Source organism: Triturus cristatus, chromosome 11 (assembly GCF_964204655.1).
Source record: "Triturus cristatus chromosome 11, aTriCri1.1, whole genome shotgun sequence".
NCBI lineage: Eukaryota > Metazoa > Chordata > Amphibia > Caudata > Salamandridae > Triturus > Triturus cristatus.
Genome location: NC_140594.1, coordinates 562,013,940 through 562,086,028, shown reverse-complemented (window position 1 = coordinate 562,086,028; position 72,089 = coordinate 562,013,940). Strand labels below are relative to the sequence as shown.

Sequence of the window (72,089 nt, the reverse complement as noted above, 5' to 3'; positions counted from 1 at the left end):
CCCATAATCAATGTGTTCGCATTAAAAAGAAAATGTATAGCTTTACTAAATATAACCAGTGCATTTACTCATTCTAACTCGTTTAATTTGGAAGCCAGTTTAAACTTAACATTGGCCTAACTTGTAAACAAGCCAAATACTGTGAATTTCACTTTCTAAAATGCATGCCAGTGTCTAGTTTTTCTTTCCTCTGCAATTGTTTTATCATTACATTTGTTACATTAGAATATGCTTATTATTTATTGTATTAGACTGAAAAGTAGCTGCAACTTAATGAGAAGTAGGCCTCGGACACGAAGACTGAGATGGTGGGAGAAATTCTTCTGTACCAGGCAGACCAGACTGATGTTACATCAAAGGCCGTGCAGCTGTGTACCCCATTGTTAAGAGTTGAGAAAATAGGGATTCTATCTGCTCCCAAAAAACGATTCCTGATTGTCCTGCTTAGGATGGAATTGATGTGGAGAGTTTCTAGAAGTTTTTTTCATGCTTTAATTATGTGCTCCTTAGAATAGTTTGGCAGACTTTGTCTAGTGGTGGGTAGAATTCGTGGAGCTTGATTGCACGGGATCCCTTGGAATTACATAAAATCCCACCAGATTCCGCAGAATTTCACGACGAGCAGAGTGGGCATTTGGCACTATTTTTTTTTAGCACACAATGCACCCTTACGTTAAAAAATGGATGCGAGGATGCATTTTGCCCTAATAGCACAACCAAATACTACTCTGCACCCCTGCATACTCTGGAGTGATTAAAATGTGTAATTACTGCAGAGTGTGCAAGGGCACCAAGTGGTATGCAGTGATTTTCTAACTTTGTAAACCACATAATTTTTAATTCTGCCGGAGGAGTGGCGGAATTTTAATTTATCAGTAAATCCACATTACGAGACTAACGCGGAATTCCCAACATTCCTCTGATTCCGCTAGAGGAATTGAATATTCCGCATAGGCCTAATTCTGGCCTGACTTCAGGAGGAGAAGACTTCTTCACAGCTCCTCTGATTTGCCCTGTCTGAGCCTTGGACTTCATGCTGGAGTACTCAAGCTTCTTCCCTTTGAACCTTTACCTAGGTTCATCTGATACTGACACCTTCCTCAGAGAATTTCTTCTTCCTACTTTCGTTGCTTTATTTAGAGTAGGGACGTCCCTTTATGGAACCTGTCTGTTGATATTTTGCTTGCTATATGCAATTCTATTTTGCAACTTATACAAATTTAGACTGCATGAGCACATACATATGTATGCTCTTAAATATATTTCTTTCAATTCTGCTAATTGATTTCACTTGTAAGCTGAACTAATTTGCTTAAAGTTTGAACACCATCCTCTCTGTTGTTTTTGTTAAAACGCATTGGTTTCATTTTACTTGAAGTGGGCCCTATGGAGATTCCTCTTTGATGACTTCACCAAGATATTAAGAGTCAAGGGTCCCCCTTCCATCAAATACAACATAGAGGACAACATATTACTGCAGAAGTCCCCTCTTTATTGGCGAGTCCAGAGCACAGTGGTCCCACCATTACCATCAGCATCACACTGCTGCTGCAATATCAACCCCCAGCTGTGCATTCATCTAATAGTAGCAGTCAGAGGCACAGGGAAACTAGCAGCACACTTTCTGCCTACTCATCACTAAGGGTGGGCAGAATGTTTCATTCCACCCACGGAATTGGCAGAATTGGGTGACACTGTAATACGGGTGGTCACGGGCGGTCGCAAGTGGGTAGAGGGCTGCTTCTCGAGTAGATTTGCTGCCACTCAAGTAGGTTTTCTACTCAAGGGGTAGCAAAATCAACTCAGCGGAAACTCACAGACGTTTAATGCAACCCCTACTCATCGCACTCACTCTCTGGAGGAAATGGTCCTGGAGTACATAGATGAAAAGAAAATCCACTACACCAAGATCCCTTAATATATTTGCAAGGGAACATGGGGGACTGTGCAGAAATGAGCAGGCTGGCAGTGAAATAGACATTTCTTGCAAAGAGTATTCTAAGAATGTGCTTTCAGTCCAGCTACATGAATTCTCACCATCAGAAGAATCAGTCAGTTACTTCAAAAAGTGGAGAGATATAGCATGATTTCAATGAAAAATAATTTCCTCACAAACCATTACGTGGTACCACAAGAGGCACCCCAGGAAGTAGAAGGTTCTTGGGACATCACTGTGAACACCTGGAGAAGAAAATTCCGACAATGACAAACAGAGCTCTGTCCACTATCTTTCTTTCTTTACCACAGTGACCACTGTTAAAAAAAAAGGAAAAACTAAAATCTTCTGTGGCCCGCAAACACTTTCCCCTTGAAATCATCAAACCTGAGAGGTATGGACATTGTGCATAAACTATATGTGGTTTATTTAATGATTCATTCTGGGATACCGACAATGTGAATAATCTAATTTAAAAGTCAGGTCAACTGCAGACTTTCCAATGAACTCTGGTCTCCACAAATGCTACTGTCACATCATGAACTAGCTCCTGCTCAGTCAATGTCAAATTCAATTCTTTAATTCTTTGACATCATCAAGGATAAGCATCACTATGTCAGCATGAAAACGTTATGTCACAAATACAACCCATCCAAGACGTTTCATAAGCAACTAAAGTCTTGTTTATTTGAAGATTAAGAGGAATGTATTTGTGACTACCTTGGAGCTTTGCTTATTACATTGAGAAAGACGCCATATTTGCCCCTATTTCCTATGTTCAGTTAGGTAACACTCGCCTGTTTGTTGTGTGTCTGTGCATGTTAGATAAGGCCCTCGGCAAGCGTGACAATTATATATTGGCTGAAGATAATACTGAAATCAAATGACTGTATATGAGATAGAGAATAGCTGTGAACCATCGAGTCAAAGATGTTCTGCAGGAATGGAGCCTATACTACATCACAATTTGTACCGTCAACTGTTCGCCAAGGTTGGGTATGGGCAATATTGTACATCTGTGTAGTTTGTTTAACTCATTTGGGTGAGATAATAACTATAACCTTTTAAATAATGCTTTCAGGGAGCACGGTGTGATATGTTCTTAGCTTTTTAAAGGCCGCAGTCAGGCTTAGATCGAGCTTTTACAAATTATTGAGGGTGGAGCTGGTTTGGACGCAAGGCTATTTCTGTATCTTTTACTCTGTACTTGCTTGCATTCTTAATCATGTGTATTTTAATGAAGAAGTGTAATTGATGGATGTTGATACATAGGATTGGAGTACTCTGGATTCCTGAAATCCTGACTTTCATGTTTTTTTACAAGAGCTGAATAAAGTATTGTTGTTGTTGTTGTTGTACTAACTATATAAAAAATTCAAAACATTGAAATGTAACATGCAGAACTGTTTAGCAGTGCAAGCATCACACATTTCATCCATCTTAAGGGACAGATATGCTGCCCTTGTCCGAGTTGGTGATATCAAATGTATACCTCAACCTGTTCACTTTTTGTCCCTTCTCTTCCAATCTTGTGTCCTCTAATCATCTTCCCCAGTTGTGAGAGTTATTGCACCCCTCTCCCCATGGTGTGACCACCATCCAGATCCTGAGCTGTGGACCATTGGCATTTGGGTCGCCAAATTGCCCGACCGCTTACACAGGATCAGATTCAGCCACGTTGCACCAATAGCATGGCGTAGAGCCCTCCCAGGTACCTCTTAACTGGTGATTGTGGGAAGGCTCCAGAATCCAATAATTCACTGCTCCAGGATATTCCTCACAAGGAACATCCTGGACCTGGCTATTGTCAAAGAGAAACAGACAGGACATTTTACTATGCCTTGAAGGGAAACATGTTGAGTTGAGGAACCTTGCTCAACTTAGTGAAGACTGAAATTTTGAAACTTCAACCAACAGCCAGACGACATTAAAAAACAATTTCACCAAAATGTTACGTTCAGTTACTTCTCTGTTCCTGTTTTTTCAATTTGGAAAAGCAAGAAATACAATTAGTTAGTTAACATGACTTAAGTAAAAAACAGGAAATACATCTTTCGATAAAATATTTATTAAAATATCCATAATCCCACATTCTTGACCAAATCAACAATCCATCCCACAAAACACTCATCCCTTCCCTAACCTAAAATTTTACCTAAGGCCTTGATTTAGTTTTTGTGTTAGAGACTATTTCCTGCTTCTTCTGGACACAGACCACTATTGGCAGAAAGTGAAAAAGCAGAATGTCATAAAGGAAGCGCTACTACTGAGGGATGTGGTTGTAGAGGCTAGCTTACCTGTGTCCTGCCCCTCCGAATCCAGTTGGTGGGCACTGCTGATGTTGTCATTCTCCTTGTCTGCATCCATTAGCTAGTGTATTGCTCCCACAATCTCCTTCACCTTCTCGTTGTTCAGTTGCTGTGCTAAGTTCCACCATGCCATTTTCTTTAACACCAGTTCACTCGCAGACCCAGGAGCTAGCTGCTCAAACAGCTTCCCTTGAGCCAAGAGCGGAATCAGTGCTTAATTTGAGCCAGTGGTTTCTGTTGCTCGGCACTGCACTTAATTGTCAACTCCTGCACTTACGACAGTGTGCCACATGGTGGTGCTGTTTGTCTTATTTAGAGATGAGCATAACAACAGGTGTTTATTAATTCAATATACATTAAAACATTTATAATACCTGCCGCCCACATCATTTTTATTGCTTTGGAACCTGAAATAGTCTGAATTGTCACACTTCTAGAAGTGTGATGGGTAGTAGTTTTGTTGGTACTGTCATTGGTCGCTCTGGAAGGGGCAATGAGTGGTTCAAGGTGCAGTGGCATTCTGAATAGAGTCCTGGCACCTATGTTTTTCACAAATCAATCACTAAGCTGAATCCTCCTCCTCCGCAGTAGTTTGGGGTTGTAAGGAGGAACAAAACAAAAACCTGAATAGTAGCACCCACTGCAGCTACAACGTATAATGTAATTCACAGTTCTGGTTGTTCGTTACCTCATCCCACACCTCTGCCTCGACGTTAATTATCTTACAAATAGCTTCTTTTTGTATCTTGCTGTTGCCAAAAATATTATTCCTCTTCTACATGGTCACAACCTATTCTAATTCTCACTTTAATGCAGGGCTGGCTGTGTGCATGTTGGCATGCATGCAGCACCCACGGTGCAGAGTAAAGGCAGCACCACTGGAATTATGCAGCAGGAGAGGGCCAAATTATGTGGCAGGGTGATTTTATTATGCAGCAACATAAAAGGCAAATGATGCGGCATAACGTGGCACATTTTGTAATATGTTATGTTATGTTAGCGGGTGCTTATATAGCGCGTGGCTACCACAGCAACGGGGCATCCCAGCGCTCGAGGACGGGTGGCCATGGTGAAAATTGCTAGCCAGATGGAAAGACAGCCAGGAAATTATCTGTTCCTAGAGACCCCAGGGACCTGCGCACAGCAAGTCCGCGCAACGTGAGCTAGATGGATGAAAACAGACAGGTTTTGATCTGTTTTCTGAAAGCCCAGTGATCTTGTGTGCTGTGTGGAGTGATTGGAATAGAATTCCATAGGGCTGGGTCCAGGGGTCTAAATGCGCGACCGCACGCTCTGCTCCTGTTCACCCTGGGAGTGCAAGCTAGGTGCAGATCTGCGGAGCGCAGTGCGCGCGTTGGGACATAAGAGATGCAAAACCCCTGCAGTGTTTGTGGGCCCTGGCCGTGTAGGATCTTGTGGACGGTTCAAAGGGTCTTGAACTGAATTCTCTGTTCAATGGGAAGCCAGTGCAGGTGATACAGGAGATGGGAGGTGTGACAATGTTAAGGGAGGGCAAAAAGAATGTGAGCAGCTGCATTCTGAGCCCTTTGAAGTCTCTTCGTGACATTTTTATTGTCACCCAGAAGCAGTCCGTTACAGTAGTCAAGACGTGACAGTACCAAGATTGAATGATCACCTGTCGGGTAGAAATGTTGAAAACCCCTAGAATGGGTTTCAGACTGCGTAGGTGGCCAAAGCATGTACCTGCCATGTTTTTGGCGTGGAGTTCAAACGAGAGGGAGTTGTCCATCAGGACCCCTAAGTTCTTCACTGCGCTTTTTTGTTGGGATGAAATGCCCAGTGCAGCGGGCCACCACTGGTCGTCCCATTTGTGAGGATCCCGGCCAACCAGAAGCACCTCCGTTATTGAGGAGTTAAGTTGGAGGTAGTTTTCCTCCAACCAATCAGGGATGGCCAAGATATCTTCACGAAACTTCAGTTGGTCATGGGCTGGGCTGTTGGTGAAGGTGAATAGCAGTTGCGTGTCGTCTACATATGAAATCATCTTGATATTCCGGGCTTTGGCCCGAAGGGCCAAAGGGCGGACATACACGTTAAACAACGTGGGGCTCAGAGCGGAGCCCTGAGGGACACCGCTGCTGAGGGGATAGGAACTGGACATGTAAGGTGGGGCGTGGATCTGAAAGGAGCAGTCGGATAGAAAAGACACAAACCAGGCCCAGGCCTTACCAGTGACCCCGATCTCCCTGAGACGTTGGAGCAAAATCTCATGGGAGACCGAATTACTTCGTCGTTTTAGAAACTTAATTACACTGCGTGGGCATTCATTGCACCTTATTAGAAGCAGTTTTAACACCCAAATATAGCAATAAGCTGCAGAAAAGTGACCAGTCCAGCTTTGCAAAGGGCCTTTCACTGTACAGCAACACGTGACACTGCATTTCTAGTACTTTTTGAGCCATCTGAACTAGAAATAGAAAATGTTTTTGTAAAAATCTGAAGATTGTGTGGCAGATGATGGATTATGTGGCAAATCTATACTTATGCGAAAATCGCCGCACAATTGTATAATTCCAGTGGCCCTGGTTGGTGGTCAGTCAAATATCGATTTTTAAATAGCGACCTACATTAATATCGAGTTTTTAATATCGTAGGGACAGAATATCGAAGTCAAGAATATCGTTGACCAGAATATCGACCCCAAGGTAAGTAATATCGTTTTTTTTAATATCGAAGTAAGTAATATCGTAAGTAAAAATATCGTTGTCAATAATATCGAAAAAATGTTGTTATGTATTTTAGTATGTATTTTATATGTATGTTAAACATATTTTCATAAATTTTAAAATAAATGTTTAGAAATTAGTAATTTTGTTAAAGTGAATTTTGCGTTTTAGTATCAGAGCGGGTTGTGGGTTTATAGGGGAATAGGGTGGGAAGTAATTTCATTATAATTAATTAATTAATATGTTTTTATTTATTGGTATTGATTATTAATTGGTAATTTTTTTCATTAATTAGTTCATTTATAATTATATTAATTATAATTAATTTATTATAAATTTTTATGTATTGCTATTGTTAATTAATTTATTGTTAATTCATTATTAATTGGTAATTGATGTTTATTGAGTGATTAATTGATAATTACATTAATTATGTGATTTTTTATGTGTAGTGGGTTGTGGGTTTATAAGGGAATAGGGTGGGAAGTAATTAAATTAAATTAATTAATGAGATTGTTTTTATTTCTTGTTATTGATTATTAATTTGTTAATTATTAATTGGGCATTATTTTGTATTAATTAGTTAATGTATAATTATATTAATTATAATTAATGTATTATTGATTGTTATTAATTGATTAATTGATAATTAAATTAATTGTGTTTTTTTATGTGTAGTGTGTTGTGTGTTAAAGGGAGGATAGTGAGGGATGAAATTTAATGTTATTTAAGTAAATATTAATTTAAATGTATTGGTATTTATTAATAATTTTTTGGTAAATCATTTATTATTATGTTATTATATTGATAAGTATGTTAATTTAACCCCTACGCTATCCTACATTTTCCATACTGTTACACTCACTGGAGGTGGAATAGTAATTTTAACCCGTACGCTAACCAGCGCTTTCCCTACTGTTGCACTCTCTGGAGTGGGAGTAATAATTTTTACTCCTACGCTATCCAACGCTTTCCCTACTGTTGCACTCACTGGAGTGGGAATAGTAATTTTTACCCCTACACTATCCTGCACTTTCCCTACTGTTGCACTCACTGGAGTGGGAATCGTAATTTTTACCCCTACGCTATCCAACACTTTCCCTACTGTTGCACTCACAGGAGTGGGAATAGTAATGTTTACCCCTCTGCTATCCAACATTTTCCCTACTGTTGCACTCTCTGGAGTAGGAATAGTAATTTTTACCCTGACGCTATCCAACGCTTTCCCTAATGTTGCAATATGTGGAGTAAGTATATATTTTAATTTATATGTATATGTTTAATTAATTTTAACATTATATGTATTAGTTATTATTTTTAAATATGTTTTAATATTTATATCTATATATTTGTAATTATATGTATTATTTACTTATTTTTACATTATTATTAAAATATTTTAAAAAACGATATGTTTACCATCGATATTTTTGACAATGATAGTTTGTTTTCCGATATTTTTTTACTTACCTTTATGTAGATAGGACTTCGATATTTTTGACTTCAATATTTCTGGGTCGATTTTCTGTCCGTCGATATTTTGTCAAACCTGTGCCCTGGTTATAGGCCATATATTTAATGTATCAATATCTATCTGATATTGACTACGTGTTTGTGGTGTGGCCTACTCTGACTCTCAGCTATTCTGCAGGAATTTTGTTGGGCGAAGTTTCCCTGTGAAATTTCGAGCAGATGAAACCCGCTCTTTTTGAACTTGTGCCTGTGCAACAAATATGAGCCCCGGGCAGAATTGTTTTTTTGTAGCATGACTCATGAGTAAAAATACATAACGCCAGATCCGGCAGGCAGATGCCCCTGCGGCGCTCCAGAAATGAACTCCCCGAAGGCTGAGCATAATGTTTACAGTCTTTTTCTATTGAGCTGCAAAAAAAACCAATCAGCCATTAAGGGAAGAGATTATATACACTCTGTGGAATCGTATTCGTTTATTTCACCTGCCTGCCCTCTGTCTGTAATTACAGGGAGACAACCGCACACCACGAAAATCAAGAACTATGTGGGAACATTTCACCTGCAGGTCTCTCCTGTTTTAGGTGTGGTACATTAAAGCAATTCCTGCAAAAGGTGAATTTGCACCAGGAGTTGTATCAGCTTTCAGCAAAGTGAAAAAAGTAACCCAGCCCTATTCAAAACCCCACATCACCAGAGGCAGCGGTGTAGCTACCAACCGTGCAGCAGGTGCAGTGACAGGCTTCTTTTTGGACCTACTTAAAAAAAAAACTACAGAAACTGCTCAAATTGTGACTTTGAAAATCAAAGTGCCTAGCTCTGAAACTTCGCACACCAGGGGTGTGCAATAAGCACATGGTAGGTGAAGTAACAAAGTTAAATAAATACATTATTAATAACAATAACTAAGAAAAATAAAACACGACTTACCACCACTGTTCTTTGGTGTCAGTAACCCTGCCTCTAGACTGACGTCATCTGGCATGTCCACCTCACTGGAATTGACTACATTGCACTAGTGGATTACATGGCCCTGGCAGCGTGCACCTTCAGTGGTCTGGTGCAGGCCTATGCCTCTCCGATATGGCGTATACCATTCCTGGTGTTCTCCTGGCGCTAGTACACGACAGGACTGCCACAGGAAAACAACAGATGGGTGAAACTTCCATGGTGCAAAATGGTTGTGCCTGTGGCATTTGTAGGCCTAGTATGCCATGTGGAAGTGCTGAAAAAATAATGAAAGAAAAAATATATATATTTAAAAAAAAAAAACAACAGAAAGAAAAAAAAAGACAGCAGAATTTGAAAAAGAAGGAACGGGAGGGGTGGTAAGCAAAATAGTCAAGTACCATAGAGAAGAAAGAAGCAGGCATTGGTCTTCTCTTTAAAATTAAATGAAGAATCTCTAACACACCAGTATATACCAATTGAGCTACTTTTGCACTGACATCATATAAAGCATTAGTAACTTGTGAGCATTGTGTATGCCAGTGCATAATCTGTGTAGCTTTTCCCTGCGTATGATTAAACATTCATGAGGCAAAGTTACGCCAAATTACACTTGTGTATAATAAAAATGAAGAGTCTGCACTGCTTAATTTGAGCTGGTTGTTGCTGGTGGGGCCCACTGGCACTCATTTTTGGAGGCCAGCACTTATTTTTCCTCATCAAACATTTACCGAGTGCAAGAGAGGGAAAAACAAACAAAGCAGAAAGACGGGGGAAGAAAAAGACAGAAGACCCGTCATGAAGGAAGAAAACAGGAACCTGAAAGAGTGACATAAAGGGTCAGGGGGTGTCTGGTAGTGAATTAAAGAGATACTAGGTGGATTTAAGAATACACAGACACAGTATTTGGCTTGCGTACTTATATATCTATATATTTATTACTTACTACTACTGTAGAAAAAAACCTCATTTGAGTCTTTCCAATGCACTACCCTATGTTTCATCCTATAGCTCTCTCAATATACCTCAATATACCATTCTCTGACTCATCCCAAACCTCCTTCTACTACTATGATCTCCAAAATAACCCTTTCTAGACTCTTCCCTCTATCCCTCTGTACACCACCCCAAACCTCATTTTACCACCAAGATCTCCGAAAACCTCCTTTTTGAATTCTTTCCTCATGTACCCTGTCTTAGACTCATCCGACACCTCATTTTACTACTATGATATCCCTAATCCATTTCCAGAGACTCTTCCCTCCTCCATCTCTCCTTTACTCATCCCAAACTTCCTCATGCTACTATGGTCTCCGACTGGAAGCAAACGCCATGACTGATACTAGCTCAGAGACTAATACTTCTCCCCTGAAAAAGTCCTGTGTGGACGAAACGCATTGGCTACTGGATTTTATCACTCATTTTATTGATGTAACTTTGATTGAGAAGATAGTCAATAAAGAATAAATCAAGAAAGAAAATTTCGCCTTTGGAAGTCCTTACTTGTTCATACAGAGATTTTGATCGTTGATGTTGGTGACAAAAAAACTGTTGCTGGCATTTTATACAATATAATACGACTTCTGAGTGCTGAACCACTGTTTGTTATTTTGTATTTTTCAAATTTTCCATTTTGGAGTAGAGAGATGTTGTACTCCTAGGTTTGATGCACCACTGAGAATATTCTGTATATATCCCACAATATTATTGTTGGCAAGTGCGGTTTCTCTTTGCCTCATCCCTCCAGTGTTGCGTTGTATCACTACTATGATCTCCCAATAAACATTTTCTAGACTCTTCCCTCTTCTATACCTCCATTCTCTTTTTCAATCCAACAGACTTACATTTCCACAGCTCAAATTAATTCATATTTCCCTATGCTAATTCACCACTAAACCTTTTTGGGTTCTGGAGTAGCGTGCTACTCTCCGGAAAGCGCTGTGATGCCTCATCAGGGGTAGTAAGCTCTATATAAATAAATAACAATTACAATTGCAATAGCTCCAGACGCAGGTTTCTGAGAAGGGCTTTGGAGACTGACACTCATTCTTTTACAATTAAGCGCTGGGCGTAAGATAGTAACACAAAAGTCCTGATTTTCATCTGAAAGCTAAGTCAAGTAGAACTTTGCATCCTTTGCATATTTTTAATAGTTTTTGCGAGCATCCCGTGAATCTTATAAGAAAACAACTTTGTAAATTCGACACACTGAGTGCATTTTCCTTATAGGTGAATTCATTCATATTGAGCAAACCGTATTCCCATCAAGGTTTGGAATTTAGCTAGAAAACTGATTCCTAGGGGTTCATTAAGACGTTGTTAAGTAGTTCACTAAGCCCTGTGGGGCAGTGGAGGCCCCAGTTACACCTACCCCATCGTCAAATTGCCCACCCTATTTTGGGCACACTGGCTGTTAATTTCTGAAGAAAGTGCTTCCACCAGTACTCCAAAAGACATACCATCATCAATGAATTTTATATGCATCGAGAGAGCCGCCTAAAATAGGGAAGACCTCTTGATGCCCTGTGGATGACTGGCTGCTACCAATGTTTTGCACCAGCGGGCCAATGGAGGTTCTACTGATGCACAATTAGAAGTTCCTCAATCTCTGAATGAGACACAGAAATTGAGGGATTGGCAGACCTGGATCCCCAATGATTTGAGGTGGGGCCTTGCTCCGACTAACCGTAAATGAGTCCTTTTGACATCTAGTATGTTCTTAATGTAGTTTGGCCTGAATCACCAACATAAATCTTTAGCCAATCAATATATAAACAGAGGGCCCAATTAGCAAAGGGCCTCCACACCCGTGGCAGATGCCCCGCACTGGTGGCGGGACCTCCTCATTGCAGTTTCTGATTTCAGTGGTCCCACCACCAGTGGCGTAACATAGGCCCCTGCAGCCCCCCCGGTGCGGGGGTAGCTCCAGGGTTCCCCCTTAGCACAGTACCCTGGCCTGAGTGCTCCTAGTTGAGTCTGGAGTGGGGGGAGTCTCCATGTGCCTTGAAGGAGGGGGCCTCAAGTTTTGATATGCCACCGCCCACCACGAGAGCTCCCCCTCATGACAGCTGGGTCTCCGCCACAAGTGAGGAGGCCCATTGTGAATCAGGCCAGGAGAACCTAATTTTCCAATTAATGTACACATGTATTTTGTACCCTTTAGAGTCACTGTACTGAAAAGTCTTAGTTGTAGACACAAGTATTACAGTTACCAAACGTATGAAACACTAGTGGTAACCAAACCCTTGTATCAGTGTTGCATGTCTGGCACAAACTGGGACAGGAAATGTTTTTATAGGGAGGACATTTGTTATAAACAATTGAGGGATGTTGCTTCTATTTGTTGTTGAAATCTGGGTCATGGTGTAAGATATGTCAATGTTATTTGAGAATTTTAATCTGCAACTACTTTGTGAGGTTTAGAGTGCTGCTGTGATGGTTTATTAGTTGCATAAAGGCTTACAACAAACTGAAGTGATGTGTCTCAAGACGAGATCATGAGAGTAACTCAAAATAGCAGTGAAAACAGTGCAAGAAAGTATCAGAGTTTGACTGAAAGAGCTGTAAGCTGACAATAACAATCCCTTACACGCCCCCATTTGGGACAACCAAAATGAAAGCTTTACAGCTGAAAGGTGGGATCGTTTTGTCTAGCTGATTTGGAGTGTTATTTTATTTACATTTGTTTAGTGCAACATCCACAAGACCTCTGATTACTGTAGGCATAGCACATAACCAACAGATAGAAGTAAAACGTAGAAAGAAACCCTCCTTTGGGTGTGTTTAAGGCATCAACCCGGAAAAGGATTACAATGTCTCCCGGTTTCTTGTATATATGTGGAGACACAGACAGAAAAAGATTGCCACATTGCCACCCTGTATCTAGCAACTAAGATTCTTGTTTGAATAGACTGTGTAACAGTAGATAACCAGTATAGGAGTTGTTAGATGAAATTCTTAAACTGTTGTGATGTTCCCCCTATATGCTGCTAGCCTTAATTGTTGGTTTTATAAATATCTTAACTATTTTATATCTTCTAGGTTATGTTTTGAAGTGTTTTATGCATGATTTTAGAATTTTAAGTCATTGTGTTTGCTTTTATGGCAATTGCCGAAATTAAGCTTATTATGGAAAAATATATATATATGATTACAATTTTGCACATAACACGTCACAAGGAGAAGTGGATCCTATTTGTTAAAAATAACAAAATATGTTCAACTTTCTGAACTTCCTCAAGCTTGGCTCTGCACCAAAAGTTTGTGAAAGTAGATTACATTGCCTTTGATGCAACAACTGACAATGCTCTGCCCCCACAAGTGATAGTTCTAATTTTTGGGAATTCGATTGAGGACTGGCACGCAGAACGCAAGCTATGGACAAGAGCATGTGATTTGCCCTTTACTACCCTGAAATCAGGAGTGCTTGCATAGAATGCCTTAGGAACGATGGTTATACGCTTAGAGGAAATCCTGTGCCTTATATGTAGCCGGTGCAAGGATTCGAGAGCTGCTGTGATATGCGAGGTATATTTTAGGAAGAAAAAAATGAAATATTGGAAATAATTTTTTGTGGTTATTTCACCACCCCTCCCCGAAAAGGGGGTGTTATTAAGGCATGTGTGAAGGACACAGAAGCATCCTAAATGTATTCTCCCCTCCCACCTCCTCCAAAAAACAACCTATCTCTGTATCATTTATTACAGATAGCACCATCTACTGTTCTGTCTCTTTTTTTCAAAATATACATTTCTGAGCGGATGAAGGTGAAAATGAGAAAATTAGCAGCCCTCCTATTTCTCTACAGGCTGAAGGATTCTTAAAATAGGGCGTTCCTGGGCTTGCAGTATAGTCATGTGGCAGGAAGCCTCACACAGGAATGCCCAATTGGTGTTTTCATTATAGGCATAGGGCTCATGTTCTGACAATAGCTTTGGTTGGTATTGGAAGACATTCCCTGAAGATGGGGCAGAAAATGGACCAGAAACCCCGCTGTGTGGGCTTCTTACTACAACTGGCTTCAGAAGGAAGCCTAAAACTCCCGTTAGGATGAACAGGTGGAAAGATCCTGAGAACTCCAGTGTTAAATGGAAACGGCCCTCTGCGGACAAGCGTATAGCAGCAATGGGGCAGGAAATTGGAAGAAATCCAGCCTTCTGACTGTAGGGCTGATGGTAGAGGAGCGAGAAAGTAGGGAATTAACAGAAATAGGACATATGTGCATAAATACTCCCACCCCACACACGCAGTTCCATGCCCACGTGGTTAAAGCCATCACAATGTCCTCTACATGCCGTATACATCCACTTACAAAGGTCATAATACCAGTGGCGGCTGGCACAGGTAAGAGCGGTGTGGCGGGTTAGTGGGGGGGGGGGTTGCACAGTCGGCGATGCAGCGAGCGCAAGGCAAGTGGTTTTATTAATTTTTATATTTAATTTTACCTACTCCGTTGTCTGTTGACATTCGGCTCTGCCCCGCTTTACCGCACTTACCTGTGCCGACTGCCACTGCATGATACATAAAAGATTTTACTACATGAGTGTGGCACTGAGGGAAAATGTATCCCCTGTCTGATATTCGTGCAAGGACCCCTGGACTTAGAGATCATATCTATGTGAATCTAATATCATGACTTTATGTTCGTGTCAGCTACATTGCTAATCAAGCATGTGCATGAAGGCCAGGGCCTGGCCATGTTGAAGCCGAGGTCCAGAGTCTGTTCAGTGACCTAGGAGGGTCCATGAGGCATACACTCCTAAGTAACATTGGATGACTTTCCATGACTTGGTTTGATGACATACCGTGGGGGAGCAACGTCCTGCTTTTTGAGTATTTATAGTTTTGAGTAAAACCTTTTTGGCCAAACTCAGAGGAGCACAACCTACCAGCCTACTCATATCAAGTTCCATTGGGATGTAACAAACTGGCCCTTGCACTGACATGTGATGTGTGTGTCAAATGCACAAATGCATAGTGGATGTATTGCACGTGTGCCAGGGTGACTCTCTGTTGGAGTGAGTGTGATTGCTGTGACCAGTGAAGTTCATTTTGCTAGGCCCCTGGTTTCAATATGGCACAATATGGAAGGAGGGTGCAGCCTCCCTATGCAGTGAAAGTACATTGACTGCATTCCTGTGACTGGAGGGTGGAGACTCAAACACCGAAGTAATGAAGGATGATGACAGGCTTGCCTTTATAAATTCCATGTGCTCCTTTTAGCAAAGGGTTGCTGATTAGTTCCTCCTGAGAACTGACATTTGGTAGTGATAGAGGAGAGGTGGTGAGTCAGTAGATTCAGTTTTTAAAGGGGAGGAAGATATTATGTAGGTCCTGCCCTTTTCTCTGTCCCTAATTACCACTTCAGAAAGGCTGCTGGCAGTCAGGTGCAAAGATCTCACCCCCTGTCGTGCCCATATTTTGGGTACTCCTGCTTTGAGACAGTTTCATCACTACTGGTTGTGAGTGACATCATCTTGCACTACAGCCATAAAATGACATTTGAAAGGGAGTCACTCCAATGCATTTCCAGCATCTTAGACAGTAGATCCACATCCCCCATATAAACGTGGTACCCAAACCATCCAACTGTGTGTCTGTCTGACAGCCAGTTCCCCAAGAGAAAGCATCACTTGAAGTCTCAGCAACTATGTCAAGGTGCTGTAGGTCTGCATAGCACCTTGAAGCCTGCCTGGCTGATCAAAGAGGGGCGAAGAGTGCCTGGCCAGAAGAAAGCCTGCCCAGTAAGAGAGTCAAGCCATGATTCCAGTGTGAGACACACTCAGAAGAAGATCACATGTGTGGGAGTACATGGCGCCCGGAACAAAGAGAGGGTCCATTTCCTCCTTGTGTGGTTAATGTGGCAAACTACATAAAGCAACATCCATCGTCTACATCAGTGAGCTGCCATGAACTGAGGGGGCTGCTGTTGAACAGTTTGATCTGACCCCACTGCAGCCGAAAACTTCCCCCATGACCCTGAGGCTGCAACTGCCAAAAAAGATGACTGTCGTCCCCGGTCTGGTCTGCCACAACACTAACAGGACCCTGCTTCTACTGCCATTAGGCTTTTGGCCAGATGTACGACCATGTCATTTAGCAACTCGCAAATTGCGCTCAATGGCGAGTCACAATTTGCGAGTTGCTAAATGCCATGTACAACAGTGTCTCAGACACTGTTGGTGATTCCTAATGGGTTCGCAAATTGCATGCCTCATGCATATTAATGAGACACTCGCAATTTGCGACCCCATTAGGAATGGCTGGCCCTCCGAGGTATGGTGGCCTTCTGGGCTCAGCAGACCTCCATGTCTGGGACTGCTTTTAAATAAAGCAGTTTTTTTTAAATGCAGCCCGTTTTCCATTAAAGAAAATGGGATGCATTTGGAAAGAGAAAAAGGAAACGTTTTCGTTTCATTTTTTGAGGGCAGGTAGTGGTCCCTGGGACCACTGTCTGCCCCTAAAAAATATTTCCCCCTGCATTCCCAAAGGGGAAAGGGGTCCCCAGGGGGAAGGGGTTCCCTGGGGACTCCTTCCCATTTGCAAGTGCTTTACCACCCTCTTGAAGAGGCGGTAAATTGCGAGTGTTTTGCAACCGAAATTGCGGTTCCAAACATTCTTACATAGGCCTCTGACTCGCTATAAAGAAGAGACGCCCTTGGAACGCCCCTTCCTAATAGCGACTCCCAATTCCTATTTAGTGAGCCGCAAAAAAACTGCGACTCGCTAAATAGGGATTGTACATGACCCTAGTAGCTTTTGCATGCGCAAACGGGCCGCAAACCAGTTTGCGCTTGCAAAATAGGGTCGTACATCTTGCCCTTTGTCTTGTGACTGAGAAGAGCACTTTGCAGCCAACCACTGACTAGCCTGCTGCACGGCAACTTCAACAAGATCCTCGAGGCGGGCCTTTCCATAAGACTGAGACACTGTATCTTGCCCTAAAACAGCATATTTTAACCCAGATAGTGGGCCGCCTGAACTCTTAGTAAGATAGAAGACTTAACATGCTATTAAGGTACTTGTTTGTACAACAAAACATTGAGCTGGACAGCATCTTATTGTGCTTGTTGGTTAACTGTTGAGTTTTGAGCTCTTGCACCCTACACTTCCTCCCCGAGAAGCCTGAGACTGCTTGCCCTTTCTACCCTGACAGTCAAATGAAGAAGGGGTTACCTGGCCAAGTTTGCAAAGCCATAGTAGGGCGGAACCTAGGACACCAGGGGCAAATTACTTCAACCACCCTGCCCCCCCACTCGAATGCGGTCTCACAGTCTCAGCACCGCAAAACCTGGTTTTACATTTTCTAAAGAAAAACTCCTTTAAAGGAACTATATGTGTGATTTCTGCCAAATATGTTTTGCCAGGTTGCTTAAGACCTATTTTTCTCTTATCTTTCAATCAGTATATGGTGATTGGTAAACATGCAGTTTTAGGAAGACAGATGGTAACAAAATAACCATAACTTTCATATTCATGTTTGTTTTTCAAAGTTTCTACCATTCTGTACCCATGTAAAGTAAAAAAAAGTGAAAGAATAAAAGAACACGAGGACAAGGAGTTTTGCTCAAAGTTAAGAGAGTTTGATGGAAAAAATGTATCAACTTAGTTTACCTGTTCTGAGACACCTACACCTTTCAGCAACATGATAGGTTCAGAGTTAACCTTGTGCAGGAGCGGCACATCATGTTCCAATGTGTTTAAATATTTAAGGGGCTTTATAATCACTCTTAAATATCCTCATATAAGTACTAAGCATCTCCAGCTTGGTGTTGTCATCCAGACATGTTATTTACATATCACACTCTCAAAATCCAATAACAAGTTTTAAAAGAAGTTTGAGTGCCACACATGCTAATTTATGTTCACATACTCCACACACCTGAGAAAGCACATCATAAGCAATCCAAGTATTTACAAAGCAGCCCTCAATAAAGGATCCGACATGTTAGTTATTCACTTACATGGGGAACTTGTGTTGTCAACTTCACTCACACTAGTCTGTGTAGCTCACTGTCATACATGAGCCATTGTTCTCAACCTTACTCCATTTCACCAAAGGCATGGGCATCTCATTCCCCTCTGATCCAAACCCAGAAGTGCCCTATACCTGCTCATAAGTAGTACACAGTTAGCAATGAGGTGCACCGAATTATGTGAGCTAGGGGAATGCCCATCCCTCCAGTGCTCTGTGTAAATCTACCTTCAACTGGGCACGCCTAAAGTAAGTGGCTGAGAAGCATGGAGCTTTATGACTTGAGTGAGGTTTGGGTTCAGTGTAAGTCAAATCCCATACAATGGAGTATAGTCATACTCAATGCCCTAAGATGCATATCTAGTCTGGTAGTTCAATCAGTGATGATCTGCAACATGCCATCCAATTACTGCCTAACGAGAAGTAATTGGTTTTGGATTGCTTCAACTTCTCTTCATCTTCAATGTATTGGACTAAAAGGCTGGGACCATAATGACATAAGGGAATCCGCCCACCAGTAACTTGGAACGAGCCTAGCGCCAGACAATTCAGACCTTGGGTCTACTCAAGCAAGAAGATCTTTCTTCCTTCCATCCCCTCATCATAAGGCAAATGGGCCATGGTCTTGCCGGGTTCAAACTCTTTTGTCTCTGAGCTCTGCGCTTTGTCTGTCTTCCAAAAAAGATGTAAACTCGATTCTTTGGACCATTCAGAATTGCAGTACCACCACTCCCTTCCAAGAACTCACCAAAATATCCTTCTGCAGGCAGCAGCAGTGATTCTAGATTCAGGACAAGCATATCGAATTATGTAATTCATTATGACAATCAAGTATAATGTTCGGACTTCCTCTTCGGCTCAACAATAGCGGGCATCCACAAGCCTGCCGAAACATTGAACCTTCTGCAAATACACCGTGCATACTGTCAGGTTTGCACTAACCTTCTTTGCAGGAACCAACAGAAGTGATGCTCCTTTCTATCTCTCACTGCACCCACCAGTACCCACATACACAATGAAATGAAGACCGCTTGTAGAAGCAGATAAGTAGGAATGAGAAAGAAGAAAACAGAGACACAGGTCGCCTCAATCTGTCTTGTCACTTCCGGGGGTTAAGGTGGTCTGCAGGTCGTGGTGAATGTCTTAGCAATATCTCTGTATAACCAACTATATGCACTGCAATGGGAAACTGAGAATTCCAGAAAACTCAAGTTTTGTCTCTCAGATAACTCAAACCCAGTCTTAGATCTCATATAAGATGAAGAGACATTTTCCAATATTCATTTTTCACAACATATGACTTCAGGATACTTCTCTGTGATCCAAAATGTCCATAGATCAATCCTTTAGGAAGCAATACGTATTAGCACCTGAAATTGGATATCCGTGCTGCAGCCCCATTCCACCAAGATTATTGAATACCAAACAGGGACAGGGCCGCAATACGGAGAAACAGTGCGATTTCTGATTTAATGAATTTCACTTGAAAGCAGGAAAAGAATTTACTGCCCTAGCATTTTCACTAGCCAGTTAATTAACACGGCACAGTAGGCTTGGTGAAAGATGTAAGTATTTTACATTTTGTACAGATATGAAGAAACAACATGGTTCGTTGAATTCATGAGGGAGAAATTGCTGTTGAAGGTGGGTGAAGTTACAATGGCTGCAGCCACAGATCACCTAAATGGACCTGATTGGGTACGAAATAGAAAAGGGATTAAGGAGGAAAGGAGGGCAATAGAATCAAGGTGGCCCTATATGCATACATCACACTTTTTGGAGAGTGAGACTTTTAACATTCAAAATAGTTTGTCTTTTATGTCCTGACAAGGTGGGATTGTTCAACAAAAGCACCGAAACGCCACATTAACAGTGTTACTTTTATGTCTTAAAATGATGTATATTGGTATTTAATGATTTTATTACTGTTTTGTAATTAATTGAGAATTTATGTAGTAATGAAAGATGCAGTATTGTACTACATTGCTTATGAGTGCCAATTGATGTGATTAATTTTATGAAATTGTATTTGAGAATTTATTTTTATTGTTTGATAAAATAAGAATATGAATAAAAGTATCTTTAATTGGATTGACAGAGGTATTTTTGTGGTATACAGAGTAAACAACAATATCAAAAGCATAGGTACTTCAGAGGAGATATATATTGCATTAAAAAATTCTATAGGGTGGGAAGATATATTTTGTGTATAATTATGATGGTTTACCATCATGGTGTGCACACCAGTTATATATAAATGCATGGGGCAAAGCTACTTGAGCATGTAAAGGCATATGTGGATAAGACAATGGTAAAGGCTCACTGAAGAGGGATGCATCCAAAGACAGCACCAAGACAAAGCACTGATGCATCCAGATAGATATCATTGTTCTGATGAGTGATGACATTGCTTTCTGTCTCCTCTAAGGCTTGCCTTGTCTTCTGGAATTTAAGAAGTAACACTAGCATTGAAAGACTTCCCAAAGGTTATGTAGGCAATACATTAAGAAAAAGGCTTTAAAAAAGCTTCATCATTCTGTGTTAATGACCCTGGTGAGGTCAGGTTAGCAAGCAACCTTAAATGGCTAGAGAAATGCCAATGCATTGGCTAAGAAGCAGATGTTGCACACTCTGGAGGGGGTAACTAGAGTTTTCTATTTCCCACCCCTGCCGTAACTTAAAGCGCTACCTCTGATATTGGTGCCCAAGAAAGAAAATGGATAATCAGAATTTTCAGAATGGTTCATGATCTCTCCGTCCAACAAAGGTAATGTGTTAAACTACCAATTGAACAAAAGTGACTGTTATGTATCATGGTGTAGGAAATTGCACACTCTGGAGCGGGTAACTAGCATTTTCTATTTCCCACCCCTGCCGTAATTTAAAGTGTTAGCTCTGATATTGGTACCCAAGAAAGAAAAGGGATGTTCAGCATAGTTATCAGGGGTTGAGGGATGGCAATTGATGCACTATTTGCAGGCAACATGGTAGACTTGCTTACAGTGTCTCTGGAGAGTTATTCACGACTTGGTCTAAGTCTTCATGCGACTTTCTACTATGACGTGTTTCTTCCTATTGTGTGTCTCATTTCCAGTTGAACATTTTTAGCAAATTCTTTGAATGGATGATATGGAGAATCCGTGCCCTGACAGGGGCCATTCAGTACTTAGATCATTTCCTATTTATTAAACGGCAAGTAATTAGACTTAACTGGGTTAAAACACGTCGTGCAAAGGGATGCAAATAAAAACACTCAAATAATCTTTGGAAAGATGTTTTTAATCTGCTGTGTACTTTCAATCTCCTAACTATGCATCATAGAATTTGCATACACTAGCCAGCATTCAAAACAATGCAAACATAAGTCCATCTTCCTCATTACAATAAAAAGCAAAGATCCAAGCTGAACTCTGTTTACCCGCATGCATACAAACAGCAAAGGAACTTTAACTAGCAAATAAACATTTGTTCATGGTCAATACAGTAGTCTACAGTACATTCAAGTCACTTGTGTATTTTCACATTGTAATTCTGAGATGCATAGTGCACCTTAGCCCAGTGGCATTTATAGCCGTACATCATATTATGTTTAAAGAGAGGTCTTTTTTCAGCACACAGTCACAGGTATAAGCTACTTCACATATATCTTCCTTAGACACATTCCTACATAAAATCTGACTGTATGTGCAAAATACTTCTTGCTGAATTTTCAATTTAGACACTGATGCAACAATCCCAAGTGTCCAACTTATTCCTCTTTTTTTATAAAAAGTTGTTTGTTTTTCAAAGTAAAAACCAGATGGAGTATTTTTTATAGGAGAACCATAAATCAGGGGTGTCAAGCATAGGACAGGGTCAATGCCAGATTGATTTAGGTTCACACCTGGTTATGACAATGAGTGTATTCTCATTGGTTCGAAATTTATCATCTATAGATACTATGAGCAACTGGAATGAATTAGACCTCCCTGGATGACATACTGCTTATAATTTAAGAGGTGTCTGTCATATGTGTGGCATCAAAATTCCAATTGATCTGATCTGCCTCTACCGGTGGTTCGATAGATGTGGAATGGCACTCTGCAGGAAGGTCATGATCCCATGCAATTCAGCCAAGGAGTTTGGCTGAATATCTATAAAACCAGACATTTTCAAGGTCATTATGACTATTTCTAGCTTAGAGAAAAACTCCGATTTTATTCAACACTGTGTTATTGCTTTGCAAAGCATGACTGCCCCAGGCATTTTATTGGTTAATGCTGTGTACCAGAAATGGACTGACTGGTAGGTGCCCCAAAAAGGACGGTGGGCCTGGACAAACTGATCAATCTGTTGGCTTTTCAAAGGGACTTGCCTGAGAGTACATGTTATAAATTCCCAAAAGACCAGGACCAGCCGTCCCCTGTTGGGCAAAACGGACAAAAGATATACAAGCTTGAGAATAACATCAATGGCTTTTAGGTCAACTATTATTCATTGGTCCCATTCATTAGACGTATTCTTTTCTGGACGTCGAAAATGCTGTACATTACTGGTCGTTATTGCTGGTTTACGGTCCAGTACTGGCCAACTGAGACAGACTTGCTACTAAAACAACCTATTGCGGGATTCGTTCACTCACAAAGACTCTTGTTCCACGCTGACATACAGTGATAACATTTAGGCCGGGGGTGCATCCAGGTTCTTGGAGTGCAGCCTTTGAGCAAACCCTGATAGTCAATGTGCCTGAGGTAATGAAGATCTCCATAATGTGCAGGCCGGAGTTGCATGGCATATTTGGATGTGCACAGAGCCGGACTGGGAACCCAAAGTAGCCCTGGCAATTTTCTTGGACCAGCCCCTGGGAAATCACTGCCTGCCCCCGGGAGACTTGAAACGCATGCTTGCTGCTCTTGTTACGGGGGCCGCATATTGCAGCACAGCTGCAAAACAGGCATCCAGTAACAAAACCTGCCCTCACCGCTGCAAAACCGCCCCCCACCCTTCCAACCTCCTGGGGAAATGCCTGATGCCCGGAACTGCCAGTCCAGCCCTGGATGTGCAGACAATGCTGGCAACATACCCTGTTAATCTAATAGCAGTTTCTGCACAGCCCACATCCATTCATTTAACTTCCACTGTACATAATACATTGGAGCTCATATTTTAGATCATTAAGGTCACTTGCTGCCTTTACGTCATGACATTAATCTGAGCTTTTACTTGAAATCACTGAAGCTAAAAAAGTGGGTGTTATTCAAAGACAGTGTGCGTATTCACAGCGTATGAATGTGCTTTGAGTTTGTGGTAAAACCTGACAATTGGCTGCAGTAAGATGGGCGTGAATAAACCTAGGAATGTTTCCTTCTTTTTGCAATGTTACCAAAGTGGACAGATATTTTTTTTCAGAAGCCAACTCCAAGGTCTGTCTTCATTTCGTGAACTGACTTCAACCCCTGAAGAAGGAAGTAATATCAGAGGGTGTGATTTCCTGTTTAAATGTTGACGACAGGTCATAAAATGGAAAACAGCCCAAGAAATAAACATGCCAACAAAAACTTGAAAATGAGGTAAATGGAAGGAGTTATTGATTGGTAGAAGTGAAAAGAACATGTTATGGTTGTCTCTAACAAAGACTTTTGAGGGACCCTAATTGCTTTTATCAGCTCAAGCAGAACTTTACTCCTTGCTCTGAAAATGGCAAACATTAATGCAGCTGTGCATAAACATGATAAAAATGTACTCAAAACATAATACAATCGAATAGAGACATAAACTATGACATTTGTTTGGACATCTCATTGTGCGGCCCACTTTGCTGCCCTCTAGTTTCAAGCAGCTAACATAATAAAATAAAGAACCTTTTTATTATGTGGAAATAATGCTGCCATTTTTAGCTGAACTTATCTCGTTGCAACATACAGTATCCATTAATGAATGTAAAACCATATGTTGCCACATGTGGAAACACATTTACAACAGGTAAACTAGTATCAACAACCAACATTAAGCAAAAAAACAATTGAAGGAATGGATTCTCCACACAAAAGATTATAGAGTGCCATGTTTCGTTTTTCTTGCATTAGGAGCTATAATTTCTTTACAGCAGTAGTAGTAGAACAACAAATGTCATGTTTTTTTAGTTCATCATTGAGTCTTAGCCTGTGCCCCTTTTTCCTTCCTTAGTAGAGGCTTTTGTAGCACTCATCCTCCACCTCCTAGATGCCACAGAGGGCCTCCCTCTAGTCTGGGACTATCCCCCCTGCATTGCAGCCTGTTTCAACATTCATGCTGGCCTCACCCTTCCCTGCACTCTGTCAGGCTTAAGTACGCTCGAATGAGTTTGTCAAAAGGAAAAACAGAGCAGCGGCTATTTCATCTGACATGGCAGGCGGGTGCCATTGTTAGAGCTCTCAGGAACTACAGTGCTTTTCTGCTGAGGGGCAGTATGCTGCCAAAGGACTTCCATTCTCGCTTGAGTTGCCTCAAACCAAAGACCCAGCATGCTCGTGAGGACATGGAACTGATCTTCTCTGCTTGCGTAGCAGATAGTCTTTCTGTAGCCTGAGACATCCAATCTGTTACAAAGCACAGGCAGGAAGAGCGACCATGGAGATTAGCAAAAACAAAGGGTCAAAGCCACCCCCAAAGAATTTCCACTCGCTGCCCAGTCTAGGCCGCAGCACATTCAAGACCCGCTGCACGATCTACAAGGCTCTAACAATACTGGATCCGGGTTTCACACAAATTCACCAGGATTAAGTACAAGAAAAATAAGGAAAGGAGCAGACAGCATGCGTTCTGAGGATATACCCTAGAATCTGTAACAACAGCAAAGACCAGATCCAGCAAGCGCCTACCCTCCTCCACTTCCACAAGTAGCTGCGGACTCTTGTCTGCACACCTTTCCTCACTCCCTTAACTGCCTGTGGGTTTTTTACCCTTCTGTGTCCATGCAGCTTATTGTGTACCCGACCCTTCCTCGTACAGTGCACCACTGTGTTGCCGTTCTCTTAATCCCCTCCTCTATACTTACGTACATATAGGAGATGTGGGGGGTATAAAATATAATTACAACGCTATTGCAAAATCTTCAAGAATTTAATTCATGAGGCACACTTATGATGCTTGATCATACATAAGACTCAGAGAACAGAAAATAACATATTGTGAGAAAATGAACTGATACAGATAGATGTCAGTAGACATTTGGAGCTCACCAATTAGAGAATTGGTCATTACCCCAATCATTGTTACACCCGTTAACCTGTCAACTCTTGTGCTAATCAGTTGCATCGCAAAATGGTTCTTTGCAGGAGGTCTCAAAATTGCCTGTTCATGGCTACAAAAAAGACATGAGACAAAATTGTGATCTCGTGTAAACGGCTGGGAAAGCGCCATAGAGGCCTGCAAGGGGTAGCAGCTCTCAATCCCAGCGTTTGCATCTCTAGCCTGGAGAATCTTTTTTTTTTTTTTTTTAATTGAAAACATTACTTGAAGGTTATGGTGCTGCCTTTAAAAAAACCTTTCCGGAATGTAAGACATGTTGTGGGAGGTGGGATTCTGGGACAGAAGACAATGGGAAAGGAGCAAACCGTAGTCTAAACTGCACTGTCTGCATCCACCCCGGGCTGTCCCCTGAGGTACACATTGCGAATCAGATTGCCACTAAGGGCCTAATTTCGAGTACAGAGGTCCTCAGGACCACTGTACATGCGGTGGTGGTCCGACCACCACTGCGCGTCCGCCTGCAGTATTTCAAGGATGGCACTCAGACCGCCACAGGACCACTGCCTCCACTGGGATCCAGGATCCCGCAGCTGTGGCATAGCGGAAAGGGGTGGGAATATGCTGGGGTTGCCTTTCCACATCCCATTTCATGGTGTTGAGCCTGCCCTAAGTCAGGTGTCAGTAGCCGGTGAATTGTTTGTGACAGCAAATGCAGTTACAACCCATTGATTAATTGCTTTCAGAATCAAACTGGGGGTGTATCAATTTCCTAACCCCTCGTTTTACAACTCGATAGGAGTCGCAAAAGTTACTTTGTAATAAAGACTTTTCCGTCACACAGGGTAACTTTTTTACATAGGAAACATCACTTTTGTTTAGGCCTGTGATTGTGAATCACAGACTTTGTGTAATTTAGAAAATGTGCCCCCTAGAATAAGTGTGCATACCACCATGGATGGAGTGGGACAGGTAAACAGAAAGAAAGGCGTAAAGCAAGGGAATACAGGACAGGACAAGAAAGGAGAAAAGAGAGGGAGAGAGAAGAGTAGGGAACAAAGAGTGAGAGGGAGACATCGAAATAAAATTTTGAAAACTAACACTTCCCGATGCACTTGCCTTAATGCGAAGAAACACACAACAACAAATAGGAGGATATAATGATGAGAATTACCCATGAAACAAAAACATAAAATTACAATTTGAATGGGTTAAAAAACGAAGATACTGAAAATGCAGCAGCATTTCTGAAACACTATTAAACACCATAAGACCCCAAAACAGGGAATTACTGTTGTGCATTTTAATATAAAAAAAATTGAAATTATGCCAGCAATATCATTGTTCTGTTATACTCCTGACGCAGCCCTTGTATAAGTGACTAAATCTGAACAGATCTATAAACCGAATAATAAATTGCCTTTCACCCAATTGCTAGGGTCAAACAGTGGGGCCTTTGCTGTCCAGATTCCACTAGCAGAGAGAACAATCAAAAGGTAGAGGCTACAGCAAGGAGAAGATCACACAAATTGAAAACAACAATACACAAAACATCAAGGCAGTACAAAAATGCAAAATGTAAATGACACGAGAACCAACACATCTCACATGGAAAACTGGTATGCAAACTATTTGTGCCCACTTTGTCAACAATCAAAAAATCTTTTGGTATTTGTCCACTCCCTAAAATATTCAAGAACCACTGAATCTTGATAGAAGGAAACCCTCTACTTAGCTGAAGTGAGTGATGGACTTTGAGCCTCAGAAAACGAAAAGCAAATGCTACATTTTTGTGCTAAACTTTCCCTTTTCCAATTTCCTCACGAGTGGTTCCCATTTTCTTAACCCTGGGAAGAATATGCATTTGTAATGGCTGCATTCTGTGGACAGGATGCGTCTCTTATGATCATGCTGCACTTCCGGGTCAAACCAGAATAATTGCTACCTGACATATTAGAAATACATCACAGATAATCACTGATTTATGCTCTTCCTGTGCAAACCTGGACTGACAATACTGAAAACTGTTGAATACACAATTAAATTATTTTCTCTGAACTTCTGCATCGGACCTGGAAGCGGTTGGCTGAAATACAACAAAAGGGGCCGCACTCTGACATAAATTCAACAAAGGTGCAACAAGCACTGCAAGCTGAAATAAAGGAAAGGCACGTTGAAAGTTAGATAGAAATGAGAGCTCCACCCTTACTAATGTGTGGTGTTCCTGCTTAAGGCAAATGGAGGAGCATCGCACTGATATGCTGACACCAAAATGACAATAGGGCTGGTAAATAAAATTTAAAAAAAGAATCTAACCACAGACACAAACAAGCCACGGGAAGTGCAAACAGTAATGCCTTGAGGTGGCACAAGGGAGTCACATGAGATCCAAGTGCTGCAAAAACATCAACTCTACAGCACACGAAAAACGTATGGTTATGTACACCCGCAACACACTTCAACATAAAAATGTGATGGCATCTCAAAAACAAATGGCCATAGTTGAATGCAGAGCTGAAGCCTCCCGTAGCAGGAATTTCAGCTAAGCTGCTACAAATAATTTCTACGGATTCAGTTGCTGGTAAGTGAGTTTTCTTACTTTTCATAAACATCTATGGAGGAAATTACAGCTAATTTCAGTTGCTTCATCTAAGCAAGTGCTGAGTTGTGTATCTCCTGACTGAAATGTATCATTGTCTTTGTATGGAAAAACTACAGATAAAGTTTAAAAAAAAATAATTTCAGTTGCTTCTCTGAGCTAGTTATTGGAGTCCAGTGGTGTCTATTTCTTTCAGTTCACATTTTTTTAAACCAGTAAAATTTGTTTTTTTCCCACTGGATATATGTAGTTCAATATACAAGAGGTCACATGCAGCAACTGAATCAAGGAGAGACAATTTTAGCTGGCTAGGTGGAATGAATCCACCTTACTCTACTATTCCTTTGAAATTGGCATGATACAACCATAAAAACATTGGTGAAGAATAATGTAAGCCTATTGTCCGGGCATCTGCTTTACAATCATGTAAGGCGGTGTGATGCCAAGCGCTTACATCAAGTGCCAGGAAGTATCCTCGCATGGAATAAAGGCTGAGACAGCACTATCTGAGGGCCATGTCCCTTTTTCCATTATCTCACAGGCAGTCAACCAACCAAAAAGAAAGGGAATGCAATAATTCCTTTTGAGCAAGTGAAACATTAGCAAAAAAAACAACACCGCATTTCGTCAGCCCCAACCCAAGGTAGGAAGATTACCCATGAGGCTTTTGATCACGTGTGAACGGATTAACCCTTCCCCTCATGACCGACAATCCAGTAATCCTACTGTACAATTAACATCCACGTCTGGACTGGCAGCCCAGTCAATGTTGTATATGTGTGTGGGGGCTTGGGTGATTGATGTCAGCATTTATCCAAAGCACCAGTTTCTATCTAAAAAAGATTTGTTTTGCTTGTATGATACGGTGGCTGCGATAGAAATACATGTTTACAGGCAGCTTTTGGTACATGGTCAGCATTTGAAAACATTGGTCATCGTTGTTGAGGGCAACTGCACACACTTCTCATCAAACACCATATAATGCCATAGAAGCTGCCCAAAGTGTTACACTGATAACCGAGCCCCAGTGTACGTAACAAAGACAAGCCACATTTAGGCCATTTAGAAAGTTATCCAGTGCATTTTTTTGGTAAGGTAGACAGCTACTTTAAAAAATACACATTTGCTCCCCAGTGCAAGTATCTCAAACAGAAAAACAACAATCAGAAGTAACAAAAACATCCAGTGCATAATTGTGTCTTGGAGCATGGACAACTTGGGCAATACGTTTCTTGTACTCTAATCAATGCTGCTAAAATTTCACTTATAAGCCTGAAAAAAATCAACTGCCATGCCATTTGGAAGCGACAAGGCGCCTCTCACGTGAGACTTCATTTGAGAAGGAGTTCCATCCAAAGCTCTGCACTTTTGGGTTATTTAAATAAATTAACTAAAGAGGTAAATAAAGATAATGGATCATTATTTTAAATGAAAAAAATAATTCAACTTTACTCTATCAAATGCGCTTGGACATTCAAGATGGAGGCTGCGCGATTCGGTACAGACAGTGAGAGAAGTGCAGACTTGAGACTCTCCCTAAACTATTACCTAGACAGGCTATATCTCAGAATATCAAAAACAAAACTAACCTCTGAAAAACATACTGTGTTCTAAATATTGTTTCCCATTAGTTGTAGATTTTCTGTTATTGACACCAATGTGGCAATATTTTTGTAAACAATATTTAGGACAAAATATTTCTGTCGGACGACATTTCTGTCGGAGACCATTTCCAGAGTACAAGTGCAGAAATCAATAACGCTAGATATTAAACAGAAATCACATGGTTTAAGTGTTGGAGGACAGGGGATAATGTAGAACCACAAGAATTCCTATTCACAACACTTTGCAAGACAGATTGAGGAACATTAGCAGCACTGATAAATATATTCTAGAGCACTCCCCAAAATAAATATTATTAAGTCCTAATTCCCTTTTCTCCGTGGCCTCTGAGATCAGTTGAGTGAACAATCCCAGAACTTTGATCAGGAATAGAAGAGAGTGAGTATTTTGGGGGATTCAGTCTAGTTTTTTTAGGGTAAAGCCTTCTTGTTTTTAAAAGGCAGACATGCCAAATATTTATTTCGGTTTAAAGGGGGAAAGACTCTCAGATCTACTTCTGAATTAAAGGACAATCTCACAATCTGAGTCTGAAAACGTATCAAATAGTGTTGATCCAGCATGTGCAAGTGCTTCAATATAAATATAACATCTTAAATACCACCAGAATGTGGAAAAATTATACTGTTATCATTCCATGCGTCTTAACATTCTAAATTCAATAGTGCTATACTTTTGTCTTTAAAATATTTCTGTTTGAAGCAGAACTCAACACAGCAAAGAAACTTCCTGGGTCTCCAAATGAATGCCAGGGCCATGGGGCCATTCTCCAGACAGATGAGAGCTACTCCTGAGTGTCGGAGACTTCGGTGCAGCGTGAGCGCGCTTGCAAAATTTGATTTATGACGTGGAGGTGTGAGTACAGTCCATCAGCCTAGTAAATCGAGAACAACTGTGTGGTTTCTTGATTTCCCAGCTCCTTGCGTTGTATTATCCATGGCCTTCCTTGCACAGATGACAATAAATTCAGTGTTGGTTTCAGTGTCAGCAGTGCAATTCTCTGTTCACATTCATGCCTATGTGTAGGAATCAACGTCAACACTAGATCGCTCTCTGCTCCGCGGTTGATGTCAGTAACAGCAGTGCTGGGCCAGGCTGCTCTTCTGCTGTCAGTGCTGTGCTTCTCGTCTTCGTCCTACTGTACAGACAGATGAATTCTCCGCGGGTCTTATCCCTCCAGTGTTGATATCACAAAAAAATCATTCAGTAAAGTATTCTCAGGCAGTCGGGAATATTAATGCTTGGTCTTTATAACTTTGCGGTGTCACTGCCCTTTAAATCTCAGTCCTGTAGGGAAAAATGTCATTATAAATGGCTGGGTTTTCTACTTTAAGCGTCTTCCATGTTATGACCTGGTCTAATGACCTCTTATCCATTACAAGCCTTCCAAGCCATAGTACATCTTGACCTTCCGTCAAACCCTCAAAACCACAACTCACTTGTGCTTACAGTTGAGGCGTGTGCCCTGCAGGCATCTTCTGACCAGCGCCCCCAGACAGAGTAAAAGTAGTCCCATAAGGCCGAGGGTACCAATCAGGGTGGGCTGTGGTGGGACGGTGGCCTCGAAGCCCTGCATATGCTGAAGATACTGTTGGAGACCTTGCTCCACATAGTGGGCTTGATCATAAATACTAAGGGCCGTCAGAAGGTGGAAGAGCTGGTGGCTGTGACCCACTATGTCGAAGCGGCCAGGGCGTAGGCGCTCAGGGATCTTGCTCACATTGAAGAACGCGGCCACCAGGAGCCAGAGGTAGCGACGGTGGAAGTAGAGGAACAGAGTGGGATTGCTGCGTCGTAAGTCAAAGAGCAGGCTCTCACCCATCACAGGACATGCCATGCTCAATGGCATGATAAACACAAAGGTGCGCACAGCAAATGGGTAGGAGCAACCCTGTGCACGACTGAGACAGCATGCAGCCGTACAGCCAAGTGCCAGCACAAAGGCCACAGGAAGTATGCATGCATGGTAGAGCTTCAGCCAGTGAGACACCTCCTCTGCGCACCAGCCAAGCCAGCCCTCCACATAGGGAGTTAGGACTCCGGCATCCAGCAGGCGAAGGCGTGGAAGCAGGTAGTGTGAATAGGCCACAGTGCTGGCAAAGCCATAGTAGCTAATGGAGGCGTAGTCAAGGTAGAAGAAGGCAGCACGCAGGCGCAGCGAGAGGCAGCTGAAAAGATGGGCAGCACAGCTCATGCCCAATGTCAACAGTACACCTGAGGCATAGCACCAGAGTGGCAGCAATGCAGGGTGCAGTGGAGAAATCCCGGCACCCTGAAACAGCAGCAGCCGCCCAAAGCGGCAAACAAACACCAGCAGTGGCACAAAGTGAGTCCAGAAGTTGAGCGTCTCGTTGGTCGGCTGAAATGCTGAAGCCAGGCATTGCTGTGCGCTCAGGTGCAATCGCCGGTAGCCTGAGAGTATAAAGCACTCCACAAAGTCCTCTGGTACCTGGTCCCAGCGTAGAAGTGTGTGTGGTGGCGGCGGCAGAGGTGCTGCCCCTGCGGAGGTGGACACGGGCTTCTCAGACCGGACTGTGGAGTCTGGCTTTCGAGACATGATGCTGCTTCCAACACCCAAGGTGGTGGGACTGCAGAGGCCTATGATGTTGCTTCTAAAGCCTTTGGTGAGGCAAGTCCCACAGGGAGGGGCCTGACACTTAACTAGGGGAACATCCTTCAGCTTGTCAGCCTTAAATGTTGGAAGGAAGCATTGGCTCTCGCTGGAAAGATAGAATGATGTAAGGGAGAGAGGGGTGTCGTATGGCTGTCTGAAAATACAGATAGAAGGTATAGTTTCCCGGGCTGTTCATTAGAGAAAGGGTTCGCGAAGGGAGATCCGCTGATACTTGTTCAAGTCCAAGAGGGAATCGCTTGCTGCTCTTTGCAGGGCTCGGGGGAGACTCCTCTGCTCCTACCTCAAAGACCCAATGGGGCGAGGATATCCGCTGCGGATGCTAGAAAGAGAAGGGGAACTCTTTCGCTGTTCGCGGCTGGGTCTGTCGCTGCTTCCCTGGTGAGAGGGACGGTGCACTGCGGATGCTTTCGAGGACAGCAGCGTGTGATTCTCGCTGATTCAGAGCCAATGTGGGAATCCCGGTCCCTGTCAGCGGGGTCCCCGCTTGGTCTCGCCTCACCTTCCAAGCATGGGTCGAAAATACCCCAAAGATTATCCCAGCGTCATCTTTGGTACCACGGGAGCTTAGCAGCGAAAATTGTGATGTGCAGGTATTCTCTGTCCGCGGTGGGGCAAGGTGCGACTCCCCGTCTCCAAGGCATCGAGCGCTGGCGTATCTTCCGGCTGACTGCAGTCTCTGCCGCTGCCGTCGGAGGGTGCCGGCTTGCTTCTGAGGGACCGGGGGCCCCACTGTTGTTGCGGGGCTCCCCTCGCTCCTGTGGTAGAAAATAGTCCGCTGCAAGGGCAGAAATAGACGCGCTTCTTTCTGCTAATGTTGCAAATCAAAGCTGAAACAAAGCGCCCTCTAAGCTGCTGCCGCAGAGGATGCGGGCGGCTCCTTCCGCGGCTGCAGAGCGCACCGCTCCAGCGGGCCGTCCTCACCGCTCGGGCCGGGTGCCTCCTAGTCCCTGCGCCTCCTACAGTCGGACGTGTGCCGTGTCCCCCTCAGCAGCATCCCCGCCTCGGCGCTGGCGAGTCCGGCCTCCCTCGTCTATTATTCAGCATCGCCGACTTCCTTTGTCCTTCGGTGGCTCCGGTGTCTGACAGCCCCGGGATCGGCTTCCCTGTCAAGGGCCGGTCTCTGAGTGACTGATGGCGGCTCCCGGAGGGGGCGATCGTCTCTCTTCCCCGGATCATGTTACGCGCCCGGGAAGGTCACTCGGAGGCGCGCAGTGCGCTGTGGCGGGACGAGGGCACCTCTACGACCCCCTTTCATTTATGTTGCAATCTCACGAAGCGCTTTCAGCAATATGACTCCAGCAGCAGGCAGTGCCCGTGCACATGCCAGTCCAAGGTCACCGTGTAGATCTAGGAACACTGCCCTGAACTCATAAGATTAGGGTGCCTGTATTTTTAGCATATCGAGACCCTAATTTAAAACCGTGATGCCACTTTACGTTTCTGCTACATAGGGTTGAACTCTGTCCAAATTGCATACATTTGTGTAATAGTGTTTAAAAAATGTAGAAAACAAGGTGCATTAATAACAACCAGGGTCACTGGGAATTATGCAACAGGAGAGAGAAAAATGATATGGCAGCGTGACTAAATTATGTGGCAAGGCAAATAATGGTACATAATGGCAGCACTTTTTTGAAAACACTATTTCTTCATTATTGTGTCCTTTTTAGGTCTCAGTTAAGGCGCTGCTGGCGTCGTCTGGTGCAAGACACATTGTTATCTTACAGTGGGTTTAGTGCCTGCTCATTTATCTTACAGTGGGCTTAGAGCCTGCTCATTGTTTACCATTGGTAACATTGGTTGGCTACATTGTCACTCTCATTCGCTTGCTTCTTATTTGTTATCTGTGCGGGCGTTTCTTCATCGTAGTGTGCTTGTCCGCACCTGGAGCACGGACGCAGGACTGGTTTTAGCACTGGTGGCGTCCAGTGGGACAATGTTTGTTGGCGCCCACCCCAATGACCACCTCCACCACGGATTCCCTCGCTACCACCCTTTAACTTTGTACAATTTACAAAGAGACCTTAGACACAATACTGCACCTGTTATATCAGTGGGAATCTATGTTACGTGGTGTAAAGATCATGCGAAAGAAGGCCTCATAATTTCTCAATAGTGAACGAATTCACATGAACAATTTACTAAAAGATGATCAGCACACACTTTTTTCAGACATAGATCTGTATACAAAAATCATTGTTTTCATGACGTCAAAAATTACAAGAAATTATGCTCTTGGACATATGCAGTGGAATTTTAAATAATCCTTTAATCTTCACAGAGTAGCCAACGCGCTTCGTCCTTTCATAGGACTTCTTCAGGGCTCAACAAGTATTATCCTTTTGCACTGACGTTTAATCTCCAAAGTTTAGAGGCAAGAACGTCTTGTTCTGCGAAAAAAGTAAGGTGATTCAGAGAATCCAGTCAATCCAAGGCAAAATATATTCCTATTCAGAATTTTCAGGCCAATGTCAGCCACTGCATCTGTGTGAACGCGGTTAAGGCGACAAACCGCCCTCCTCCAACTCTTCTTTGTATACTGATCTACGTCTGAAAAAAGTGTGTGCTGATCATCTTTTGGTAACCCTTTAACAGTGTCCCTCAAGTCTCCCTAGCCACTCTCTCTCAGATACATTTAATACGTTTTATAGGGCCCCTCATACCACTGTAAGGTGTCTGAGCACTTTATATTACATACAGGCAATCAATCATACGTGTGTAAATCAGTGTATAGGAAACGTTACCATAAGACAGAGGACTACAAGGTGTAGGAGTCACATGTCATCCATTCATGTAGGCAGCATAGTGTAAGAGTCCTATTGTGTCATTCCTAGAATGCCCTCAACACAGTGAAGGATCTCTTTTACCACTGACTTTGTATATTATTTTTTATTAGAATTTTCAATACAGGTGATGATGAGTAAATACTTCAATATACAAAACTCCAACCTCTTTCTCTATCCAGAAAGAACATTGATCACCGGAGTTACATTGACATTTTTGTTATTGCCTGAAAATTGCTGGAGGCACAGAACTCATTGGCATGGGCTTTTAAAACCATAATTTACGGCGCCCCACCCGAATTCAATGCCTGGTGCGGTGGCCCCAGCCGCACCACCCAAGAGCTGCATTACTATACTTACACTGCTCGCTACTTTTTTATTTTTGTTTAAGCACTGTATGAGAGGGCATGTGTTTTCTTGCTATCTCTCTTATATGCATCTCCCTATGCCACGTCTGTGTTCCTCTTGTTCACCTGTGTGCTTCTTCTGTAGTACCCCACATTGCCTTCTTGCCCATCTGTTTCATCCCAGCCTGCTGCATGGCTCTTTTTTGCCCTATTGATCCCCGCATCCCCATTTTGCTTCCCCCTCCTGTTCTTTTAAACCCCTCCATCCATGCATTGTGTTGCTTCCACTCTCGACTCCCCGTGATGCTTCCACCACCGTCACCTGCAGCCCCTCATATTGCCTCCGACACCTGCAAAAAAAAACCCACTTTTTTTTGTTTTTAGAACTTGATCCAACTTGGATCGGTAACTAAAAAGAAGAAAAAACAGCCACATCATTAAAATTTCATAGGTGCATGCATGTGTGGTGCACACACCTACAAAATGATGAGGTTGGCTGCTTTAAAAGCTTTCTTTTAACATTCTTTAGCGAAGTTCCCAAAAGGAAGCCCTATTGGCTTTGCAAGTGCTTGTTACAAATGTTAGCACTGTCTGTGCAGAGTTTTCACCTCATTAATACCAGTTTAACACCCAAAAACAGCAACAAGCAACCATTGGCGGCTGCAGTCGAACGGGTGTGGCTGGTAGGGGCAGGAGGGTTTGTTGGGGGAAGGTCTGAAAACAAAATATATCACTTACCTGGGTACTGTTATGACACGACACGCTCCCTGCGTTCTCGTGTCCACCACCAGGGGGCTGAGCTGTGGCACTCTCCAGTGTTCTAATAAGCTTCCAGACCCTCCCCTTCATGTACATACTGACTTCCAGCAATTTGGACTCTACTTGGAAATGGCCATCCATTCCCAATGCATGCCGGGTTTTGTGGAAGCCAGCCTGCTCATGCCTGATACTCCATTACCTAGAAATCCCTGCTGACTGCTTCATCTCCACCCCTGCACTCCGGGATGCGGAGACTGAAGGGTCGATGCAGACGCACTGTCCACACTCCAAAACTCTCAGCAGGCTCGAGCACGGCACCTCCACGCTACCTGATGTGGCTCTAAGCATTTTTTTCATCTAGGTTGGACCTTGAACCGCACACACAGTAGGTAGCACTTTAGGGGCACCAATTTGTGTGGGGTAGTTTTTCACTATATGTTTTTTGTCCTTACAAAGCGCCCTGATCCCTAAGACCAGTTAAAGGCGCAAAACATGTTGACAAACCACTGAGGGAGAGACCTGAGAGAGATGCCCCTCGCACGGCTATAGGATACTTTACTTACCTAAACTATACATACTTACTACCAGGGTTCCTTTTAAACCTCTAGGGTAGCACTTGCCTGTTATAGGTTTTTATCTCTGAAAGGGTGGTCCATTCATTAAAGGATAGCTTGCGACCTCCCCTATCAGTTTTAACTCCGAATCACATATCACTACTCCACTACACTGATCACCTCACTTACACTCATCATACGACAGCCTCTCTAAAAGATCTCCGCCAAAGTGACTCTTCGGGGGACCTGTAGGGCATTGCAGTGCTGGCCCAGCAAGGAGCACCACCCTATGATGAAGCATGACATCCCCTAGGGGGTGTGTGAGGGCAACATGAGACAGTCCTGCTGATTGTCTCTGTGATCTTGATCCAAGCACTCTCTACCTATTGAGAGAACCTTTCCTCTTTTCTCATGAACAAAAGCCCATTTTTGAGTCCACGGTAGTGAGAGGTACCTAGAACCCAGCAAGTATGAGAGCATGGGGCCACAACAGTGGGTATGGTGGTGGCAACCTGCCAGAAAATGGTTGTGTTCAAACCTGGGCCTCTTCCTACATAAGAAGACAGGAAGATAGCAATGGGGAATAGCATGCTAGAAGCAGACAGGTAGTCCCGGAGGCAGTCTCACAAGCAGAGAGGGTGTTGTAGTTCCCTCCATTGGTTGGCTGTGAGAGCAAGGACATGCAGTAGAGAGGACAATGATGTTGAGCAGCATTTTTCCCTGAAGAGAATCCAGTGGTAGTTGTTAGAGTACCACTAACATATTGAAATATGTATACATCAAAAAACCTGAGGGACATCGTACCTCTCCTTCAGGTCTCCAAGAGACACATTGATCTATATTAAAACCTTAGCGAGGTCTTCATCCAAAAAACCTAATACAATAAAAAAAACACTCTCGCGTCTTAACAGTTTATACCCAAAAGGCATTTTAATTAATGTGAGATCTGCTCCAAGGACATGCTTGTTAAATCAATGATCTTACTAAAACATATGCTATAGATTTTCCATGCATTATGAAAACCACCTCTTCCCCCTCATCTACACCAGCATTCAACCTCCCTTTTTAAGATGACTACACTACCCTTCACAAGGACATACCCCATGAAAACATGGGAGGTCTAGTGGTGATACACCAAATAAATTGTATCGGTACATATGTAGTCACTCCAACATTTGCCTACTTGAAATGTTTCTCCATCACTATCAAACCAAATCAGTACCGAATCAAAGCAATATTAGGTACTTCCATACGGTTCACTGATAGAATATCGATGACAAAAACATCGATGTTAAAAATATTAAAAAAAATATATAGAATACAAAAATTTCGACTCCCATACCTACACAGGTAAGTACAAAAATATCGAATCAAAAATATAGATGTAAAAAATATAGATGTACAAAATATAAATTTAAATATATATAAAATAAAATAATATTTATTAAATATATTAAATACTAATATTAATTTTAACAAAATAAATTAAATGTAATATACATTTTAACAAAATATAAAAAATAAACTTAATTGAAAAAATAAACACACAAACATAATCATTTATACATATATATATTTACTGTAAAATAATTAATAAACTATTATCTTTAATTTATTTAAAAAACTTGAAAATATATAAAAATAAATATATATATCAATAATTTAAAATATAAAAAATATTCTATAATAATTTAAACCATCAAACTATTAAAAAATATATAAACTTACATTTCCCAATACAATCAGTGCAACAGTAGGGAAAGTGTTGCATTGAAAAATAATTAAATTTAATATTCCATCTCCAGTGATTGCAACAGTAGGGCAAGTGTTGGATAGCTGAGGGTAAAAAGTTTTATTCCCACTCCGGTGAATGCAACAGTCGGGAAAGTGTTGGATAGCGGGGAGGTGAAAATTACTATTCCTACTCCAAAGAATGCAACAGTAGGGAAAGTGTTGGATAGCAGACGAGTAAAAATTACTATTCCCACTCCAAACAGTGCAACAGTAGGGAAATTGTTGGATAGCGGAGGGGTAAAAAAGACTATTCCTACTCCAGTGAGAGCAACAGTAGGGAAAGTTTTGGATAGCGGAGGGTAAAAAACTTACTATACCCACTCCAAAGAGTGCAACACTAGGGAAAGTGTTGGATAGCGGTGGGATGAAAATTACTATTCCCACTCCAAACAGTGCAAAAGTAGGGAAAGTGTTGGATAGCGGAGGGGTAAAAATTACTATTCCAACTTTAGTGAGTGTAACAGTAGGGAAAGTGTTGGATAGCGGAGGGGTACAAATTACTACTCCCACTCCAGTGAGTGCAACAGTAGGGAAAGTGTTGGATAGCGGAGGTGTAAAAATTACTATTCCAACTCCAGTAACTACAACAGTAAAGAAAGTGTTGAATAGCGAAGGGGTAAAAATTACTATTCCCACTCCAATCAGTGCAACAGTAGGGAAAGTGTTGGATAGCGTAGGGGTAAAAATTACTATTCCCACTCAAGTGAGTGCAACAGTAGAGAAAGTGTTGGATAGCGAAGAGCCAAAAATTACTATTCACACTCAAACTGCTAAATCAAAAATAAAAAACATTAAGAAATATAAAAAATCATACAATAAACAAATATTTAGAAATGAAAAATCAAATATATAAAAAATAAAAATATTATAATATTAATTACATATAAAAAACCTACAAATAATATATAATATAAAATAATAAATACATTTATAAAATTAAATTATTTTAAACTAGAAAATATTTACAAACAAATGTATTAATACATACATTTATTTATTGTATTACCTACCCTATAATACCACACCAATAACAAAACACCTAAACATTTTCAATTACATGTTCCCCCAAAACTAACATAATTAATAATCAATTAGAAAAATATTATTAATAAAAAAACTAATAAACATTAATTGACTACACACACTTTAACACTATGATAGCCACACCACACACCTAAATTAAACTCTAAAATAATAAATTCACAATTAAAACCTATTTATAAATTAAAAACTAATACTATTAACAAATAAAAAAAATAAAGTAATTTAAATGTATTTAATACCCACCCTTTACCCCTATAAAAGTACAGACAACAAATTAAACAATTACCCAAAATACATATCAAATAATTAACATTAATTAACTATGGGACCGATCCGGATCAGAAGGGCACCGAACGCGATCCGGCCGGAAAAACTATGAGCCGTATGCGTGTTTTCCGTCCGACTCATACAGCTGTACGAGCGAGCAAGTACGATGCGAGCTACGTGAAATTCACCGACCGAGTCGTTCCCGGGTCCGAACCGCTCCGCACGTCTCAGCCGTAAGCTAACCGTGGCGTGCAATGGATGCGATTTATAACCGAGCCAGTACGATGCACGCGTTGGTCAGCTGGTGCGAGCCAGAGTGTCCGGCTCGCAAAACGTCTGGGAAGTTGCTTTTGGGGGTCCGCGTCGGGCCCCCTGTCACCCGCAGCCCTACGACTCGGACACAGGGGGAGACCCAAGGGTCTCCCCAACACAGGCATGTACGGTGCAGATGGCAACGAAGCGTACCCACTGTAGGGGACGCCCTTGTGTGAGACGTACCCATTCAGTCAATGGGAGCCCATGTACGCGTTGTATGACCAGCTCCCATTGGCTTCTATGGGAGTCCGACCGAACCGAGTCCGGCAGTATACGGCTGCATCGTACTCGCTCGGTCGGACTGCAGGACTCCGGCTCGGTCGGAAAACACTCCGGATCCGGCTCGGTCAGAGAGCTTTCCGACCCCGATCGGAATCAGCCCCTTTATGTTAGTTAATTAAATACAAATCACTCCCCACCCGTTATTCCTATAAACACCAAAACACACATCCCTAAAATTAATTACACAGTTACCATAATTAATTACCAAATAATTAATTAAAATTAACATCCAATTAATAATTCATCAATTAAAAATAAATTACTTCCCACCCTTAACACCTATAAACACCACAACACACTTAGGTGCCGATTCCGATCCGGGATTTTTTTTTTGCGTACGACTCGTATCCGTATATTTTCACATACGAATTGTACAAGTACCGTAAAAACTGCGAAGTACGATTCGTACGTGAAAAATACATACGAATTGCGTCGGGAAAATGGTCCGAGAGGGAGCCGGAAATTTTCACGTCCGAATAGCGTCAGGAAAAGTGTACGACAGGGAGCCGGACATTTTTACGTGCAAATCGTAAAACAGAAGTCCGAGCGCGCAAGTACGATCCGTACCGCCCGTCCGAATACACAACCGCATGTAAAAGGCTCCGTACGGAGCGAACGCTGTAGCACACATGTACACGGGTAAACTTGTGCCCGGATACGAGTCGTACAGCCCCCCTCACCCCGCATATGTCAGCACCCCACCCCCGTATGTCAGCACCGTACCCCCCCTCCGCACCGTACCCCAGGACCGTACCCCAGCCCCGCACCTGTTCGCGCCGCACCCCAGGCCCGTCTCCCAGCCCCGCACCTGTATGCACCGTACCCCAGGACCGTACCCCAGCCCCCACCTGTATGCGCCGCACCCCAGGCCCGTCTCACAGCCCCGTACCTGTACGCACCGTACCCCAACACCGTAGCCCAGCCCCGTACCTGTACGCACCGTACCCCAACACCGTAGCCCAGCCCCGTACCTGTACGCACCATACCCCAACACTGTAGCCCAGCCCCGTACCTGTACGCACCACACCCCAAAACCGTAGCCCAGCCCCGTACCTGTACGCACCATACCCCAACACCGTAGCCCAGACCCGTACCTGTACGCACCGTACCCCAACACCGTAGCACAGCCCCGTACCTGTATGCACCGTACCCCAACACCGTACCCCAGCACCCTCACCCAGCATCGCGTATGTACGGACCTTACCTACGCGAAAAATACTCGTACAGAACCAGGACACTGTAAAACAGCACAAGGAGGGTCAATTCGACTCGCACAACACCACAAAGCACGTCTACATGACAAAATACATCTCTGTGACTGACCTGGCACATCCAAACAGGCAGAGGCCCTAAATTACAACCACCTCTTATAACACACCCACCACAAATTCAAACCCAGCCACACCCACAAATGGACCAATAAAAAGGGCCCACACACACAACCCATGAGCCTTTGCAACAGACCCCACAGACAAACAACTGCACCTTACTTACACCTTAACTACACCTTAACTACACCTTAACTTACACACCTTCACACAACCTCCTTCACAAACACCCCCTCTTCACATTCACACACACACCGTCACATTCACACCCACACACCCACAACCATCCACACCCACACCCCACACCATGCCCACAGACAAGAATCCAAAGTTCACAAGGGCGGAGCTGGACCTCCTTGTCAATGAAGTCATCAGAGTCGAGCCACAGCTGTTTGGAACATTGGTCAGACAGACCAGCATAGCCCAAAAAACAAGCCTGTGGCAGGGGATCGTCGATAAGGTGAATGCTGTTGCGCCCATCCGAAGGACCAGGCATGAATGCCATGCCAGGTGGTACGATCTGCGCAGGGCAGTCAAGAGGAAAATGAACGAGGAATATGCCCAGAGTAACATCACTGGAGGTGGGCTGCCCCGCAGACCCGTACATTACCATCCCTGGGAGGAGAAGGTGATGGCCATGCTTCCGCCGGTGGGAGTACACGGAGTCGAAGGAGTCGCAGAGCCTGGTGAGTACACAAACAACTCACGTAACATGGGAGGAATGGCATCCACACCACAAATACACCAAATGCACGCAATTCCCCCAAGCCCTCACCGCACACAACCACACTCAAAAACCACGCTCATGCCACTAACGTCTCCATGCCCCATTCACAAATAAAGGCAATGCCATGTCCCAGGCCACACCAACCACAAACCCAAGACTGGATGTCCGGGATGCTGGGAGGGTGGGGCTCACACAACACATTGTGCAACTCAGAAGCAGACACCAATGCCCTCAGCCCATATGGGCTAGGTACATACACATGCACCATGCCCAATGCACAGGGACTGGCAAAGTACTGACAAGGTAGCTGACACTTGGCCCTGCTGTATGCAGCACAAGGCCCTCCTGTGACCACTGTACACTCAAACACCAACTCCACAAGCTCAGATATCTAGCACAGGAACTCAAACTCACTGTCATGCCAGCTTGCACCATGAGGGGACAGACACATCACCTGGGAGACCCAATGATAAATCACACTACACCCAACAGCAGGCCCGGTCACACCCCCCTCACACAAGCACAGCCCCCCCGGGGCAGGCAACGGATTTACCCACTCTCACAATGGACATGTGACACAACAAGACCAATCCATCGCCAAATAAGCATCCAACCCAAAATTCTACTGGTCAAACACTCAGGAGAACATACCAATCTGTCCCCCGCAACATACCCATCCCCAAGTGTACATTGAGAGGAATGCTAGGCACATCCAACTACCTGGAGGAACTGTGACAACTTGAATATGTATGAAACATGGATGTGGCATGAAACAGCATTAACATTGTCTCTCTCTCACACACAGGGCAACGTCATCGACCTCCCCCCAACAATGGGGGGGATCAATCACAGTCCCAGGCTCAGCGTGAACATGATCCCACCGGCAGCGACGACTCTCACCACTCCGTGGATGACCCCAACCAACCTGGCCCCTCTGGTGCCCAAGCCCCTGCAGCACCTGCGTCAGGTACATCTGTGCCAACCACCACCCCCATTCCTGCCACATCCCAGGAGACACCCACGAGCCCTGCTCGCACTGAACAACACAGCCAGTCTGACCAGGAGGGACAAGGTTCTCCGGGCACCCAGGAGGAGGCAGGCAACTCCGCAAATGCCATCCCTCAGGGGTCTCGTAGACCCAATGTGCCCACAACAGCAGGCCAGGCTCGTGTGGGCAGGGGTGGTGGGAGTGAAGGCAGGCGGAGGTGAGAACCTGACCAGCCAGCTGAGGAAACCGGTATGTCACACATACGCCATATCCTGGACACATACCGGCGTGACACCAAGGGCATCAGCCAGGTAGTGTCGAGCCTCACAGAGATGAAGGGGACCCTCGACGAGATGAAGAACCTGCAGGCCGAGCAACATGCCAGTCAACAACAACACCAAGGACAGATGGAGGCAAGACTGGCTGAGCTCCTGGCGGTGCAAACGGACATGAGCCGTTCACTCCGTCGGATCGCCGACAACATGGGCAACCCTCCCTGTGCCACCAGGCGAAGACCACCACCAGCCACAGGGAGGGAGGAGGAGGAGGATTCGTCCGACGGAGCATCACAGACATCGTCAAGTCCTGCATCTGAGGGTCCCCCCAGGAAGGTGGGTCGTCCACGGAAAAGACCGTGAGAGTCAGCGGACCATCCACATCTCCCAGGTCACCTGGCCTGGCACCTGGCCCACTGGCGCAACAGCAGCACCTCACCCAATGACATTCTCTGCCACATGGACTTGCTGGTCACAGTCTGACCAATGATGACCAACACTGTGGTCTGGACTCTGATGACTCCAACTGACAAGGATGCCATCTCCCCCTGTGAACTTTGGATTCTATGCACCCGGTAGAGCACCTTAGTACATCTACCAAAAGACTTACCCCACCAAAAATAAAATCTTTTTTTTGTCATGAGATGTTGCTGTCATTTGGCATTAGTCCACAACATATGTGTGTGTAAATGTCAAACTATGCCTGAGTGTTGAACTAACTCCAGCCATCCATACCCTGGGATCTGAGTCTGGTACAGGACACACATGGGTCACAATTTATCAGTCAATGCAGACATGGAGCACAATACTCACCTGTGATGACCTCAAGTTGCTGAGGGGGGTTTGCAATACTGTGTGGACAGACCTATTTTGAATAGTATCATTAAGGCGTAGAGGTCATGCCTCATTTGGATGTTCCCGGGGAGGGAGTCCCAGGTATGTGTTCCCAGGTGGGAGAACTATGTCCTGCATGCTGGAGTACGGTGGATCTGAAGAATGGTGGCCAGGTCAAGGTTGGATGCACGGAGATGGCACTACGGGGTCTCGGATGACAGTGGTACAAGGTTGGTTTTGGGTCAGGGTTGTGGCCTGCCTCCTGACTGTGGGTGGGGAGTCTGAAGGTCATCCTGCAGCACACAGTGATCCATTGCAGCTATCTCTGCTGGACGGTGATGAGGCTGGGGCGCGGGATGTTGCAGCTGAGGTGTGCAGATGCAGCCTGGATGTGGACAAGTGTCCCGGGAGTTTGGATGTGGCTGCCCCGTAGAGGGCAGGGCAGTATTTGACACGGATGTTGTCGTGGACCTGGGGGATGGTCCGTCTTTCCTTGGAGTGGATCTATCTGGAGATCATGTGCATAATGCAGAGGGTGTTGCAGTCTGAGGTACAGATGCTGGGGATTACCATGGCAAATGTGAGCAAGCAATCCATGATGCACACCATCTTGTGTGCGTGGACACTGGGTGCTTGTGCGGGGCTTCTGCGAGTGGGACACAAGCAGTTGACCCAGCTGTAAGGGGACAATCCTCAGATGTTGACCTCAGTCCTGTACAAGTCCAGCCTCAGGTGGCTGCTGTTCTGCCATTCATCAATGGATGTCATGCAATCTTGAATATTGGAACTGGCAATGTCTGCGTCCTTGGTGAGGGTGAGGAGCACCTGGCTGTCAATGGCATACGAGTTGATGATGAGGTTGTGTGCGCATGTTATGGTGGAGAGGGGGGTCCTGGACACATTGTAGATTGACACGCTGAGAGATGATACCTGTGCCATGTGCCTCACGACGACAGCATACTACATGCAGAAGCCTTGAGTCCCACTCCCATGGCCTTGCCGGGGTACAGAGCCGGTGGGGAGTAGAAGGGACATGACCTGGTGGGTGTGACAGAGCCTGGAAGGCGTGGCAGCGCTGTATAGGCAGTCAGAGTTGCACACTCATCATGCAAAGGTGTTGGGTGTGCGCTTAGTGTATGCCTGAGAGCAGGCGGGAGATGTGTGGATGGACATTGCTTGGAGGGTCGCTGCAACATCAGACTGTAGTGTGATGTGGGTCATGCAAGGACCTGAGGGTCGTGCAATGTGCACGTTGCATGTGCAGATGGTCCAGCCTTTGGCACCGCGTGGCCGCAACTGTGGCACAGACAAGCTGATGACAGCCAAATGAATGGGTTGAGGGAGGAAGGGAGGAGCATCTTTGATGTGTGTGTGTTGCCAAATCAGGAAACTTCCTGTGCCCGTGCTGCAGTGGCTGCAACAGCAGGCGGCATGTCCTGGGAACTATGCCACAATTTCCACACAAAGACTAGGATGTCAGAAAGGACTACTGCAACAGGTGTATGTCAAGGAAGGAGTGACCGGTTTTCAATGGCACACCCAGAGACAAAGGATGCACAATCACCAAAGATGACTGACACCGGATCATGAAACTGAAGGCCGAGCTGTGCACAGGAAACACACCCCAGAAGGTGTTGACGGCCCGTTGTGGGGACCAACATACCAAAACACATACACAGCCATGGACTTCATGCACAATAGAGAATCAAATACATGAAGAACAGCATGCAGGTTGCTAATCTACACATAGACTCATATGCACAATCCTTGACAGCCATGCCAGAGATGGCGCATGCACAGTGGCAAGAGACCTGCATTGACAGAGATGAGGCACCTTGGAGGCTGAGGAACACCTTTATTACTCAGGCTCACACCTATGGAAATGCATCAATATTAACAGACTCACAGGTCTTTTGGATTAACATGTGGGACCTACACTGGACACCCCCTTCGCACCACAGATGCTGTAAATCCATTGGACTGGCACACAAGTGAAGGGGGTGAGCCAAACATCCCTTGCTGCACACAGAGAGGCTGCAATTCCCCATTGAGCCTCTTATGGCGATGTCCCGCAATATGTCCACCCGTAGCCTCCCGTATGTTACCGAGGGAAGTTGTACACACATTGATGCCTTCATCAAAATCCACAATCCCATAACAGTTGACTGTCACGAAGTGTGACTATCAATTCATGTGAGTCATGCTACATGTCATGTGCCCCATGGTGAGTCGACATGTATGCATAGTAACAAAACATGCACAGGAGCAGTGCCCACACATTACAAACAACTACCACACCCAAAATGCATTGCTGCAATCCTTACCCAAAGGAGACTTTTCACCATGTCCGTGCATGTAACGCTGATTCAGCACACATTGCATTATTCATGAGGAATAGCAGGAGCACAACGATGCCATGAGCAGACAGCATGTGCAACTACCTGGGGATGAGAGACACACAAGAAGTCAGGAAAAACATAGTCATCCGCATGCATGGTCATGTACTCTACATGACTAAGGTTGACACCATGCTAGTTGTCAATTGAGTGTGTCAGCTAAAATGTGTGGAATGACATCAGCACTCGAGTGACACATCAGAACACACCTCAAAGTCACTTAGCATACAGTCAGCTGGACACACACATTGTAACACATGCCACACAAGGCTCCAAGCGTGCACACTCAGACCCAGGGACTCACCATTATGAGAAGAAGTTGCGTATGAGCTGACTCCGGATGTCCTCCTCCTCCTCCTCCTCCTCCTCCTCCTCACTTGCCTCGTGACCAAGGCCGTCATCCTCCACGGGTGGATGTTCCTGCTCATCGGGATCCAGGATGAGTGGCACAGCTTTCTCCACTGCCATGTTGTGCAGCATGCAGCACACGAGGAAGATTTTGCAGACCTTCACCGGTGCATATGGGAGGGTCCCGCCTGTCTTGTGGAGGCAACGGAATCGGCTCTTCAGGAGGCCAAACGTCCTCTCAATCACTCGCCTAGTCTGCCCATGGGCGTTGTTGTAATGATGATCTGCAGCTGTTCTCGGGTTGCGGAGAGGCGTCACCAGCCATGCCATGTTGGGATAGCCAGAGTCCCCTACATGGAAACATCATGTAAAGAAGTGGGTCAGGAGATGCCGTCACATACTAAGATACCGCTAAATACTGGACAAACAGAGTCTACCCACCAACAAGACATGCTCGTTTGTTGTGCAGCTGCAGCATCATTTCTGGCACCCTGCTACGCCTCATGATGTAGGCATCGTGTGCTGACCCTGGAAAACGTGCATAGACATGGGAAATCAGCTTGTTAGCAAGACACACCACAAGGGCATTAATGGAGTGATAATGTTTACTTTTTCGATAGGCTACCTCCTGTGCCTGTAGTGGTACCAAAGCCACATGTGTCCCATCAATGGACCCAATTACATGGGGCATCCCTCCCAGGGCATAGGACTCACCCTTGATACCCGTCAACTGCTCACGAGTTGGAAAATGGATGAATTCATCCAGGTGCTCCAACATGGCTTCTAAACCATCATGCAGGACACGACTGAACATGGTCTGGGACATGCCACCCACATCAGCTATGGTCAATTGAAACGTACCGGTGGCAAAGAAATGTAGGACTGACATCACCTTCATCTTGGGGGTCAGCGCAGTCGGATAACTGTGTCACGGTTGGAGGTGTGGTGCCAGCCTGTTTGTCAGGTCCACAATTAACTGTTGGGGGAATCTGTAGCGGCGTTTGCAGTCACGTTCCCTCATGGCAGCCAAGTCTGGCATTGGTCGGGGGAGAGGCGGTGCCCTGCAGAAATTTGGAATGAATAACGAAGATTGAGTACATTACTACACCAATGTCAATGAACTGAGCACATGTTCAACAGCTAATACACATATGCTACATACAGAGTCTGGTCTGTGCAATACATCCTGCACACGTATGCCAGCCAGGTGATACTCCTACCAAGAGCCAGCTACAAACGTGGATTGTCATGGTCTACATGACATGCCATGAAAGTAGCTGTGGGCCAGTGTGAGTGAACAGCCAGACACATTACAGGAGTGACATACATCCACATATGTGCATTTGAAGGATCTTATCTCATACAGACAGCTGGCGGCAAGCTAGACGCACAGGTCACTTGTCATTGAAAAAGGACAGACCACACACCTTGCCATGAAGGGGTACATGTCAAAACTGATCACACAGACATTGAGACTACGCAGATATGTCCTCAGCTTGCAAGTCCCTGTTCGATGCATACAGACACACGTTACGTGTGATTCCACATGTGGCCTGGTGTGCGTAAAAGTGTAACATGGGCATCTACACACAGACACATGTTGGATGCAGCTACAGCAGATGCAGTTGATGGAACACCAACAGCAAGCTCATGGGAACACATGACACACACATGACATAGTCACATCGTGGCACGCTGGTAGTTAGATGTCAGGTGTCATCATCCGTGTACTTGGCATCAGGGGACAGTTGCGGGTGTTGGTGACTGTGCCATGCCAGTGTTGCAGTGCTTGACAAGTTTGTACTACATGCACACATGTAAAAGGTGTGAAGGGGAAGTGTGCCACATAGTGCCCCATCACACATGACATGTGTGCACAGGTCATCACACAACTATTGGGTTAAAACATGAGGAGACATGTGCCACATCACTGCCTGACACACCTAGGCCCTACACATGAAGGACTGCACTGACAATGACTTGATGTCCATTCCTGTGCGAGTCTGACACCTCCATTCCTTTCCTGTGCGCCTCCTATCACCAGTGTAAGCTGTGAAACGCACCGTACACACGCTCTGAGGGCGTGTGTACGTTCGTATCACTATATATTATAGTTATTGGATAAGGTAATAGCACGCACGCGCGCTATGCTGCTGTAATTGTAGGCTGCAGCGCTGGTCATTTTTAAAATTACCGTTCTTCTATTTACTTTTGTTTTAATTTCAATTTTACCCTGTTTTTAACTGTTCTTGTAGCGCCCACACACCTGCACTTTAAATCGGGCCCCTCACCGCGTTTTGAGCGGATTTGTGATCTTTCTGCATTCGTTTGGCGCGTGGTCGCCATCTTGGGGGTGGCTAGTGTCGACTGTGCCACTTGTTGAGCGCTCTAGCGCTTATTACGATCACAGGTGAGCCCTACTTAAGGCGAGCATTTCTTTAGCTCGACCTTGGATAAGGTAATAGCACGCACGCGCGCTATGCTGCTGTAATTGTAGGCTGCAGCGCTGGTCATTTTTAAAATTACCGTTCTTCTATTTACTTTTGTTTTAATTTCAATTTTACCCTGTTTTTAACTGTTCTTGTAGCACCCACACACCTGCACTTTAAATCGGGCCCCTCACCGCGTTTTGAGCGGATTTGTGATCTTTCTGCATTCGTTTGGCGCGTGGTCGCCATCTTGGGGGTGGCTAGTGTCGACTGTGCCACTTGTTGAGCGCTCTAGCGCTTATTACGATCACAGGTGAGCCCTACTTAATGCTCGCTATACCCGCGCAGCGGTGACGCGCAGCGGTAGCGCCTGTCTCGCGCCGGAGTCAAGCCAGAGTCCTGCCCGTATGCGCCCGTCAGCGTCCCGGAGGCGCTCGGGGCGGCGGGACAGGCTCGGCCACCCAGCATGTGCCATACAGGACCACTCGCGCTGCGTTATACTGCTGGGGAGCTCCGCGCTCTCCTCACTGCTTCCAGTGGCTGCGGTACTGTCTTTCCTGGACGTCACCGTGGTAAGTCCATCTGCCCCGGGTGCGGATGGCGTCCCTCCCGTGCTTTGCCTTGTTCCCCTGGCAATAACATCGCCAGTGTGGGATATCTCTGCATGCTATTAAACACCAGATCGGCGTGCAGACATGCACAAGACGTCTTTGAGCTTCTTGACACGGCTAAGCCACTGTGTCTTATGCTCACTGAGACATGGTGGGGAGAATTTTCGAATCCAGACGTCGCCATGGCAATTCCGCCTGACTATAACGTCTTCAGGAAGGACAGAGCGAAGGGAAGGGGCGGTGGAGTGGCACTGGTGGTGAAGAAAGGCACGGCTTGTACTATCCTGCCAGTGGAGGATATTCGTGGCTCGGAGTCCCTCGCTTTTTCTATCGCTTTGGCTCCGCACCAATCAGTCAAGGGATTATTGGTCTATAGACCGCCTGGCCCACCCGGAACGTTCTTTGAAGATCTTGACTCCGTTTTACTGGGACTGGCCCTGAAAGCAGAACACTGCATCGTGGCCGGAGATTTCAACCTCCGGATGGATGATCCATCCGACGCGGCCGCTATTAAAATCTTAGAGGCTATGGCACCGCTGGGATTGCTCCCCTATCTGCAGGGGCCGACGCATGACAAGGGGCACACTCTTGACCAGGTTTTCTCGACTTCCCCTTTTGAGGTCCTAGAGATTATCCCGGTACTATGGTCAGACCATTCGCTGGCTAAATTTTCGATCAAAGGCACAGTTAAATCGGCTGTTGCCGCCCCACAGCAGCATGGTCGCACCCATAGGGCGCACCATCGAGTGACCCCTGAGATGCTGGCTCAGGCTGCCCTGGATCATCCCTGCCCCCTCTCTGGCGACCTGACGAAGGATTTGGAGTCCTTGCAGGCATGGCTTTCTGACAGGCTCAACGATCTTGCCCCGGAACTGGCCCCCCGTCTTACTCCTAAACGAGTTTCCGCCCCTTGGTTCACCGCAGCACTGTCGGCCAGGCGGCAGCAGTGCAAGGTAGCTGAAAGAGCCTGGCGGGTAAAATATGACTCGGATGCTAAGTTGACCTATAAGAGCGCGGTTAAGGAGTATCACCGGGACATTCGCCTGGGTAAGAAAGCCTACTTGGCAGGGAGGATAGAAGCTGCCTCCAACTCCTGTAAGGAGATTTTCTCTATAGTTAGAGAATTTATTTCTCCACGGACTAACATCTTTGAGGAGAGACCCTCTGATTCTTGGGCCTCTGATCTTGCTAGTTTTTTTACCAGCAAGGTCCAACTTATACAGGATTCTTTTCCATCGGCTGTACCCGTGGAGCGAATTAATTCTGAGGCCAACCGATCGCCCCCGGCTTCGCCAGGCTTGACGCTGGGCGTATTTCCACCTATATCTGCGCCCGCCTCTTTAGCACTTTTGGGCAACTTGAAATCGGGCTCGCCCCTGGACCCATGCCCTGCTAAAATTCTGGCGAAATTGGCCGAGGTGGTTAATCCATTGGCCAACCCGCTACTGAATCTCTCGCTGAGCCAGGGAGTGGTTCCGCAGGCTTGGAAGCAGGCAATGGTCATCCCGCTGCTCAAGAAGCCTGGTCTGGATCCAAAGGCCCCAGTCAACTACCGGCCTATCTCTCTGCTGCCGGCTCTCACGAAAGTTGTTGAAAAGCACGTGCAGACGGTGCTGTCCAATTTTCTAGAGTCGAATGAGATTCTGCATGCCACCCAGTCGGGTTTTCGCCCAAATCTCAGCACGGAGACTGCGCTCCTCGAGGTCTCAGAAACTATTAAAGGGGTTCTGGATACTGGGGGCAAAGCCATGCTGGTGATGCTGGACTTGTCGGCGGCTTTCGACACCGTCCCCCATGACGGTCTTCTCACAAGACTCTATGAGATTGGACTACGGGGGACGGTGTTCAGCTGGTTTTCCTCCTTTCTAGCGGGCCGCCGGCAAACGGTCTGGGCCTCGCCAGATTCCGCCGTGATGCCGCCTCTGGGAGTCGGGGTCCCTCAGGGCTCTATTTTGAGCCCGACCCTCTTTAATATCTTCATGACCCCTTTGGCGGCGTTGGCGGAGTCGTTTGGGGCCCGGATCGTATCTTATGCAGACGACACCCAGCTCCTCTTCTCGTGTAAGAGAGGAGGAGACTTTGATGGGGAGAGTATCCGGGATTGCCTTGGGGCTGTGTTTCAATGGTTTCAACTGAACAGCCTCAAGTGCAATTCCGATAAGTCCGAGGTACTTTTCTTTGGGTGTGACACGGAGCCAGACTGGCAGGCTTGGTGGCCTACCAATATGTTCCCCCCAACTTGTTCATCCCAAATGGCTAAGAACTTGGGGGTCAAGATGGACAAGGGGTTGACTATTAAGTCCCAGATCCTGGGGGTGTCGGGCACTTGCTTCGGCCTCCTTAGGATGTTACGGAGGTTTCTTCCCCTCTTATCGGAGGAGCACAGGAAGATGACTGTGCAGGCCCTGATAGGCTCTAGGCTAGATTATTCACGTTCTGTACCTGGGCCTGCCAGAGTACCTGCTACAGCGGCTCCAAATTGTGCAGAATGCTGCGGCGAGAGCGATTTTTGGATTGAATAGACGCGTTAGTGCTGCGGGCTTGCTCCAGACCCTGCACTGGCTCCCAATCCGCAAGCGGGTCGCCTTTAAGGCTTTGACCCTGACATACAAGGCCCTCCATGCGACGGGAGCTAAGTACCTCCAAAGGAGACTTGCCTTCTACCGACCGGCTCGCTCTCTGAGATCAGAATCCCTGTTTTTGGCGATCGTCCCGCGAGTGAAGAGAGTGCGCTTGGGAGGTCGCTCCTTTGGATTACTGGTGCCACAGCTGTGGAACTCTCTGCCTCTTACACTTCGGGGAGCCACCAGCTTACTAGCTTTTAGAAAGGACCTCAAAACCTGGTTGTTCACCCAGTAGGTCTTTTTTTGCTCGTTGTTTTCTTTCTGTCTGTGACACTTTCTCTTTTAATGTGTTATGTTAGTATACTGCAGCCTACCCTAAATAAAAGCGCCGGGACACTCTTTTTGAGTAGCCGTGCGCTCTATAAAAGCTATTTTAACATAACATAACATAACATAACATATAGGGGTTGGGCAGGAGTATGTGTGTGTGTACGGACCGTACACACGTACGTGTACACACTGGTCCTATCCCTATGGTTGTGTTGCCGTAGGCGTACGCCATAGAGATACGGGCCGTACATGCGTGTGTAGGGGTCGTATCCCTATGGTAGTGTTGCCGTAGGCGTACGTCATAGAGATACGGCCCATATACGCGTGTGTAGGGGTCGTATCCCTATGGTAGTGTTGCCGTAGGCATACGCCATAGAGATACGGGCCGAACACACGCATGTACGGGCCGTATCGCTATGGCGTACGCCTACGGCAACACTACCATAGGGATACGACCCCTGCACACGCGTGTACGGCCCATATCTCTATGGTGTACGCCTACAGCAACACCACCATAGGGCTACGACCCCTACACACGCGTGTACGGCCCATATCTCTATGGTGTATCACTAGAGTAGTGGTGCCATAGGGGTACGTGTGAAACGCACCGTACCGGTGTGGGTATTTGAAAATCACAATGGGGACACATAAGGGACAAGTATTAGGGCCTAAATGCATGCTGGTTGTCATGGATACCCAGTTTCAAGATCAAAATTTTCCATCATGTGGCCTGGAAAAAGCAGTTGGCCCGCTTATACATTGTTGCAAAGTGGTTGTTGACTTGACATGATGCATCAAATTTGAAAAAATGCTAATGCTGTCACTGGTGTATATTCAAAGGGATTGGAGGAAATGTAGGATGCTAATGAGTCTGACCAATCACTCGGTACTCCTGTAAAGGAAATAGCCCAGCAAGGCAGATATAAGTCAGCCAGAACCCATGAGAGGGCACATTTGCCTGCACAACCTTTCATCAACACCACTGCTGCTGTTTGGCTTCCCCTGGCACCATGTCAAGGACTGTGGAGAGGGCCCAGCCCTTCACCCAGGAGGAGAATGAGGCGTTGCTGGACGTCATCCTCCCACAGTTCCCCAGCCTGTATGGTAGACCAGGGCAGCAGGTGAGTGCTGACTCCGCTCCCTTTGACTGTGCCCCTTCTTTTTGTGACTGGCACATCTGGCATTGTGTCCAGGTGTGACAGACATGCAATGTTGTTTAGAGTGGGTCCCAGGGGGGGAATGGCTTAGGTGTGTCATGCAGACCATGATGTGGTTCATGTGTGCACTCCTCACTTGCATTGTGCTTACTGTGACATTCACTGCATGGTGCATTGCACATTCTGCATGGCTAATCCTCTTGGCCATTCTTGTTCTATAGTCCTGAGGTGATTCAGTGTTCCCCCCGGTGTGACAGGTGACTGTACCCACAGATGTGTGTGAGTTTAGTGGAGCTGTGGTGAGAGTGACCAAATGATGTGTACGCCCCCTGGACATTGATGTGTGTGAATGTTCCTTGTCATGTGGGTGAGTGTCTATGTGGAGTGTTGCACCACAGCTGCATGGAGGAGGCAACTGCTCAACCCATCTGATGTAAGTAGTAAGCCGTGCTGTGTGTCTGACTAGCTGGGCTAGCCCGATGCCTGTGACACCCCCCAGGCAAGTGACACATGTGCAGAGTGAAGTTTGTACCCGCTGTTGCCACTGGCAGGTGATTTATCTGTGCCTGTGTGTGTCTGTGTACTCTGCTGAGGTTGGGATCAGTGGCCTGGGGCATGTGACTGCTTGGAGGTGCTGTCCATCAGCCTTGTGTTGCTTGTGATGTACAGTGTGTGCCATGATCACGGAGTGTGTTGCACCCCTCATGCCACCTGTGTACTTTCAATGCCATGTAGTGCATTGGGGCTTACACAGAGGCGAAATTCCCTATGATGAAGGTGCTATTAGTTTGCAGCATGCCTGTTCAACAAATCAAAGATGTTCTAATGTGTGTCTCTGTTACATGGAGCAGGTGTAGTGATCTATTCTCACTGTGTCATCCTCACAGGTAACCGCCTACGAGAAGGGGAAGATATGGAAGCGGGCCGTCAGGGCCGTGATCTCCGTGGAGGGTCGCAGTCGGCGCCTGGCCCAGGCGAGAAAACGCTGGCAGGACATCCGGTGCTGGACCAGGAGGATCGCCCGGGTCCTGCTGGGGGACTCACCAGCACGAAAACACGGCGGTCGCCGGCGCCTAACCCACCAAATGAAGCGTGTCCTGGCGGTGGTCTTCCCTGACATGGATAGGCGGTTACAGGAGAAGCAGCAGCAGCAAGGGGGTAGGTACATGTGTGTCTGTTGTGTGTCACAAGCTTTTGGAAGTGCTCAGTTGCATGGATACACTGCCAGGGTATATATGTGCAGTGCATCTCCTGTTCCCCCTAGTCAACCGCTGCTGTTCTTCCTCCCTTCCCCTCCTTGACATGTGTTCCCTGGTCTGTGTGTAATCACTATTGCACATGGTCATCTAGGCTGCAAGTTCATCACGGTGCACAATGCTTTCTGCATCATGTGTGGGGGTGGTCTGTGACATGTGTTGGTACCTTGCCTGTGCCCTGTCCTGTCCACTCATTTGGGGGTCCATAATTGTTGGCACTGTCCTGAGGCTCCACATAGGAGTGTGTGGTTTTAAATACACACCCTTGCAGCATGCATGACCAATGTAGTGGCCTCAGACATGATGTGCATGAGTGGGAGATATGCATAGGGCTGGGACGGTTGCTCCAGTTACAGTCAGATCATTGTGAAGGGCAATGATGTGCCTGCATGACAGATGTCTCCCAAGGAAGTGCACAAGAAACCACCTTTACACTTTGGGGGAACTCGCTGGCACATTTCACACAAAGGCACAGTTCTGTCCAAATTTTGTTATGGAATTATACATGTCCATGTTCCCACAGTGTGTTTGCATTAGGGTTAGTCCTTGATTGTTGCTGATGCCAACTTACCGGTGTCCAGTCATCCAGACCACCGTGGTGCCATGTATATGTACTTCCTGATACCACATTTCTTATTCACACTGGCTTCTTGGCATTAGGCTGGCAGCTCATACAATGACTGTGTAAATGTAGTTTTGTGTGCACCTCCTTGTGTGACTTCTGATATTCATGCACATGTGTGTTCAGTTCCACAAGTGGAACATTCACACATTCCAAACTTGTCAATTGTGTGAAGTTTTGTGAATCGCAATGAATGAGAATGTATTTCTTTGGATTTTCTAAAGTACTCACAGGTCTATGAGTGTGGGTACACCTTCAGCATTGGCGTATGTAATTTGGCATTGGGTGCACCAATACTGTTTCGTTCACAGTGAGCAAGGGGTGGCATGCCTTCATAGTCTGGCTGTGCTCCACTTTTCACAGACACTAGCTTCTCTGTATAATTTGATCTCCAGTTATTTGCTGTTGTGTCCTGATTTTAATTATTTAAGGTGGCATGGTGGGTGAACCAACTGGGGAGTGCAGGGCTTACATATGTGCGGAGTCATCTAGATGTTACTCATGATGCATTTCATGATATGCACTGTGACCTATTATGTTTGGACTCATGTGTCAGATGTACACAGGTGACTGATTATTTACTGTCTCTTCACCTTGCCCACAGCATCATCGGGGGACACCGAGGGAGACACCTGCACGGACGTGGAGGAGGGATCCAGCACCAGTGCCACCACTCCTGGCGAGTCGGCAGCATCAAGTGGCACGGAGGGCGAGGGGAGTGCGGCGGAGGACCTGGGTAGTACCAACACAGACTACGACGCTGACGGGTCCGAGGCTGAACTCCCTGAGGGGGCGGAGGCTGCTCCAACAGCTGGCAGCAGCACTACAACTGTCACCGCCCCCTCCATTCCCATCACCGCCCTCCCAGTTGCTCCGGTCCCTTCTGTCCGTGTACAGCAACAACGTGTCTCCTTCGTGCCAGGCACCGCACCCCCTGCCCCTGTCTCCCCTGCTGCCCTCACTTCCGTGTCTGTGGACATTCAGCGGCAGTTGCAGGTTGGGCAGACATCGATCCTGACTGTCCTCCATGGCCACACCACACTGCTGACACAGATGTTGTACATGGAGGGCATGTCATCAGCGATGTCTGACCAACGGATGTTGCTGAGGTCCATGGACTCGTCACTGACGGCAGCAGTGGGTCTCCTGCAGCGCTTGGTCCTCCCACCTACTCCTGCACCATCCACACTTCCCACTCCCATGCCTGTTCCAAGCACACACACACATTCACAGGCAGGCACCACACCAGACACAGCCAGCACACCAACATGGAAGGGCAAGCGCACACCTCCAGTCACGCACACTCAGGGGGTAGAAGGCACACCCACTGGGTTTAGGGCACACAGGCAGACACGCAGCCACAGTCGGAGTCCGCATGCCTCACTCCCCAGTCCCTCCAATGTCACTCCCCTCGGCTCCCCTGCCCCACAGTCTGAGAAGAGGCCTACTTGGCTGTGCTGGGCCTCAGCCCCACAGCTTCACCATCGCGCAAACGGGCACGGCACTCAACGGGTAGGGGAGTTGAGTCCCCCCCCTGTCCACCACCTCCCCCAGTAGCGCTGCAACCCATCCCTCCGCCCCCCCTCCTTGGGGCCTGTGGTTCATTCGGGTGCAGGGGAGACGCTGGCAGAGCTTGCGGACGTGTGCAGCGCCATACTAACCTCCACCTTTGCCGCTGCCCCACCCCCTGGGGTGGAGTCATCCGTCCCTGCACCCACAACACCTACCCTTCCCCCTCCTGTCCCTGCGGTGCCTGGTCCTTCCCCACATGATGCCCCCACCCCAGTCGATGAACCATAGGTTTCGAATGTGCAGGCAAGGTAGGGGAGATGCATGGACATGTGTGTCCCCCCAGGACATCGCATCTGGACTGGCCTATGGCCTTTGTACATAGTGTCCTTTCATACATTTTATTTTACTGCTGAATAAAGCATTTTTTTTTCCCTTTGAACACAATTTCTTTTCAGGTATTGATGTTGGTGCTGATGCTCCATGAGTTGAGGTGGTGATCATGTGTTAGGTGTCTGGGAAATGTTGTAGAATGGTGCTCATGGGGTGGACCCTGGTATCTGCGTGCCATCACAAGGTCTCTGCAAAGATTGTTTGCTCGTGTATGCTCTTTGTGATTGGAGACATTGTCCCAAGGAGTGTTCCTTCCTCTGTGGCACCTGACATCTTCCCTGCAGGGAGTTGCACAATTGTTGTGCGGACCTGTGTCTACATTTCCTTGGTGGCAGACGGATCACTTCAACTAGGCCCATGCCTGCTCAGCAATGTCTCCGGCTGCATCGTCTGTGCCATCCTTGGTAGTCACTGTACTTGTGTATAGAGTATGTTGCCATGCCTCCATGTGGAAATTGTCCCTTTTCTGCACTATGCATGTGTGTACTCCCAGCCTAGCACACAATTGGTACTTGTTCTGCAGGGTATTTGGTCACCTGACTGACAATTGTGGTCATTGTATCTGTGGGAAGTCCACCCTATTCCTTCCATGGGAGACAACTACTTGGTGGCTGTGCCAGCACCTGTACATTCCTATCAGTCCTGGAATGTGCGTGACAGTGTGTATTCCCTTTGGCTCTCTTAGTTTAGTAGGCTTTCACATAACTATGCAGTCTTGTGACATGTTCTCAGTGTGTGTATTGTGCTGCATCCGCCAGGGGTGGGTATGCATGTGTCATTTGTCCTCACACCCACATGTGGTGTGTCATGCCGTGGGGGAAAGACGTCCATCCTCATGGGAGTGGGACAGTGCTGTCAGTGATGTGTTGATATGGCACTCTAAACATTTTCACACATTGGGGATGCGTTAATGAACCCATGGAGGTGTGGTCATATGAGGATGATGCACCCACCACTCGTATGTCAGGGCTATGCTGGAAATCCTCTGCACCCACCCCCATGTCTCTGTCCACTACTGGTGTTCCTCTGCACCCACCCCTCATATGTCTGTCCACTGCTGGGAGTGATAGGCACCCACCCCTCACATGTCTCTTGTCCACTGCTGGGAGTCCTGGGCTCCCACCCCTTATATGTCTGGGCACTGCTGGGAGTGATAGGCACCCACCCCTCACATGTCTCTGTCCACTACTGGGTGTTCCTCTGCACCCACCCCTCATATGTCTGGGCACTGCTGGGAGTGATAGGCACCCACCCCTCACATGTCTCTGTCTACTGCTGGGAGTCCGGGGCACCCACCACCATGTCTCTGTCCACTGCTGGGAGTGATAGGCACCCACCCCTCACATGTCTCTGTCCACTACTGGGTGTTCCTCTGCACCCACCCCTCATATGTCTGGGCACTGCTGGGGGTGATAGGCACCCACCCCTCACATGTCTCTGTCCACTGCTGGGAGTCCGGGACACCCACCACCATGTCTCTGTCCACTGCTGGGAGTGATAGGCACCCACCCCTCACATGTCTCTGTCCACTACTGGGTGTTCCTCTGCACCCACCGCTCATATGTCTGGGCACTGCTGGGAGTGATAGGCACCCACCCCTCACATCTCTCTGTCCACTGCTGGGAGTCCAGGGCACCCACCACCATGTCTCTGTCCACTGCTGGGAGTGATAGGCACCCACCCCTCACATGTCTCTGTCCACTACTGGGTGTTCCTCTGCACCCACCCCTCATATGTCTGGGCACTGCTGGGAGTGATAGGCACCCACCCCTCACATGTCTCTGTCCACTGCTGGGAGTCCTGGGCACCCACCCCTCATATGTCTGGGCACTGCTGGGAGTGATAGGCACCCACCCCGCACATGTCTCTGTCCACTACTGGGAGTCCTGGGCACCCACCCTTCATATGTCTGGGCACTGCTGGGAGTGATAGGCACCCACCCCTCACATGTCTCTGTCCACTACTGGGTGTTCCTCTGCACCCACCCCTCATATGTCTGGGCACTGCTGGGAGTGATAGGCACCCACCCCTCACATGTCTCTGTCCCCTGCTGGGAGTCCGGGCCACCCACCACCATGTCTCTGTCCACTGCTGGGAGTGATAGGCACCCACCCCTCACATGTCTCTGTCCACTACTGGGTGTTCCTCTGCACCCACCCCTCATATGTCTGGGCACTGCTGGGAGTGATAGGCACCCACCCCTCACATGTCTCTGTCCACTGCTGGGAGTCCTGGGCACCCACCCCTCATATGTCTGGGCCTTGCTGGGAGTGATAGGCACCCACCCCGCACATGTCTCTGTCCACTACTGGGAGTCCTGGGCACCCACCCCTCATATGTCTGGGCACTGCTGGGAGTGATAGGCACCCACCCCTCACATGTCTCTGTCCACTACTGGGTGTTCCTCTGCACCCACCCCTCATATGTCTGGGCACTGCTGGGAGTGATAGGCACCCACCCCTCACATGTCTCTGTCCACTGCTGGGAGTCCTCTGCAGCCACCCACCCACCCGCCCCCTTGGTGCAGTACACTGCTGTCCTGTGCATACACACACCCCAATATACTGCTTATATGCTGCACCAGGCCCTAAGCCAACATTTGTGGCGTGTGTACGCCTTGTATCCATTCTGTACTAGTGCCGTAGGGGTACGGGTGGGACGGACCGTACCCCCACATTCATGGTGTGTACGAGCCGTACCCATACTCTGGGGGCATGGGTACGGCGCGTACCCCTACATCAACACTCCAATGGTGGTATGGGCCGTACCCACGCTCTGAGGGCGTGGGTACGGCGCGTACCCCTACATCAACACTCCAATGGTGGTACGGGCCGTACCCACGCCCTCAGAGCGTGGGTACGGCCCGTACCACCATTGGAGTGTTGATGTAGGGGTACGCGCCGTACCCACGCCCTCAGAGCGTGGGTACGGCCCATACCACCATTGGAGTGTTGATGTAGGCGTACGCGTCGTACCCACGCGCCCAGAGTGTTGGTACGGCCCGTACCACCATTGGAGTGGTGATGTAGGGGTACGCGCAACGGAAGTGGACGTGGACGCGTACCCGTCACCACGATAATGATGGTACGGGCCGTACCCATACTCTGGGGGCGTGGGTACGGCGCGTACCCCTACATCAACACTCCAATGGTGGTATGGGCTGTACCCACACTCTGAGGGCGTGGGTACGGCGCGTACCCCTACATCAACACTCCAATGGTGGTACGGGCCGTACCCACGCTCTGAGGGCGTGGGTACGGCGCGTACCCCTGCATCAACACTCCAATGGTGATACGGGCCGTACCCACGCTCTGAGGGTGTGTGTACGGCGCGTACCCCTACATCAACACTCCAATGGTGGTACGGGCCGTACCCACGCTTTGAGGGCGTGGGTACGGCGCATACCCCTAGATGAACACTCCAATGGTGGTACGGGCCGTACCCACGCTCTGGGGGCGTGGGTACGGTCCGTACCACCATTGTCGTGGTGACGGGTGCGCGTCCACGTCCACTTCCGTTGTGACGGTGTGTAGGGGTTGGTGGACACGCCCCCCCGAAGTGACCAGACCCTGGAGGTCAGGTATGTACAGGGCATATTCACATTTTTACTTGGGTGGGGGTTATGTTTGCTGCCCCTGCCCCCCCCCCCCCTTTGCCCCTGGGGGTTGTTCTGACCTTCTGCGGCGTCTGCGTCGGTTTCTGTGCACCAGGTCGTAGGCTAGGAGGGCCGGGATGACACGTAGGATGGGGTCCATGGCTGTCCGTCCCGTACCGGTGCTTCTTCATCCTGTCGTCCTCAATTTCCCGGGAGTTTTTGGCTGCCGTAAAAAATGAGCGCTGCGGAGTGACGTGGGCACGGATCGTACTTGCTGGTCCGTAAAACGCTGCCTGACTCAGTCCGGACATCACGTACGCGATGTTCCGGATCGGAATTGTGGGTATTTTTTTGCCGGTTGGTGTTTTGTACGACTCGTACGGAAATGGTATTTCTGTACGAATCGTACTTGCGGGTTTGTAAGGTGTTTTTCCCGGGTACGAGTCGGACGGAGAATACGCTCCGTATGACCATTCGTACCTGGGTTTTACAGGATCGGAATCGGCACCTTAATCTTAATTACAAAATTACTGTAATTAATTACCAATTAATTAATTTAAATTAATTAATAACCAATTATTAATCAATTCATAATACATTACTTTACACATTTAACACTATAACATCTCAAACAAATATTAATAAATAAAAAATAATCAATACATTTAATATAATTAAATTACTTCCCACCCTATTCCCCTATAAACCCACAACCCGCTACGGAACTAAAAACGCAAAATTCAAATAAAAAGTAAATTAATAACTACTAAAAATTTAACACATAATATAAAAATACAAACAATTCTTATACAAAACAATACAACACATACATATAAAATATATACTAAACTGCATAAAATGAATAAACAAACTATAGTTTTAACAGCTATATTTTTGCAAATGATATCAAGCACTTCAATATTTTTAACATCGAAATTACTTACCTAAAATCGATATTCTTGACCACGAGAATCTGTATGTCGATATTTCTGACCCACGATATTTGCAACTCGATATTTGTGCAACTTGATATTTTTTAATCGAAATTGTGTCCCTGCAACCTTCCATACCATACACCATCCCAAGACACGATACACTGTTCTTTAAACACTACACCAAACTTGTCACCTCAATGTTACTCAGGGTTGGACTGGCAATTTGGGCAGTTTGGTAGTCTGGCACTGCCAGATAGGCTTGCTTGAAAGGGCCAGTGTGGGAAAAAATGTTGTTGGCCCTATGGGCCAGGACGGGACCAAAAAACACCACCCCACAATCTTGCCCTTTCAGGCTGGCCCATCTATCTGTGCCAGACTGTTTGAAAGAAACCAGTCCAACACTGTGATATCACTATTAAGTCAACATTAGGGGGCCGATTCCGATCCAGGTCGGAAAGCACTCCGACCGAGTCGGATCCGGAGTGTTTTCCGACCGAGCCGGACCCCTACAGTCCGACCGAGCGAGTACGATGCGCACGTATGCTGTCGGACTCGGTTCAGTCGGACTCCCATAGAAGTCAATGGGAACCGGTCGTCCGACGCGTACATGGGCTCCCATTGACTGAATGGGTACGTCTCGAACAAGTGTGCCTCCTACAGTAGGTACGCGTCGGTGCCACCGGCACCGTACATGCCTGTGTTGGGGAGACCCATAGGTCTCCCCCTGTGTCCGAGTTGTAGGGCTGTGGGTGTCAGGGGGTCCAACGTGGACCCCCAAAGTCCGACTCCGAGAGCTTTTGCGAGCCGGCTCGCACAGGCTGTCCGACGTGCATCGTACTGGCTCGGTTGTAGGTCGCATCCATTGCACGCCACGGTTAGCTTCCGACCGGGACGTACGGAGCGGTTGGGACCTGGAAACAACTCGGTCGGTGAATTTCATGTAGCTCGCATTGTACTTGCTCGCTCGTACAGCTGTACGAGTCGGCCAGAAAACACGCGTACGACTCGTTGTTTTTCTGGCCAAACCCAATTCGGTGCCCTTCCGACCGAGATCAGAATCGGCCCCTTGGTGTTTCCATGCCTTGAACTATCATGAAAATCATATAAGTTAAACAAAACCTGCTTACCCCATGAGCTCTTACAACTCTTCTCCCCGGTGACCTCCAGTCACTGTAAACACCCTGAACACTATGATACGCCCTTCCGCCCTCCAGCATGATCAACTTTAATAAAGACATCAAACGGGACTTGACAGATCAGTACTCTCCATTATTTATCTACTCTGCTAGGGTATGATGACAAGCCAACCAAAACTCACAGAAATCAAGAAGAGAATACTCTGAGACATCTACCTTCACCAACTCTCTCAAGAACTCTCAACTCTAGCAACATTCCCAGATCATACCTCAGTCCACTGAATTCCCTGCCAGTCACCACAGCCACACCACCCTAAATATCATGAATAAGCTTGCTCCTTTAACAAAGAAATCCATCAAACATAATCTCCTACACCCTGGTACACCACAAAGCTCTACATCAGTAAAAGGACTGTCTGAACATTTGAAGAAAAACTTTTGAATCACTTCAAGCTTTGAAAAACCAAAATACTACTCAGAGTCCTACCCTGCCTCCCTAAAGTTAACTGCTTCAAAACCAATTCAAAGTGACCTAGCTGTATTCAAGAATTATTTTTCTCATTAAACATTGTGTTAACCCATCTCAAAAATCTAACATTTGTAGTTCTGCTATGATTGTAAATGACATACCAAATTCTTCCTTGTGAGATGCCAAAAAATACACAATGAACATTCTAAAGAAACATTCTAAAATGGCCATCATTCAACCAACTCGACAATGATCCGTCATGCAAACTATGACCTTCACAATGCACCTTGATCACTGTCTTGCTGACATTCCATACTCAAGACCTAGGTTCTTCTTATTCTTAAAATCATCAGCACATCACTAGAGGAATTTAGAAACTATGAGGCGGACAGTTGTATTTTTTGCACGGGAATGACTGTTTTAGTAGATTGTAATTTTAATTTGTTACGTAGTAAATCACTGAGTGTTATTTAATCTCAGCAGTATTTACTGTATCATTGTCTTGTTTAGTAAATGAGGAATTGCTTTTCTCAGGCTTTTCCTAGTCCATATGCCTGTATGATGGATATGCATATATGCTCTTTTTAATCTTCAGTCTGAGACTCATTGGCCCATTTTATATATGTTTTAATCATCTTATCATTGGTATGTACCCTATGTAGTGTCTTCCTTGAAACTAACTCTCTTATCACCGGATGTATCCTGAACCTTGAAATGCTGTTCTATTTATTTATGAAAGTTTTTTACCATCTGTACTTTTATAGCAGCAATTGGCTGAATAAAGTTTGTGTGACTGACTGATATATGCTCTGTTGTGCCAGAGCTGTGCATGTGCAGTCAGCACTGGAATACTGGAACTAGTGCAGAGGTGTAAGAGAGTAAGTTGGAGTTGGAACTTGAATAGGGATAAAGACGATAAGCTGCAGTTTGATGCAGGAAACCCTGATAGGAGCCGAATTACAGGTCACCCCTTTGGCGGATTATACTAGCATGATTGCAAGATGAAAAGTGGACTCTGAGGGAAATAGTACTTCAGGTCTACTGCCAGGATTACAATATTCAAGCAGCAGTGAGGAATGGTCTGGTGTGGCTGTAGAAGGCCATGGATAAATGTGACACTATGGGGTCGATTCTGATCCTGGATTTTTTTTTCCCGTACGACTCGTATCCGTATTTTTTTACGTACGAATCGTACAAGTCCCGTACAAACGGCGAAGTACGATTCGTACGTGAAAAATACATACGAATCGCCTTGGGAAAAGTCTACGAGACGTCCCCGGACAGTTTTACATACAAATCGTAAAACTGAAGTCCGAGCGCGCAAGTACGATCCGTACCGGCCGTCCGAAAACACAAGCGCATGGAAAAGGCCCCGTACGGAGCGAACTTTGTACGACACCTACCCCGAGTACACTTGTGCCCGGGGTACGAGTCGTACGGCCCCCCCAGCCTCCCACCCCTCCCGCGTACGTCCGCACCATACTCCCTACCCCCTGTATGTACGGACCATACTCCCCACCCCCGTGCGTCCGCACCGTACCCCCCACACCCCCGTATGTATGGACCGTACCCCCACCCCCCTGTACGTCCGCACCGTACCCCCCACCCCCGTATGTACGGACCATACCACCCCACCCCCATATGTCCGCACTGTACCCCAGGCGTACCCCCCCACCCACGTATGTCCGCACCGTACCCCAGGCGTACCCCAATCCTCGCGTATGTACGGTACGTACATACGCAAGGATTGGGGTACGCCTGGGGTACGGTCCGTATATACGCGAGGATTGGGGCACGCCTGGGGTACGGTCCGTACATACGCGAGGATTGGGGTACGCCTGGGGTACGGTGCAGACATACACGGGTGGGGTGTACGCCTGGGGTACGGTGCGGACATACACGGGTGGGGGTACGCCTGGGGTGCGGACATACGCAGGTGGGGGGGTACGGTCCATACAAACGGGGGGTGGGGTGGGGGGTACGGTCCGTACATATGCAATGTTGGGGTACGCACCGTACATGATGACACGTACGATGTGGGTGATGGCATATACGTCGCGTAGCGGGCCCCCTTTTCGTCGTGCATCGCAGCGTACTTAGCTTTTCCGGCACTTTTTGGCTCCCGTAAAAATATAGCCGTGCGGAGTGCTGTAGGTACGAATCGTACTTGCTGGTCCGTAAAACGCTGCCTGACTCCGTGCGGACGTCACGTACGTGCTGTCCAGGATCAGAATTGTATGTATTTTTTAGCCGTACAGTGTTTTTTACGATTCGTATGGAAATGGTATTTCTGTACGAATCGTACTTGCTGGTTTGTAAGGTGGAATTCCCGGGTACGAGTCGTACGGAGAAAATGCTCCGTACGACCATTCGTACCCAGGTTTTACAGGATCGGAATCGCCACCTATATCTGAGTTGTAATGTAATATCTGTTTAAAGAAAACAGATGACAGGACAAAAGAAAGTAAACAACAATGCACAGTGGAATCTGTTTCCACATCCCTTACAATATTCACAATATTCTCTTTAACGTTCATAAAGATAAGGTTTATTTAGTGCAAAGTACTGTTCTGTACTTACACTATAACATGTTATGTAGTTAGTATTTTAATTGCAGTTTGAGTCTGTACTCAAAGAGAGATCATTGATTGGGGGTCAAAAGGCAAAAGAGAGCATGGATTGTAGGTGTTACTCAAATAGGGTGAAATGCTGTGTGGTAAAAGGAAGAAATGTATTTAAAGGTGGGTCAAGCAGAGTTCTTAGGGGCACATGCATAATTTTAGGAAATTGCGATTCCATAATTGCTATTATTAAGGAGTCACAATTATGGAATCGCAATTGCCTATGCATGTAGGTTTCGCTAAACTATTAGCAATTCCTACATATTCCTTAATTGCAAATTGCGATTCGCAATTAAGGAATAGCTTCCCAAGCATTCCTTTGGGCCTAGAGGCCCATAGGAATGAATGGGAATTGCATGTGCAATTTGCGAGTACCAAATAGGTTGCGCATGCAATTTCAAGGGTGCAGGGGGACAAAGGCCACCCTAACGCACCTCTGAAATTTGCATGTGATCACATGTTGCGCACACACATGCCCCAAGGGCATGTGTGTGTGCAACATGACACTTTTAAAAATGCACTTTTGTGCATTTTTCAACGTTTTTGCAAATTACCATCAACTTTAAATTGATGGTAATTTGCGATCCCAAATTACGAAATCGCAATTTTAAAGTGCATGATGCATTGCATTTCGGGAATCACAATCTGCGATTTCCTAAATGCATTCGCTATTTAGGTAATCACAATATTTGCGATTACCTAAATTGAGAGATTGCATTTGGGTTGATGTATCCCAAATGCAAAAATACCAGTATTTACAATGATGCATGTGCCCCATTGTCCTGGTGCTTGCAGGTAATAGGTAACAGCACTCCTTTATGGGGAGCTGAACGTACATTTCATCAACAGACATTGACCCAGAGCAAGAGGGAGAAAGGCACCAGAGGTGAGAAAGAGCAAGGAAGAGAGAAATAGGAAAACCTTGATACTTATACTTTTCAATCCCGGCATTCTGCAGTAATGAAACACAAAAAATGGATCCTGCCGGATGACACATTCCACCCCTGCCTTAAATCTACTTAGGTTGCACCTCTGCTAAGTACAAAATTAACCAAAATGTAAGAACAGTTTCTAAGCTTCCCTTTTCTAGAAAGGTTATAAAAAATATCTGTTTCAAGGCCTCTAGAACAAAGAAATTTTAAAGGTTTATTAAGCTGGATCCCTCCTTAACAGTAGCATGAAAATAGCAACTCTTTTGGTACTCTATGACACCCTGCACGCACAGAAAGGAGTAGAACTCTGAAATGTTATCTTACTGTAATTTTATGCAGCATTTAAAACAGCTGACTGCAACACTTTACTGACTTGACCTGACCAATATCCAGAAGACCATTTCACACGCCCTAGTCACCAGCAAGCTGGACTATGGGAATACCTTCTATGCAGGAATCAGCAAGCTATTCATGGAAGACCATCCAGAACTCTGCTGGCAGACTCACCCTCAACCTATCATGCAGAACCTGCATGCAGCAAAATTTGCTGGATGCAGCAAAATTTTCTTAAGCTAAACGGCGAGAAAACAGAGATATTGGTGGTAGGAAAAACAAAGATCTCTGGAACCCCCAACACTGGCCTTGTGAAATGGGTGATTTTCCGTCCCCTTCTCCCCAAGTTTGAAATCTGGGTATCACGATCGATGATTCACTCAGTATGCATCGCCAATCAGTCAAAGTCGCAGCGACTTGCTTCACCATTCTCAAATGGTTAAGGAAAATCTGTTGGATGGTCCCGGAATCTACCAGAAAAACCGTAGTAAATGCCCTAATTACATCTAGGCTTGACTATGGAAACGTATTTTATTTGGGCTCAAACAAATCTGTAGTCCATAGACTACAGATGGTACAGAACGCTGCTGTCAGACTTTTGTGTGGAGTCCCAAAGACCACCTCCATTTCGACCTATCGACGCAAGCTGCATTGGCTTAAAATCGAAAATCAAATAAAGTTCAAGGTACTGAGTTATATGCACAAAATTAAATCCTGTTGTGCTCCCCGTTATCTTCAGTCCTTAGTTAGTCCTTACTTCCCCTCCCTAAATCTCCGCTCTGCCACCCAAGGAAGGTTCGTCGTTCCTAAATTCAAACTAGCCCGGATGGGCGGTAGGTCTTTCTCTTACCTTGGTCCCTCGTCCTGGAACTCTTTACCCACAGCACTCGAGACAAACTATACTCAGTTTCGAAAGTCTTTAAAAACTTGGCTATTCGACAGATAACTGCTTTTTCTGTTCTCCTCTAAGCCCTGACTTGTCCTTGGCCCTGGGAAACCCTTTTTGGGTAGCTGTTGCGCATTATAAATTTAAAAACTAAACTAAACTAAACCTATGATACTATACCTCATGGAGCTCCACTTGAGCCCAATACACAAATGTGAGTAGTTCAAATTCCTCACTCATACTTTCCAGGCACTACACATCACCCCCACCTGTCTAAAAAGTCACATTTCCTTCTACAATCTCTCCAGACACCTTGACTTAGCAGGACTCCTACATCCCACGCATGCACAGAACCGGATCCAGAGGCCGGGACTTCTCTTAAGTAGTTCTTAAAGCATGGAGCGACCTACCACCACACTTCAGAGCCTCTTCTTCTCTTCTCCCACAAGAAGCTGAAGACCTGAGGACAGATTTACTAACATTTCCCACAATTCAGTGCAGCATGCCAACTTGCTGCGTTATGATGCATGAAAGGAAGGCATCAGTAATATGCAATATTTACAAAGATATAGTGCAATTCTGCTGCTTTCTTGTGATCGTGCAAGGGTGTCTGAGTTATGAACAGGATTGTTTTTTTGCAAGAAGGGACATCTTCCAGCACAAAAACAATCCAGAAAGATATTTTACGCTTAGTTCTAGGAAGCATACCATTTTGAGACATTCCCAGGTTCACAGCTATTTGTAAATCAGGAAATGCCCCAAAGCCCACGGGTGGATGCGTGGCAACACCCACACTCCAGCCATGGAACACCTCCCTGCTGCACGGTAATGCAAGGCAACCAAATAGGCTGCCTTGCTTTACCTTGTATAAACCACACAGAACCATGCAAGGTGGCTTTGCGTGGTTTTACAAATCTGTGTTAGGGGCTTGCGTTGCCTTTCATTGCCTTGTGTCATAAAGGGCATTGCAAGCTCTTAATAAATCTGGCACTTGGCACTTCGAATTGTCCCACCAGCTCGAGGTGAATTTAGAGGGTTTTTTTAAAGAGTTTTATATAGCGCAAACTAAACCAGAGACATCGGGTATCAGAGTGCTTTACTTAGCACCAGTTTTGTTACAGAAGGACACATTAATTTCTGTAAAGGCACGAGGAGATTAAGTGATTTGCCCAGAATCACAGGATGTTGAGCGTCATTGCCGAGACTCGAACCCTGTTCCCCAGCTTTGAGGTCGACCGCTCGAGCGTAAGGCTACATCCTCTCCCCTTTTACCTGCTTTATCCCAGAATTCCCACCTAAGTGATAGTGCACTCTGCAAATCCATGTAATATCACATTATCCTAATCTCAAGATCATAATTTATAAAACTTAAGAGATTACCAGTGCTGCTTTTAAACCATGGTGTACCAAAGGGGTTAAACTTGTATCCCCTTCTTTTTCAACCTTTGCCTGCTACTGACAGTATCCAAACTTCTCAGCAGAAATTATATTTTAAGTCTGGCCTTGAGAGAGGTTTAACTGTTTTCATCAATCTTTTGTAATAAAAAAAATCAAATTGTAAAAATGCATACATAGATGGGGTTTGACACAGTCATCTTTATCCACTGGTCTGTTCAACTGTCATTCATATGGTACGTCTGTCTATGACAGCATATTCCGAAGGACAAGGGTCAGCCCACTTCAGCCATTGGCTCTCTTACACTATGAACAACAGCATTTTGCTCGTTCACGTCCACCTTAAAAAAAAAGAAAAACCACTTCAGTGCCAGGACTGGTTTGTCTATACTTTCTTTGTCACTGTGCTTTTGTCTTATTCTTTATCCTTCTTTACTTCTATACTCATCATTGTGTTTAAAATCTGTCTTCATTTTACAGTAATTCAAAGGCCATAGTGCATTTACTTAGCATTAATAAGAATCACATTATGCTGTAATGTGCATTTAAATTAAAATTAGTTGGTATACCTATCTTAAGTATATCTACCTGCTAGATATAATCAATTTTTTTCTACTAAAATTATATAAAATGGTTATTTTTCTTTAAATGTAAACTTTTTATTGCAAGCCTACTACTGACCCGTTTAGGTGGTGGCATGTTTTCTTCTGGTTTTTTTTTTTGGCATATGCTTGCAATAAAAAAATACAACTCTTGCACCAGTTGCTAAGGACAGGCCTGTTTGCTTTGCCAATGCATGTCAGTTCTCTTGTTGACTATGAATATAGTTTTGTTATCTCATAAATTCTCTATGTGGTGCACAGCACGTCATAGCTTGAAAGGTGCTGGTTGTACAAGTAAAAACGGGACGAAAAGGCCGCCATCTTGTTCTGGAACCTGATTTAGACCTACCTGATAAATCAGGGTTATTTCTCCATGATGTATTGTGCTATTAGCGAATTTTGATGCTGTAAGCTGGGCATGGTGGCTCAGTGGACTAATGCACCCATTGCAGGGTCCTGTTTTCAACCTCATGGTCACAGGTTCAAATCCCAGCGGGTCCACTCAGTCTTTCAACCATCTGAGGTCAATAAAATGAATACCATTGAGTTGTGCAACAATAAACATCTGTTATTCAGCACCAAGATACCTACAGGTGAACGTGTGCTATACTAATACCCATGTTATGGTAAGTGCATTACAATAAATGTTTGGGAATCCAATTACTGCACATTTAATGCACTTGTCCGGAGCCCCCAGTGTGAACTATATTGTTCCTTGCGGTATATGCCCATTGGCACTCATGCGCAGCCGCCACTGGCTTGCAGCACATTACAAAACACTCAAATAAGTGAACTCATATTGTGAGAGGAACTGTAAACTCGGTATTTATTAGCAGGAAACCAAAGGCATGAGAGGAGCAGATATGCAGCTTTCCCTTCCTGAACCAGG

At 45.7% G+C, this 72,089-nt stretch overlaps 1 protein-coding gene across 1 annotated transcript; it reads right to left on the bottom strand.

The window, feature by feature from the left end:
- Window positions 1-21,582: 21,582 nt before the first annotated feature.
- PAQR9 (progestin and adipoQ receptor family member 9) lies at window positions 21,583-33,663 on the bottom strand. The gene has a single exon (XM_085633585.1). The coding sequence runs from the start codon at window positions 32,304-32,306 to the stop codon at window positions 31,185-31,187; it is 1,122 nt and encodes a 373-aa protein (XP_085489711.1). The 5' UTR covers window positions 32,307-33,663; the 3' UTR covers window positions 21,583-31,184.
- Between the last annotated feature and the right edge of the window lie 38,426 nt (window positions 33,664-72,089).

Coding starts and splice junctions, on each gene's coding strand:
- PAQR9 (XM_085633585.1), bottom strand. CDS start 32,306: ATGTCTCGAAAGCCAGACTCCACAGTCCGGTCTGAGAAGCCCGTGTCC.